This window comes from Coregonus clupeaformis, unplaced genomic scaffold (assembly GCF_020615455.1).
Source record: "Coregonus clupeaformis isolate EN_2021a unplaced genomic scaffold, ASM2061545v1 scaf1129, whole genome shotgun sequence".
NCBI lineage: Eukaryota > Metazoa > Chordata > Actinopteri > Salmoniformes > Salmonidae > Coregonus > Coregonus clupeaformis.
In genome coordinates, this window is record NW_025534583.1 from 96,272 (window position 1) to 168,360 (window position 72,089).

The 72,089-nt window shown below is 43.5% G+C and overlaps 1 protein-coding gene across 1 annotated transcript; it reads right to left on the reverse strand.

Moving 5' to 3' along the window:
* Window positions 1-7,838: 7,838 nt before the first annotated feature.
* On the reverse strand, window positions 7,839-50,024 carry LOC121541785 (protein mono-ADP-ribosyltransferase PARP14). The gene is given in 19 exon segments (XM_041851082.2): window positions 7,839-7,979; window positions 7,981-8,199; window positions 8,201-8,253; window positions 8,411-8,585; window positions 17,582-17,727; window positions 18,444-19,061; window positions 19,192-19,395; window positions 19,840-20,025; window positions 20,240-20,302; window positions 21,225-21,380; window positions 21,504-21,648; window positions 21,804-22,025; window positions 26,751-26,987; window positions 27,238-29,795; window positions 30,005-30,232; window positions 30,394-30,630; window positions 30,895-30,922; window positions 49,486-49,601; window positions 49,750-50,024. Coding segments are annotated over 19 exon segments (5,862 nt in total). The 5' UTR covers window positions 49,934-50,024; the 3' UTR covers window positions 7,839-7,892.
* Window positions 50,025-72,089: the final 22,065 nt, after the last annotated feature.

Here is a 72,089-nt window from a genome sequence, read left to right on the forward strand (position 1 = left end):
GGCTTCGCCCAGGGGCAACGCCAGCATCTGATCAAAGCGGGAGGGGGAGAAGCCTGCTACAGAGGCCAAAGGCAAGGCCTGGAGCCGACGCTAATCACAGAGGCCAAGGCCGCTGAGCCCAGCAGCAAAGGCACCTGCGCAACCGTCTTGCAGCCTGGTGACATAGGAGGTAACCAACCCGAGGAGGGGCCTGTAGCCACCAATACCAAACCTAGCAGCAGTACCGTCAGTATATTACAAACCCCCGACGCCTCCGTTAGTGCCTGACGACCTTGGTGATGAGGGGAGAAAACTGGCATTTTGTAGCGAGTGGTTCAAAGGCAGAGAATGACTGTAATATTCCTGCAAGACAGATGCAGTTTGATGAGTTATGGGAGAAATACAAGCACACGGACACCCCAGCTCCAAGCAAACGGCAAAGAGTAGTGAGTAGTAATCTGAAAGAATATGTGGTCGAAACAACAATGGGCCAGCAAGAAGAGGATAATGAGAGGGAGTGCAAAATACTGTTTTTCAGCACTCTGGATGATGTACTGGGAGAAATGTCAGCAAGATTTAACGAACGACACAGCCAACTTGTTGAGGCCCTGTGTGCCTTGCACCCAGAGAATGAAACCTTTATGGATGTGGAAAAAGTGAAACCACTGCTGGACTTAATCTCAGGAGATTTTGTGGAAACTGAGTTTACTGTCGCACGCCAGTCTCTACATACTGAAATTGCCCAATCTGGAGAAGAAAAATGGACAACGCAGACCATTTTGGATAGATACTCCGGGCCTCTAACAGCAATGTCTACTGTGATGATGGCATTGAAGCTGGGATTAACATTTGGAGCATCCATGGCAACATTGAAAAACATATTCAGTGAGCACAGACGGAGCATGTTGCACAGGAGGAAAGCGCAGCTGATTCAACTGGCATTTGAGAGGGATCTTACAAGCAGATTCCGTGGGGAGTGGAACGAGAGACTGCTGAGGAGGTTCAACACAGCATCAAGGCGGCTTCAACTCTTTTGAATCTGGGTAAGAACAGGCAGACTGGCTGGGTTTGTATTATTTTGCTATTTGCTATCTTTTGGAAATGCGAAGCAAACATCAGAAATAGGTGTAAACGTGATTTTCTTTATTGGCGTTGCTGCTAAGTCTACTGCTTGCTTTCTGTGATGTGATTGGATTAGAAATGTTTGGTTTATAATATAATCTGATTGTTTTTAATGTTGTTTTATAATGTAGAAGAGGTGCTTTGCACTACATTGATGAGGGTGGGCAGACCTTGACCAATGGTTGAGTAACGATGTAGCTATAGTGTTGCCATAAACAAGTCGTTGCTATGGAATACTAATTTCTCTGTTATCATATGCAGCGCAGTACAGCACTCTTGTGGGAAGACAGTTTGGTAGCTGCGTCCAAGCTGCATTGTACCGATAAGTCGTGGTAGTGCATTGTACATTATTGTTTGCTTTCCGCGATTGGAAATGCATTGTTGAGTATTTAGTCAGCCACCAATTGTGCAAGTTCTCCCACTTAAAAAGATGAGAGGCCTGTAATTTTCATCATAGGTACACGTCAACTATGACAGACAAAATGAGATTTTTTTTCTCCAGAAAATCACATTGTAGGATTTTAATGATTTTATTTGCAAATTATGGTGGGAAAATAAGTATTTGGTCAATAACAAAAGTTTCTCAATACTTTGTTATATACCCTTTGTTGGCAATGACACAGGTCAAACGTTTTCTGTAAGTCTTCACAAGGTTTTCACACACTGTTGCTGGTATTTTGGCCCATTCCTCCATGAGATTTCCCTAGAGCAGTGATGTTTTGGGGCTGTCGCTGTGCAACACAGACTTTCAACTCCCTCCAAAGATTTTCTATGGGGGTTGAGATCTGGAGACTGGCTAGGCCACCCAGGACCTTGAAATGCTTCTTACGAAGCCACTCCTTCGTTGCTGGTGTGTTGGGATCATTGTCATGCTGCAAGACCCAGCCACGTTTCATCTTCAATGCCCTTGCTGATGGAAGGGAGGTTTTCACTCAAAATCTCACGAACATGGCCCCATTCATTCTTTCTTTTACACGGATCAGTCGTCCTGGTCCCTTTGCAGAAAAACAGCCCCAAAGCATGATGTTTCCACCCCCATGCTTACAGTAGGTATGGTGTTCTTTGGATGCAACTCAGCATTCTTTGTCCTCCAAACACGACGAAGTTGAGTTTTACCAAAAAGTTCTATTTTGGTTTCATCTGACCATATGACATTCTCCCAATCCTCTCCTGGATCATCCAAATGCACTCTAGCAAACTTCAGACGAGCCTGGACATGTACTGGCTTAAGCAGGGGGACACGTCTGGTACTGCAGGATTTGAGTCCTGGCGGCGTAGTGTTACTGATGGTAGGCTTTGTTACTTTGGTCCCAGCTCTCTGCAGGTCATTCACTAGGTCCCCCCGTGTGGTTCTGGGATTTTGCTCACCGTTCTTGTGATCATTTTGACCCCACAGGGTGAGATCTGCGTGGAGCCCCAGATCGAGGGAGATTATCAGTGGTCTTGTATGTCTTCCATTTCCTAATAATTGCTCCCACAGTTGATTTCTTCAAACCAAGCTGCTTACCTATTGCAGATTCAGTCTTCCCAGTCTGGTGCAGGTCTACAATTTTGTTTCTGGTGTCCTTTGACAGGTCTTTGGTCTTGGCCATAGTGGAATTTGGAGTGTGACTGTTTGAGGTTGTGGACAGGTGTCTTTTATACTGATAACAAGTTCAAACAGGTGCCATTAATACAGGTAATGAGTGGAGGACAGAGGAGCCTCTTAAAGAAAAAGTTACAGGTCTGTGAGAGCCAGAAATCTTGCTTGTTTGTAGGTGACCAAATACTTATTTTCCACCATAATTTGCAAATAAATTCATTAAAAATCCTACAATGTGATTTTCTGGATTTTTTTTCTCAATTTGTCTGTCGTGAGTTGACGTGTACCTATGATGAAAATTACAGGCCCTCTCATCTTTTTAAGTGGGAGAACCTGCACAATTGGTGGCTGACTAAATACTTTTTTCCCCCACTGTAGCGTGTGTAGAGTTGTCATAATCTGCAATTTCTGAGCCGGTAATGACATTGTCCATGTTTGTAAAACGCATGCAGTAGCCTGTATTCTTGCGGCAAGACAGCGTGTGGCTGAAACACATTGGGTGTAATTGTACTATTGATATTATCCATCCTGTGTTATCAGCAAGCGAAAATAGTTGTGCCCCTTGCCGAAGTTAATTCTGCCACCGGGCCTGCCCCTGCGTACAACAGCCAGGCTAGAGTTCCACTGGGCATAGGTTCCCAAACCCTTTCGTGTTGTGACATATTCCTGTCACTCTATCTGAGACCCAGTAGAAATAACTGACCCTACTATTTGGTAAGTACTGGCTCACATCAACCCAACCACCCCTACATTCACGTGTTGCCGAGATACACTCAACCGTGCTGCCATAATGTAGCATGTGACATTCGCACCATGACACTTTATGGTTGGCTGTTTAGTAGAATGTGGAGTCATTTCCTGATGGCTTTTGTCCACTGGATTTGTAGACGGCTTTGTTTCTGTCATGTGACCTAATTGTACATCAAATAGTGAATAATATAAATGAAAATGTTTACTCTCTTTACACAGATACTTGCACACCGTACTTTACAAGGATTTATGTAAAAGTCCCTGCCCTCTAGTGACCAAATGTATCATCACACTCACCCACACAAGGACAAAGGTGACACAAAACTAATGGTATGACTTTTTTATCTGTTTGTGCATATTACAGTTTTTCTCAATTGTTTACACACATTTCCTGAAAGCATGACTCATATTCTCAGAACTCTACCCACAAATCAAAAAACACACACAATGAGCAAAACCCCTCAATTCTCCAGCAAAATGAAACTTTACATTCAAAACAATGTTATTTCTTATCAAAATGGTATTTTGTTTTCAAATGACACACACAAACCATCATATGAATAGACATTTATAAGAACCAGTTGAACACTGATGTGCTCAATGTAAAACACTATGATGAATGGAAAACACTTCTTCTCCATTCATCATAATGACTTAGGCCTTTTTTTGGTTCAGTGTTGCCATTACTACAGACAGTACATACATAAGTGTGTTGTAAAATATTTGAGAATATTGTTTTTATACTCAGAACACAGAAATACACGGTAACAAGTATATTTCATTTTTCCCACAAAAACAATGTACACAGTGTACATCCCATTTCCAACCAACACAAAGTTGCACATACAGTGGTCTACATACAAAACAGAATAATATAATGTATACAGTTACAGTAAAAAAATAAAAAAATAATAATAATAATAATAATATGCTGCATCCTCTCTTCTGTTGCGGTCTGGCCACAGCACCTCATCCACATCACAAGCAATGTTTTCCCTGGCCAAGCAGCGGGGGAAATATCACCTAGCATGGCGATTCCAGCCATGAAAAGCATCAGCTGCTATATCTCCACATGCATCTTCCATAGCTTGGAGAAGAGGTATACGCGTTTGTGGATTTCGGTCATACACTTTCCATCTCCAGGCAGAAAAAAATTCCTCAATAGAATTGAGGAATGGAGAATATGGAGGGAGATAAACAACTAAAAGCGTGGGTAGGGCAGTGAACCAGTTACGAACCAGAGCAGCCCTGTGAAACTTACGTTGTCCCAAAATGACAACGTACCTAAGGAGACTGCTCTGGGCCATCTACCTGATCTGGTGGAATGAGTGTGTTGTGTAGGGTGTCCAGGAATGTGATCAGATGGGCGTTGTTGTAGGGGCCAAGGGTAGCATGGTGATGGATGACGCCGTGGTGGGTAATCACTGCACACATTGTGATGTTCCCTCCGCGCTGGCCAGGGACTTGAACAATGGCACGCTGGCCGATGATATTCCTTCCCCTCTTTCGTCTTTTTGTGAGGTTGAATCCAACCTCATCAATGAAGATGAACTGGTGCTCCACTGCAGCCACCTCTAGCTCAAGGACTCCTCTGAAAACACATGACAATATCAGAAATAGACATGGAGTGGTCACTATTGTGAAGCTACAATCATTATGATTACAATACTGAAATATGTATAATTTATACAGTGTTGAGAGTATGCATCAATTGTGGGATTGTATAGGACTCACTTGCACATAGTTATATCGCAATACTTTGACTCTTTCTGAATTGCGTTCAAATGGAACCCTGTAGACCTGCTTCATCCTGAGATTATTTCTGTGCAAGACATGGTCCAGTGTTGATAAGCTTACCCTGTCAATATTTTGAAATATCTCATTGTTTTCTATTATTTTTCTTTGTATTTGCCGTAATGTTATGGCGTTATTTTCTAGGACCATGTTCATGATTTCAGTTTCCTGTTCAGGAGACAGAACACGTTCCGACCACCTTGTGTTGGTAATCTCAGTTCTGCTAAATAAATAGTAAAATGCTGTAAATACAAAGTAGAAATACATTTCCCCAAATACTTTAAACATACTTTATTTTTACAGTCCTACAGAACAGTCCACAGGCAATACTTGTACTCATTGAGTACTGTATTGATATGCAGTACTGCAATTTTCTAGTGAGAGTAGATTTCTTACCTATTCTCATTTCGGGAATGTCCGGATGATGGATGTTACAGTGTACCTGTTCGAATTTGGCTGTACTCTTTGCCCAGCCTCCTCATTGTTAGACCATGGTTGACCACATGATCAACCAAAGTGGCTCGGATCTCATCAGAGATTACGGTCCTTGGCCTTCCTCGCCCTCGTCCTTGTCCTCCCCGTCCTCCTCTTACTCTCACTCCTCTGGCTCTGCCTCTGTTTCCAGTGTTGGCATCCATTGCTCCAAAACAGAAGAGCTCACCTGTTGCCCTTTTATGCTAAAGCTCTGATTGCTAATTGTAAAACTGTGTGACGGGTGTTTGCCCATGTGATGAGTCAGTGTACATATTTGAATGGCAGTGTGTTCATTAGAAAACAAGAGATTTTCTGCATGAAAATTAGTGCAAATGCAAAGATTTGTGTGTAGCGTTTGAAAAAAGTGTAGTTGTAGAACTGCAATTTGAGTGTAAAGCAGGAATTGTGCTTGTAGTTTAGCAGAATTGGTTCAGGGGGTTGGTGCATGAGTTACATGTTGTGGTCATTGTGTCTCAAGTATCAGTATTTGTGTGTAAACAATTGAGAAAAACTAATGTTGATGATATCATATGTTTATACCATACATGTTCATACAAAGTATCTACTATACATAATATAAAGCAAGAAACACAATTGAAATCTGAAAATGGAATTGAAAAGCCACTTGCCAATTTATTGTTATTTAAGGTGTAGGCACTGTCAGGCATGATACAGTACATTAACCTACACAATACCAGATAGCATTATTTAAAATCTGGAGAAACAATCAAATCAAAAGGAACATGGACCCAGAAAATAGTCAGAGAAGACACAGTCAGAATGATTAGTTAATTTATTTAAGAGTGACATCATAGCCTGGGTCCCAGACAGTATATATTTCTTAGAGCTAGCCATTTCAATGTTAGTTGTCTTGCCTTGTCTTGAAACAGAAAATGTCTGTCACCCAGGCCAGAAAGAAACTTAAGTGCAATTGTGCTTAACTGCTGTTAGCTCAGGGCCCGGTTCCATAAAACATATTAAGTGTTTCCGTTAACCCTCTACAGACTAAGCCCTATCTATGCCGGGGGAGGAGGGTTCCACTAAGCTAAATTATATGGAATTGTTTTAATAAAGTCATACCAAGGATAATTTAGGATAATTTAGCTATTTGATTTGGAATTTTAAGACCCTTGAAGTATCAAAAAACATAAATGATTTGATGAATTTTTTGGGGGGGCATTACTGCTATTAGCCCATACAAACACATTGAATAACAGATTCACTAAATGGAATAACAGTCCCCCAACAAATGTAAAGGACGTTTGTTCTGAAGTGTCCGTCCTATATCTGAGCGATATAAGAAAGGTCAGTAAACATGTTACACATTTTTCTTACATGTATTTAACCACTTATTTTTGGCACTAAACAGTCTCCACATATACTTCTATTAATTTTTTCAACTGGGGTGACCATCAGACGAGTCTTGTGAGGCCTGTGGGTGTCCTAGAGCAGAACAACTGACATGTACATGTTAATGAGCGTCTCGCCTTTCCAAAGGGGTCATAATAGTGTGGGGGTCGTAGAGCAAATCGGAGAACACCATCGTGTTCGTGAGAGTCTCATCGACATGTACGTGTTTGTGAGAATCTCACCTTTCCACAGAGGCGGCCAAACTGTTTGGACGCTACAGAGGATTTTGGGTTTCAGGGTATCTTCTACATTCAAGACCGGAGAAACAAATTGATTCAGAAGATAAAACATGTTTATTTTAGTAATTTCTTTCTCAACTTGTTTTTTATTACTTTCTATCAGGTCAAACTAACTTAGAGTTGGTAGCTAGCTAGCCAGCTAGCGTTGTAGCCATGGAATGTGCAGCTTCCATTGTTTAGCTACGTACCTAGCTAGCTGGTGGTGTAGGTTTTCCTTTTGAAACCAGGGCAGAGGAAAGCAACATTCACCTCCACAAATGCTGTTTACATTGATATCCATACTGAATTAAGCACTTAAAGGGACCTCATGAGCACACTTAACTTTTCCACTTAATTTAAGGGGGAAATTCGCCTTAAAATGTTTGTGCAACTGACTTAAAGTTAAGGAAAATTTAAGTGAAAATATAAGGAGAAAATTAACTTAAGATGTTTTACGCAACTCGGGCCCAGGCCCTAAGCAATATAATTGATATGTCTATAAAAGTAGTTACTCTAAGGATGTCTAACCTCAAACATGGCTATAACAACTAACCCACATACCTTTAAAACCCTTCACACAGACATATGGAATTTGTTATGATGTATTGATGTACTAATGAATGTACAGTTAAATCCAATTTACTGGAATGTGATGAGGAACTCTGGATAAGCCTGCACATCATTGAAGATCACAAACATGGTTGGATTGGAGGTGTTGTCTGTGACGCTGTCGTACAAATCGGCATCCTTCCCTGACGGTTTGGCAGGAGGAACGATCAAGCCTGTTTGTCCCAGAGTGAAGTCTCCAACAAGAACCCTGGCCAGGTACATCGCGCTTGAGCCCTGTGCATCAGCTTTAGAATATCCTCCCTGCTGAATACCTGGAGTCCACAGCAAAGTATGATCCATTGCCAATTGCAGCACCTGGACGAAAAACATATTGTACTTACAACAATGATACCCAGTTGATCAGATTGATTTATGTCTGAACATTAAGCTCCTCCTCCCGTAGGAAGAGGTCTCAATATAACAGTAAAGAATATTGGTCATCAGACATGTTTCCATTAAACCATTCTCATACCATGTGTTCCAGCGTAGCTGCGATTGAAGCCATGGTTGTTGATTTGGGTGATGGAATCTGAACTGGTGCCATGGAAGAGCAGTTTCTCGTTGTTTGTGTGCTTGTTCTTGTCCTCCAGGAGGTTCTTTCTTATCTGGTAGCTCTTCCACAGTGCCTCGTTCTGGACTCGTTCAATCTTCAAATAGCAAACAAAACACATGTAGAAATCGACAGTGATTTATTTACTCATTTACATTTTAGCAGACGCTCTTATCCAGAGCGACTTACAGTTAGTGAGTGCATACATTTTCATACTGGCCCCCCCGTGGGAAACGAACCCACAACCCTGCCGTTGCAAGCGCCATGCTCTACCAACTGAGCTACAGGGGACTACATATTTATTACTGAAGTGCAATCCCACCTACCTAAATATTGAATGAACAGCACAGGAATAAGAATAACACATTTCACTGGTTCCAGGAAATACAGTTCCATTCTTTAAAAAAAATCCCAAATGCTTTGCTGCCTTTAATGTAGCAGCAAACACAATTAAAATGATTTTCTTAACTCTCCCGGTTGTCCTGGCCGGGTCATCCTGACCCGCGCATGTGTTAGAATGACAGAGAGGTTGTAGCTAGGGGTTGTTGTACAGCGACATTGCTATTTAAGCAAGCCAGAGAGGTCTAGACCTCCCGTTATCCTCGCTAGGGTCAGGATGAGCAGCACACGTGTTAGCGACATGAGCGTATCTGTCCTCCTGGGTCATATTGACCCCGCCGGTGGCTACCTAACCCTGCCCGCTGTCTTTGCTAGGGTCAGGACATGGCTATCCTATCTAAGCGAGCAAGAGTTCTATACCACTGAGTGCAGTGGCCAGGTAAGGCTGTTGGGGGGAAAAGAAAAACAAGCTACTTAATATAATATTGTTGCGGTAGCATGTCCATACATGTGTGATCTGAGCCCACTGCTCCAAAAACTCAGGTGCCCCCTACAACAACAACAAAAAAGCCATGAGTGCTCGTTTCACTGCCAAACAGGTCCTAGAACAGATCCTGGCCGACGTCTGCCAGGAAGACTACTCTGACTGTGAAAAGGAAGTCAAGGATGTGTCAGAAGAAGAACAAGAAGACGACGACGCGGCAACCTCGGATGAAGAAGGAGCCAGAGGAGAAGGACAAGGCGAAGACGGGGACTAAGACGGAGAAGGAGACAAAGGAGAGCGACAACACGAAACGGATCAAGTCGAAAGAGAGACTTTCGCCTCGAGGAACGAGGCAGCCGTAAGAGAGGTCTGGGACACGTGGGTTGAGCGGCTGCCGTACCTCTACAACCCCGGGCCCGAAGTGACTGTGGACGAGCAGCTGGTTCCGTTCAGAGGTGGGTTGTAAAAGTAATCATGTTTGGCATATGTGTAATAACAAAACAAAAAATGAAATAAAACAACACACCAAATATGCTTGTACCACAGCTATGTGCTAATTTATTTCTTTTTTCTTTTGTTGTTGTTTATGTTCTCCTCGAAACACACACTGTTACGAACCCCGTGGCTCTAAACGTCTAGGGTGGATGGACATGAGACCCGTAACATAAATTATGCAAATTAGGAGTGTGGCATGGAGCAGTGAGAACAAAGGTGACACAACAACCATGAACTACCGTCAAACCCAAATGGTTTATTTCAGAACACACGGTAAGGGTTTGGGAAAAAGGGCTGAGCAGGACCCAAGAAATGAAACAATAGTGTAAAACCCCCTAAACTGATCTAGCCTGCCTGAAGAACCGCTAGGCTACTGCTAGTCATACAAAAGTACAGTGGGTGGTCCGCTCAGGTCTAACTAGTGTTTTTAGACAGATTCCTTCCTACGGGTAATGTACGCCCAAGGGCAACTAGCTTAAACTCCCCTTTTCCCAGAAACACACAAAGCTACCAAACAGGGTAATCAGCAATTAAGTAGTACACAATACACAGGACACAACAGTATCCGCACTCACATAACAAAACAGTAGTCTAACAGAATTACCAATCATAATAAACAGCAACTTAGTGAGTAACCAAAAACAGGACACCACCGTGTCCATACTCACATACGGAAATATTCTCTCTCTCTCTCAACAAACACAAGACTGGTTTTTATACCATGGGCTGTGTGATTGAACAAACGAGTAACAGGTGGTGCAATGCACAGGAATGTTCACTGATTGGTCCAATCAGCAGACACCTCAACGACCACCAATCAGGAACATACAGGACACCTGTGATTAGGGCAGAAGGAGAGAAACACACAAAAACACAGGATACCTGTATCCGTAACACTCCCACCCTTAAAAGAGCAAACCACAATGGTTTGCGACACCACGTACTATCACAACACCCAAATTCACAAATCATCCTGCCGGGATAACAAAAAAAACCTAGTTCATTACACACGAGACAAAGCATCTGCCAACACATTATCCAACCCCTTTTTGTGGCGGATCTCCAAATTATAATTTTGCACGACAAGTGCCCAACGCATAAGGCGTTGGTTCTGGTTGTACATCCGGTGGAGAAAAACTAAGGGGTTATGATCAGTATACACTATCACTGGTAATGCACTGGAACCAACATAAACTTCAAAGTACGCAGAGCTAACAACAAAGCTAGAGCTTCTTGTTCAATGGTGGAATAGTTTGTCTGACATTTGTTAAATTTCCGTGAAAAATAACAGACAGGATGGTCCACTCCACTCTGGTCTTGCTGCAGTAGAACAGCCCCAGCACCTCTGGCACTTGCATCTACCTCCAGTTTAAACGGTCGTTCAAAATCTGGCGCAGCAAGAACAGGAGTACTACATAAGAGTGCTTTAGCAGTGTTGAAAGCAGTACGACAATCTTCAGACCATACACATTTTCTCGCCGGACTGAGCAAATCCGTTAATGGAGCAACTACAGCAGAGAAATTTTTACAGAAACTACGGTGTAGCCAACCATCCCTAAAAAACGGCGTAGCTCTCTTCTGGTGGTAGGTGCGGGAAATGCGTTTATAGCCGAGACCTTGGCATCTACAGGGCGCACCTGACCATGGCCGACCTGTTTACCAAGATAAGTAACAGTGGCCTTCCCAAACTCGCACTTTGCTAAGTTCAGGGTTAGAGAAGCGGTTGCTAGACGTTCACACACTACCCTTAGAGTGTTAACATGATCAGACCACTCAGTTGAATAAATTACCAGATCATCAAGGTAAGCACTACAATTAGGAACTCCAGCCAATACTGTGTTAACCAGGCGTTGGAAAGTGGCTGGTGCGTTCCGCATCCCAAATGCCATAACAGCATATTGTAGGAAGTGATCTGGGGTCACAAAGGCAGAGATGTCGGAGGCACCTGGGGTTAACGGCACCTGCCAGTAACCTTTTAGAAGATCTAGTTTGGTTACATAAGTAGCAGCACCAACAGTATCAATACAGTCATCCAGTCTGGGTAACGGGAACGAGTCGGGCACTGTGACAGCATTGACCTTCCGATAGTCCGTACATAATCTGGATGTCCCATCAGGTTTAGGAACCAGAATGCACGGAGAACTCCAAGGACTTGAACTTGGCATTGCCAGGTTATTCTCCAGCAAATAACCGACCTCACCCCTCATTATCTTTCTCTTAGAGACGTTGACACGATAAGGATGTTGCTTGATAGGTGCAGCGTTTCCAACATTAATGTCATGTTCTAACACATTTGTACATGTAGGAACATCATTAAAAAGACATGGAAAGCTGTGTAATAGTCTCACAATATCATCTGACTGTCTGTCCGTTAAATGAATCAGGCTTGACAGGAGAGACAGCAGCTTCTCTGAATTGGGCAATCTAGCACACTGCTGCTGAGTATTGCGCAACTCCAAACCATCTCCGTCCACATCATTAACATGACCTCCCACTACAGCCGTAGCAGCAAAGAGACAGCCGACTCGGCCAGTTTCTCTGGACTGTCTACCTGAGTGACGGGTCTGGTGTGGTATGTCTTCAACATGTTAACGTGGCACACACGAGATTGGCGTTTTCTATCAGGAGTCTGTATCACGTAGTCAGTTTCCAGTTAGTTTTTTTCAATGACATAAGGACCAGAGAAACGTGCTGACAATGACGCTCCTGGCACAGGCAACAATACAAGAACTCGGTCACCTGGCTGCAGTGAACGAGAAACAGCCTGTGTGTCATAGTGTCGTTTCATCCGTTTCTGTGAGGAAGACAGCGCTCCTTTGCCAGAGCACAGGCAGCATGTAGGCGCTCACGAAAGCGACTAACGTAGTCCAACACATTTTCTTTCACACACAACTCTTGTGACAAAAACTGATCCTTAAGGACTTTCATAGGTCCTCTCATGGTGTGTCCAAACACCAGTTCAGCTGGGCTGAACCCTAGGGATTCCTGTACTGTCTCACGGACAGCAAACACCACTAGAGGAACTCCCTCATCCCAATCTTTCTCAGATTCCAAGCAATATTTACGGAGCATAGACTTCAGGGTCTGATGCCAACGTTCAAGCGCACCCTGAGACTCTGGGTGATATGCGCTTGACACACGGTGTGTAACTGACAAGGATTTTAACACTTGTTTGAAAAGTTTAGAAAGGAAATTCGTACCCTGATCAGTTTGTATCACCCTAGGTAATCCAAAAGTTGAGAAGAATTTGATCAACGCCTTTACTCACCACCGAGCAGTAATCCTTCGCAGAGGAATGGCCTCTGGGTACCTGGTGGCCACACACATAATTGTCAACATAAACTGGTTACCAGATTTTGTTTTTGGTAATGGTCCAACACAATCAACCATCACATGTTCGAAGGGTTCACCTATGGCCGGTATGGGACAAAGAGGCGCGGGGAAATAACCTGGTTCGGTTTCCCAACTACTTGACAGGTGTGGCAAGTCCGACAGAACTGAGCCACATCTTGTTTTAAGCCAGGCCAAAAGAAATGTCGCTAAAACACGATCATAAGTCTTGGTGACTCCCAGATGTCCGACCACTGGTGATCATGAGCGAGGGATAAAACATTTTGTCGAAAGGCTGTAGGAATCACTATTTGGTAAACAGCATTCCAATCTTCGCTTCAGCGTCAACATGGGATGTCCATTTACGCATGAGGAGATTACCATCAATGAAGTATGCCAGGTTTTTCTTCTTTAGCTCCTCCTCTGAGACAACACTAGAAAAACATTTAGCCAGGCTAATGTCAACCTGTTGGTTAGCGATCAGCTGCTCACGAGTAACTGGTAACTGTATGGCCTCAGCAACAAGTTCCACATCCTTCTTCCTTTCTCTGGGCTGTTGGTCAGACCACCAGCTTACCAGAGGTAGCACCCGAACTATCCTCTGGGTCACACTCTCTGAATAGAATCGTGTTCGACAAATCTATCACTTCACCCACTTGTCGTGCTTGAGCACGTGTGACAGCACAAGCGGGGAACACATCTGGATAACCCTGTGCCAGCTCCTCGGAGAGAGACTGGTCACTTTTATCCAATACCTCCAATATGGGTATCACCTTTCCTCCGGCAATATCGTTGCCCATTATAAATGTCACACCTTTTACTGGCAACATAGGACGTACGCCCACTCTGAACAATCCACTGACTAACTCAGAGTGTACGTTCACAAAGTGCAATGGCACTGGGACATTGGAACCACAATATGTATTATTAGACAAGGGCAACACATCAGATAGTATGAACGACTGCGCCGCACCAGTATCTCTGAGGATTCTAACTGGACGCTGAGACGCTTCGTCATCTGATATAGAAACAAACCCCTCAAAAATGAACGGTTCATAACTGTGATCTGGGACAGGGACTTTCAAACCACATTCACTATGAGGCCTCTGTCTTGATTCCGGCCTTACAACCGTACGAATCAGCCCAACACCCGTTGGCGGCCTGGCGTGCTGAGGCATCCCCGGTTTGCGTTTTAGCAGAAAGCAATCATTAACCATATGTCCCACCTTATGACAATAGAAACAGTGACGCACATCTTTTGGGCGTGCTGGATGTACTGCTGGTCGACTAGGATTAAAAGTTAGCAACTCCGCAGCCCTGCTCTCCGTACGAGCCGAAAACACGCTCTTATGCGTCAACACAAACTTCGTCTGCCAATACAGACGCTTCCGACAGTGAGGATACTTTCTGTTCGTTCAGATAAACTACAATGCGTTCCGGTAAACAATTTTTTAAACTCTTCTAACAAGATTAACTCCCGTAGAGAGTTAAAATCAGTTACCTTACTAGCACTGTGCCATTTGTCAAACAGATTTCCTTTGTCTCTAGCAAACTCCACATAAGTCTGAGTAGGAGACTTTTATGAGACCTAAATCTCTGTCGATATGCCTCAGGAACAAGCTCATAGGCACGAAGAACAGTAGCTTTGACCACTTCATAATTCAAACTGTCTTCAAGAGGTAGCGCTGCCAGAACCTCTTGGGCTTTACCTGTTAGTTTACACTGAAGTAATAGGCACCATACCTCTTCGGGCCATTTCAATGCTACCGCTTATCCGTTCAAACACACTGAAATAGGAATCAACCTCTGACTCCCTGAACACAGGTACCAAGGTGATCTGCCTACTAATATCAAACGTAGCAGCCGACACAGCTGGTGAGGATGGCTCACTAGCAGGCATAGTATTAGCAGAGACTAACCTCGCTGTTTCTGCCTCTAGTTCCATTTTACGCACCTCCAGTTCCATCTTACGATCTCCAGTTCCATCTTACGCGTCTCCTGTTCTGCCTCTAGCTTACGCGTCTCCTGTTCTGCCTCTAGCTTACGCGTCTCCTGTTCTGCCTCTAGCTTACGCGTCTCCTGTTCTGCCTCTAGCTCCATTTTACGCATCTCCAGCTTGTCTTGCCTGATTTGTGCCCGCTCTTCCGCCTCCATTTGGAGCCGTGTCGAGCGGACATCCATCCTGGCATCACTGTCAGTCAGTGGGGAGAGTGGGTCATAACGGGGGCAATGTGGCTGGAGCCTTAGTCTCGTCCTCAGACACTGATGGGCTTACAGGCGTAGCAACCACATCCCCTACAGGAGCAGCAGACTCAGGCGGCGGTAACTCAAGCACTCGCTCGTTTAACAATATCGCTAGCACTACTTCCCCTAACTTCTGCTTTCACTAAACCCCTCGGTATGGGTACAGAAAAGTGGTCAGCCAAAGCCTGTAGATCCACTCTACGGCAATTATCAAAAACCTCCCACGTAGGGTTTTCCAAAAATGCCTCCAACTCAAAAGTAGCCATCCTACTAGCAACACGAGCCGTCGACTACTGAACACACAAAAAAAAAAGGTAGTACAGCTGCCAAGCTCAACACTGAACCAGACACTTACTAATTTGCATGAGTAGCACGGGATGGATCCCGGACGAGCCCCCACTTTATGTTACGAACCCCGTGGCTCTAAACGTCTAGGGTGGATGGACATGAGACCCGCTAGGCTACTGCTAGTCATACAAAAGTACAGTGGGTGGTCCGCTCAGGTCTAACTAGTGTTTTTAGACAGATTCCTTCCTACGGGTAATGTACGCCCAAGGGCAACTAGCTTAAACTCCCCTTTTCCCAGAAACACACAAAGCTACCAAACAGGGTAATCAGCAATTAAGTAGTACACAATACACAGGACACAACAGTATCCGCACTCACATAACAAAACAGTAGTCTAACAGAATTACCAATCATAATAAACAGCAACTTAGTGAGTAACCAAAAACAGGACACCACCGTGTCCATACTCACATACGGAAATATTCTCTCTCTCTCTCAACAAACACAAGACTGGTTTTTATACCATGGGCTGTGTGATTGAACAAACGAGTAACAGGTGGTGCAATGCACAGGAATGTTCACTGATTGGTCCAATCAGCAGACACCTCAACGACCACCAATCAGGAACATACAGGACACCTGTGATTAGGGCAGAAGGAGAGAAACACACAAAAACACAGGATACCTGTATCCGTAACACACACACACACACACACACACACTAAAAGGTCGTTGCCCGTTCCGGCAGTACATTCCCAGCAAGCCAGTGAAATACGGGATCAAGTCGTGGGTGGCATTCTACTCCAAATCAAGCTGTGCCTGGAAGATGCAAGTGTACACCGGCAAGGACACCAGCAGGGCCCCGGAGAAGAACCAGGGCATGCGGGTTGTGCTCGACTTGACACAGGGACTCGGTAGTGGCCACAATGTCACGTGTGACAATTTCTTCACCTCTTACGAACTGGCACGGCAGCTCCTGAGGAGGAACGTCACCGTGGTCGGCACGGCTCGAAAGAACAAGCCCGAGCTCCCTCCGGCACTGCTCGCGTCAAAGGACAGACGGGTGTTATCCTCCAAGTTCGCCTTCACGCCCACCACCGCTCTAGTGCCCTACCTCCCAAAGAAAAACAAGAACGTCTTACTCCTGAGCACACTGCACACAGAGGCTCAAATCAGCCGGCGTCACGACAAGAAGCCGGCCATCATCCTAGACTACAACCGCAACAAAGGAGGAGTGGACAACCTGGATAAGGTCATTGGAAAGTACAGCTGCCGGAGGATGACCTGGCGCTGGACCCTGGTCGTCTTCCACAACATCATCGACGTCTCCTCCTACAATGCCTTTGTGATATGGAGAGAGACCAACCCTGGCTGGAAGGCTGGTAAGCGCAACAAGAGGAGGGTGTTCCTCGAGCAGCTGGGCAAGGCGTTTGTGACTCCCCTCATCCAAAGAAGGGCTCATCTCCCTCGCACGGAAGCGTCTGCCACAGTTGTCAAAGCTGTTCAGCAGAGGGCCAGATCTCAAGATCAACCCGATGGTCTGGACGCAGCCCCCGCTGCAGCCCCCGCAGCTGGGGCAAGTAAGAGGAAGAGGTGTCAGGTCTGCCCAACAAAGAAGGACTCTAAAACACACACGGTTTGCTCCAGGTGTAACAAATACATTTGCAGAGGCTGTTCGCACGCATACTGTCCCAACTGTTCCAATTGGGCCTTAAGTCAAAACGGGACAGTTAGACCCGGGGGGGACGGCATGTGTACAGAATACAAGGACAACGGGAGGGTTAAAAAAAGATAGTTGAGGGATTTCTAACATCAAAGTCGCAAAATGTGATGCTTTCATATAACGTCACCATAGAAAATCAGTCTATTGTGGAATGCAAATGAAATTCTGGTACACATTTTTACAAACATACTTTAAGGATGGTGTTGTTGAGCAAAGTTTTCCGAAATTCCTGCTCCACGTCATTGTATCCCTTGGATCCTGGAGTTAGTGGGACCAGCATTAAGAGGGAACCCTTCATGTCATCCCAGTGTGCAGGCAGAGACACTGATGTATCGTCTGGACAAAACACAGTAGAGAGTTTGGCATTTAGTGGTCAATTCATTACACAATAAGTATTGTCATTAAAAAAACTAAATCATTCACAACTTTAAATGCATATTGATGATATACTCAGTGCCATGACATGTGCTGCAGCAGTAGGCCTAACCACAGAAACATCGCTAGACCGACACGTTCCTCTCTTGCTAGATGCTCAAATAAAGGTGAATTAAACTCAAATCAAAATGTGTTTTTGTTCTTATTTTTTACCTCAAAAATTGTCTTCTGATGTGAGGTAAGCAATGACCTGCACTCAGAACATCAATTTTAGTTGTTTCCCTATTAATAATTGTAATATTGAGAGAAAAAAACAGACAAAAATCAAAAACTAGTTAAAAGAAAACAGAATTATGGAAAATACAAGATAATTGTATGTGTCCTGTCATGCCAAATACCGCTTATTAACCAGAAAATCTCTTGTACACCAAGAACCCGGGGATGAGTTGCAGGGTAGAGGATAAGAAGAATGTGCCTATTTTAAAGCTGTAAAAAATTGTAGCTTACAACGTGCTAGAAAAGGTTGGAAACCCCTGATATACTGTATGCATCCACAAAATTACACAAAAAATGTGTTATTAAAAACAACACATTCTTTGAAATGTAATATCACCGTTCTACATCATTTCATTTTAATGCAGTCTAGACAGATGAGGATTTATTATGGATTGACCCACCTTTCAGGTCTTTTCTAAATAACTCAATTTCTCTTCGGTCCGTAATGTTGACAGCTCTCTTGTGGGCTACATTTGCCTCATAATCCTCATTGTTGATCTTGATTGTCACTTTGCTGTTGTCTTTCACAGCCTCCTCCAGGTCGTAGCTGATGAACATGTCGAAAGGCACCATTGTCCCACTGTCTTGGTACTGCCACTCCACCAGGCTGTGCACCAGCAAAGCTTTCTGTCTGCGGTTCTCTTTCCTCTCCTGGTTCAGGAGCATGTCCATGATGTGGCCGTCTGCTGTAAGCACATCGCGGCTCAGGCCCTCCAGGCAGATCAGGGAGTCAGGGCCCTTCTTCTCCAGGCGTATCCTGACCGTCAGCTCCCTCTGCATGGCCTGCAACTTCTGCACGTCCTCCTGGCTCAGCTGGCTGATGTACGGGTTCTTGATGGTTTTCTCAGTTTGCTCCTTCACTATGAGGTTTTTAACCAATTCCCGGGCAAGCCTCACAGCCTGGGGGTTCTCTGCACACAGCTGGAACACGGTTGGGGCAAACTCCTCTCCCTCCATGACAAAGTTATCATGGGTAGAGTGCTCATCACTGGGTCCCATAAAGAAGGTTGTCACTGAATCTATGAAGAAAGAGCACACATAACATAAACTCCTTGACAAAATGTCACTTGAAATTGTAATAACTATAGTGTATTAGTACACATTGAGCTCATATTGTCTTCTACCTCGCACACTTCAATTCTCACTGACCTTTGAACTTGGTTAAAATGCCGTTATTCTCCACTCCCTCTCCCACTCTCCTCTTCATGCTCTCGTGGAACTCAGTCATCATGGCGGTCTGGAATATCAGGATCTTCACACTTCTCACAAACCGTCTCTTTCTCTTCTTCACAAAGTCCACCACTGCGTTAATCATGGCGTCCGCAACAGCAGAGGGACTCGCTCCACCCTGGCCTGACAGACAGACAGATGGGGGCAGACAGACAATAACATGGCTATGGAGGCAAACAGAAAGACACAGATGGAGACAAATGGACAGACAATGACATGATGGAAGCAAATCTGTCCTTGAGAGTGACTAATCACAAGAAAGGGAAGGAGACAAGAAAAATATGGAAGGAAGGAGACAAGAAAAAGAGCGAGGCATAGTATGTGTGGGGAAAAATAAAAATAAGCAGAAAGTCGTATAAAGAACAAGATTATTTGAAAATTAGGCTTAGAAAAGTAGCAGGTAGTCCCTTTCAGAGCACGTGGAAGCAAAACATATGGCCACTCCACAACCTCAGAGTAGGAACAAAGAACACAACAGAACAGGCCAGCACACTGCAGCCAAGTACAACAAAAACATGCAACTACCCAGGACAGTGTAGTCCAATAAAGACCATTAAAGCAGAGTACCTGTTCCAAGAGCTGGGAAGGACACTGAGGTGAACTTTTGCTCCTCACACTTCTTGAGAACATTGTACACAGCCTCTTTAATGATCTCAGGGTCATTGTGTCCCACAATGTGCATGATGTGTCTGCATGGGAGAGATCCTGCTGATGTCATTATCATTCTGCATGGTTGGAATCTTGGGGATTTGACTGTAGAGAGGCATAAAAGGAAAGGTTTAGATGTCAAGAATCTGTTACTAAAATGTACAATCAATGCACATCAGTGTTGTAAGACCCATGGACTGGACTCCGACTTTAGACTTTTACAAGACAGTATCAAACAGTACTGACATTGAATCTCATTCACAGCCAACATGACTACCAGTATCCTTTTATATGTTGACTCAAGGACATGGATACACACCAATCTCTGAGCACTCCAATTCCACCTTCAATCCAGCTCCTTCTAAAATGGATTTGGACACACCTGAAGAAACAAAGACATTAGTACAATATGGCTCTTTATCCTAACATGCTGACCAGACCGCACGTAAAAGCGATCAAAGTTCATTCGAGTTGCCTCTTCGTTAATTAAACTGCCCCCCCACCACCCTCCCCTTAAAAACATAATGTAAAAAAAATGATTTTCAGCCGGGCCTGATATTCTAACATGCTGACCAGACCGACCGCTCGTCTGCATGTTGCCTCCCACACCAGACACGATCAGGACACGCAGGTTGAAATATCAAAATGAACTCTGAACCAACTATATTAACTTGGGGACACGTCGAAAAGCATTAAACATTTATGGCAATTTAGCTAGCTAGCTTGCTGTTACTAGCTAATTTGTCCTGGGATATAAACATTGGTTTGTAATTTTATCTGAAATGTACAAGGTCCTGTACTTCAACAATAAATCCACAGATAAAACGGTAAACCAAGTTCAGGCTTCCTTCAGGCTTCATCTTCTTCTTTGGACTTTATATGTCGGTTGGCAACCAACTTTAAGATGCATTACCACCACCAACTGGACTGGAGTGTGGACCTCAGTTCATCTTTCAACCACCCACGTGGGTATACGCTCCTAAAAACCAATGAGGAGATGGGAGAGGCAGGACTTGCAGCGCGTCGAGCTTCACAAATAGAACCAAGTTCTATTTTAGCGACTGGGGCACGCAGACGCTCGCTGATGCACGCGAGCAATGTGGGTGCAATGATTGAATAACATGTATTTACTGTAGCTTGCTTCCTGATCGTGTAGCTGTAAACACTGTTCATTTGGATTTCTAACATTTCAGATATTTACATGTTAAACATCCTTATAAGTTGTTCCTTAGTATTTGTCTTAGTAGCCTCAAACATGAAACATTGGTTACCACACCTATTCTATTGTCAGAGGTACAAGTCACCTGATTTGAGGTTAAAGTCCTTATTGGAGGAGTTGACAATGACATCAACGGTCTCCTTCGTGATGTCTCCTGATGAAACTTCAAAAGTCATGTGACCCATCTGCATGCTGTACACACCCAGAGAAGGTGATGACACCTGTCCAAAGAAGCCTGCACCTAATGAAAATAACATGTTTAGACAAGAAGTTTCTGTGGAAACAGACACACTCTATAGAGGCAGCAGGGTCTCAATGGTTGAATATTTTTGGGGAGACTTTGAAGGCTGTGAGTTAAGCTTACCAGAGGGCTGCTGTGATTGGCCAACATAGGATTTGGGATATTGTGATTGGCCAACATAGGATTTGGAATGTTGTGATTGGCTGGCACCTTGTGAACTATGCCAATTATTCCCTTGTGTCTGACCTTTGAATTCCCTGACAAAGCACTGTAAACAAGATATTTAAAAGTGTGGAGCATTTAACAAACATATCTAAGAGCACAACACACACAGACAAAGGTGAGATTATCCCAACAATACAATATCTGTGTGATGATAAACACTGAATCTGATTTTCAACAATTTTTCATCTTCAAACTTACATCCACAGTTTGGGTGTCACTGGGGTGGACCACGATGGCCACCTCTTTCAGGTGTGTGGAGTTTCTTCTCCGGCTGAAGTCTTTGACCTCCTGCAGAAGACGCTTGGACACCAGGCCCTTAGGGAATCCCATGTTCCCAGTGCCAATTGCAGGGAAAGACAGGGATGCCAGCCTATGCTTTTCTGCCTTGCTCAGGCAATCTCTGATGATCGTTATCAACATCTTAAATCACAAACACATGGACAATTTTAGAACATTTTTACTAAAAACCTTTCGATGCACTGATCACTCCCACTCTCAATAACCAGTGATTAATTTGAGCCGGATCCTTGACTTTGTTTGTTCCGGCACCTATTTGCCCAGATCCGATACCTCTCGCGGCATGATTTATTAATTGTTTAAATGTTCGCACTATATACATTCTAATAAAAGCGATCAGCGTTAAATCAAGTTGCCTCCTCGTTATTTCTCCCGCCCCACAGAAAGACCATCATGTAAAAGCGCCAGGATCCTTCATCCTATCCTGCCACACTGATTCCAGACCTGCTCTCTTCTTTGTACATAGAGGTTATGGGGAGGGCGGGTGGGGTAAGTAACTGATCTTGACACAGGTCTTGGTAGTGCTGGTGAGCTAGTGAAGAGGTCCCTACGTAATCACATTACGTAGCCTAGGCTAGTCATCTCCCTACTGAAGTTGAATCGTGGGAAAGCCAAATAAAAAATGGATGGGAAAAGGCAATCGAGCTTGATGACATTTTTCAAGTACAAAAATCAGGAGAAAGATGGTGAATCGAAACCAGAACGAGCCAGAGAACTGTCAGTGCCAGAGTAGTGAGGGGCAAACTGTTCTTGATGACGATGCCTTAGCTAGCAGCGTTGCTAATCCCGCCAGTTCAGCATCACCACCGGCACCTCCACTAGCTAGTAGGCCTACTAGCGAGTCAGACTCAGCGGGAGAGGGAGACGGGGACCTGGGAGGGATGGGGCCAGTGCATCCACCAACGAAGTGCTCGGAGCTGGTGCAATTTGCAGTTCAAGACCAAGCAAACGCATAACCCCTGGCTTGTCATGCAGAATTCAAAGTTGGGCTGTACAACATGCAAAAAGGTAGGGAGTTTGGGTCTAGAAATGACTGGAGGGATTAAACTAGCAAAAGAGTGGGTGGAATCCACAGTAAATTAACATCCTATGCCTCAGACGTAAAAAAACAACAACAATAAAGAGCCCTCAGAAATCTGGTTTTTGAACATGCCCGAACCAAGGCGCATTTGGCAGCAAGCCTTGTAGACAAGGCTAAAGAGGACACCCCGGCCATCCTACAATCAAAACTAGATGCCCTCAATCTCACACAAATTATCAAGGAACCTACCAGGTACAACCCTAAATCCGTAAACATGGGCACCCTTATAGATATTATCCTGACTAACTTACCCTCTAAATACACCTCCGCTGTCTTCAACCTGCGTCCGTAACGGGTCCACGGTCAAACGACCACCCCTCATCACTGTCAAACGCTCCCTAAAACACTTTAGCGAGTAGGCCTTCCTAATTGACCTGGCCCAGGTATCCTGGATGGATATCGATCTCATTCTGTCAGTAGAGGATGCCTGGTTGTTCTTTAAAAGTGCTTTCCTCTCAATCTTAAATAAGCATGCCCCATTAAAAAAATTCAGAACTAAGAACGGATATAGCCCCTGGTTCTCCTCAGACTTTACTGCCCTTGACCAGCACAAAAACATTCTGTGGCGTACTGCATTAGCATCGAATAGCCCCCGCGATATGCAACTTTTCAGGGAAGTTAGGAAACAATATACACAAGCAGTTAGGAAAGCAAAGGCTAGCTTTTTTAAACAGAAATGTGCATCCTGTAGCACTAACTCCAAAAGGTTTTGGGACACTGTAAAGTCCATGGAGAATAAGAGCACCTCCTCTCAGCTGCCCACTGCACTGAGGCTAGGAAACACTATCACCACCGTCTCCTGAGTGGCGCAGTGGTCTAAGGCACTGCATCGCAGTGCTAACTGTGCCACTAGAGATCCTGGTTCGAATCCAGGCTCTGTTGCAGCCGGCCGCGACCGGGAGACTCATGGGCGGCGCACAATTCGTCCAGGGTAGGGGAGGGAATGGCCGGCAGGGATGTAGCTCAGTTGATAGAGCATGGTGTTTGCAACGCCAGGGTTGTGGGTTCGTTTCCCACGGGGGGCCGGTATAAAAAAAATATATATGTAATCACTAACTGTAAGTCGCTCTGGATAAGAGCGTCTGCTAAATGACTAAAATGTAAATGATAAATCTACAATAATCGAGAATTTCAACAAGCATTTTGCTACGGCTGGCCATGATTTCCACCTGGCTACTACTACCCCGGTCACCAGCTCTGCACCCTCCGCTGCAACTTGCCCATGCCCCCCGCCGCTTCTCCTTCACACAAATTCAGATAGCTGATGTTCTGAAAGAGCTGCAAAATCTGGACCCTACAAATCATCTGGGCTAGACAATCTGGACCCTTTCTTTCTAAAATTAGCCGCCGAAATTGTCGCAACCCCTATTACTAGCCTGTTCAACCTCTCTTTCGTAATGTCTGAGATCTCCAGAGAATCGAAAGCTGCCGCGGTCATCCCCCTCTTCAAAGGGGGTGACACTAGATCCAAACTGTTACAGACCTATATCCATCCTGCCCTGCCTTTCAAACGTTTTTGAAAGCCAAGTTAACAAACAGATCACCGACCATTTCGAATCAAACCGTACCTTCTCCGCTATGCAATCCGGTTTCCGAGCTGGTCATGGGTGCACCTCAGCCACGCTCAAGGTCTTAAACGATATTATGGCCAACCGCGATAATAGACAGTACTGTGCAGCCGTCTTCATCGACCTGGCCAAGGCTTTCGACTCTGTCAACCACCGCATTCTTATTGGCAGACTAAATAGCCTTGGTTTCTCAAATGACTGCCTCGCCTGGTTCACCAACTAATTCTCAGATAGAGTTCAATGTGTCAAATCGGAGGGCCTGTTGTCTGGACCTATGGCAGTCTCTATGGGGATGGCACAGGGTTCAATTCTTGGGCCGACTCTTTTCTCTGTGTATATCAATGATGTCGCTCTTGCTGCTGGTGATTCTCAGATCCACCTCTACGCAGACGACACCATTTTGTATACATCTGGCCCTTCATTGGACACTGTGTTAACAAACCTCCAAACGAGCTTCAATGCCATACAACACTCCTTCCGTAGCCTCCAACTGCTCTTAAACACAAGTAAAACGAAATGCATGCTCTTCAATCGAAAGCTGCTGGCACCCGCCCACCCGACTAGAATCACTACTCTCGACGGGTCTGACCTAGAGTATGTGGACAACTACAAATACCTAGGTGTCTGGTTAGACCGTAAACTCTCCTTCCAGACTCACATTAAGCATCTCCAATCCAAAGTTAAATCTAGAATCGGCTTCCTATTTCGCAACAAAGCCTCCTTCACTCATGCTGCCAAACATGCCCTCGTAAAACTGACTATCCTACTGATCCTTGACTTCGGCGATGTCATTTACAAAATAGCCTCCAACACTCTACTCAGCAAATTGGATGTAGTCTATCACAGTGCCATCCGTTTTGTCACCAAAGCCCCATATACTACCCACCACTGTGACCTGTACGCTCTTGTTGGCTGGTCCTCACTACATATTCGTCGCCAAACCAACTGGCTCCAGGCCATCTATAAATCACTGCTAGGCAAATCTCCGCCTTATCTTAGCTCATTGGTCACCATAGCAACACCCACCCGTAGTATGCACTCCAGCAGGTATATCTCACTGGTCATCCCAAAGCCAACACCTCCTTTGGCCACCATTCCTTCCAGTTCTCTGCTGCCAATGACTGGAACGAACTGCAAAAATCTCTGAAGCTGGAGACTCTTATCTCCCTCACTAACTTTAAGCATCAGTTGTCAGAGCACCTTACCGATCACTGCACCTGCAACAGTAGCCCACTCAACTACCTCATCCCCATATTGTTATTTATTTTGCTCATTTGCACCCCAGTATCTCTATTTGCACATCATCTCTTGCACATCTATCATTCCAGTGTTAATACTAATTGTAATTATTTTGCACTATGGCCTATTTATTGCCTTACCTCCATATCTTGCTACATTTGCACACACTGTATATATATTTTCAATTTTTCTGTTGTATTTTTGACTTTATGTTTTGTTTTACCCCATATGTAACTCTGTGTTGTTGTTTGTAATTGCACTGATTTGCTTGATCTTGGCCAGGTCGCAGTTGTAAATGAGAACTTGTTCTCAACTGGCTTACCTGGTTAAATAAAGGTGAAATAAAAATAAAATAAAAAATAAAAAAATGAAAACATTGACACTACAGCCAGAGTCTTCAGAACAGCCTTAGGAGACTAAACGTCACAGCCACAGGTCCGCTCATGGCTTTGAGCAAGAAATGGACTCTCAGGAGTTAAATGGACTCGACATGGTGAGAGACATTGTGGGAGGATTTGAATACTAAGGTAGGACATTTTTGTCCCTTTACAAACTTGTTCTTTACTGTGAAGGTAATCTGAATATGTGCTTCATATTATCACATAGGCAGGAGGCCTATATATTCTCATATGTGTTCTGCTGTAGCCTACATTGATTTATTTTATTTTAAGTTATATTCTGATATTGTGATATTTGTTCTACTGCTACATTGATATCTTGAAAATTATATTAAATTGGGTTCTTGTAAGCCCCAGAGCTGAGTATGTGTGCATATGGCGGGTGTTCTGCAGTGTTGTCTAAAAATGTTGCTGTACATTGATTAAGCTATAGAAAATTAAGCTATAAGAAATGTGGACTTATTTAAGCCCCGCAGCTATACTCAAGTATGTGGGCATACTGCACTATGTTCCGGGACCTCTCGATTTACAAATTAAGCACTGTCAATAACTCATAGCTTACCTTCTCTGCTGAGCCAGCTCCCTGGTCCCAATGGGGGCAGACAGTATGGATCACTCTCTGACATCGCAGGTTGTAACCGTTGGTGACCACAACGTCACCATAGGCCAATCTGATGGTGCGAGCCTCATCTGTGGCTGCTGATTGGAGCCCAGGACCGGCTGCCTTTAGAATGGCATTGGACACAGCACCTTTACTCAGGTCCGCATCCTCAGAGATGGTGTTGACGATGCCATCAGACTAGAGGTGTCAAAACAAATGAAAAAACATTCATGAAGCGAGAAGGGAACAGCTATGTATTTCTATTCAAACATAAATTATGACTTCTACAAGACAGCTGTCATTCCAGATAAAGAAGAGTAGAATCAAAGGTAAACCAATTATACATCTTATACTCTGGGTTATCTGATATTCATGTACTTCTTACCATACATGTATTATATAACAATGGTTTACCTGGTGCTCTGATAACTACAGTAGGTGTACTCACACATTCCTCCTGGATATTTCCCTTCCTTAGAATGATCTTCAGACCCTCTTGTGTGCGATTGGTCTGCAGGATTTCCCCACTGCCTGCCCTCTCAAACTTCCTCTCCTGGCCATACTCTCTCCTCTGCTCCTCTCGGTTTTCATGATCATTTCTTTGAGTTCCGCTTTCTCTAGCTCCTCCTCTCCTATCTCCACGTCCTCCTCTACCTCTACCTCCACCTCCTCCTCTACCTTCTCTACCTTCTCCTCTCCCTCCACCTCCTCCTCCTCGGCCGTGTTCCCATTGCCTATGTCCCCATGGTGACTGTCCCTGATATCCAGGTTCTTCATTTCTGTAACTATGTTGTCCTCTTCCCCTTCGTCCACTTCCCCGTTGTCCCCTTCCCCTATGTGCACCCTGCGGAGGCATGGTCATTTTTGGGTGCAGGTCACTGAATGTTTTCTGGACAGCACTGGCCAGGGCTCTCACAGTGTTGTCATTGTTGTCCACCAGGTGAATCTCAGTCAGGGAGGTCTGACCCCTCAGGTTCTCACAGTAGTCACGCACTGCCACTGCAATGGTCTCAGTGCACAGGTCCAGAGGAAAGCCGAATATCCCAGAGCTGACGGCCGGGACGGCAACAGTTGAGCAGTTAACCTTCGCAGCCTCCCTCAGGCTCTCATTCACAGCTCGTTTCAGACGCTGTATGGCTGTTCTCCGGTCAAAGTCTGTGAACCGTGGACCGACCGCATGGACCACATACTTACAGGGCAGATTGCCTGCATCTGTCACAATGGCGTCTCCTGGCTGCAGTCGGCGGTTATTACGGACATGTTGATCACTGAGCTCCTGCAGCCGTGGACCAGCAGCCTTGAGTAGTGCTAAAGCCAGGCCTCCAATGTGCTGCAGGTCTTCATTGGCTGCATTGACTACTGCATCCGCTTTGAACTTGCAGATGTCAGCCATACTGACGGATACCAGGATTCCATTGGATGTCCTCACATCACAGCAGGATGAATGTCCAAACCCTTCCTCCTCATCTTCATCGTCTCCCTCTTCTTCCTCCAGCATGTAGTCTTCCTGCAGCAGCACCACACAGCTGTGCTCCTTCATCGCCATGGAAACAAACATGCTTCCCTTCTCTTGGAAGTACTTCTTTGCTCCAGGCTTCATGATGGTGAGCTCATCAGTGCATAAGGCTGCTGCCATCTTCTGAAAGGACCTATTGGCCTTCTTGACATAGAGACGGGCTCCAGAAAGGAAAATGTTTGGCCTTCTGGGGTCAAAGCGGATATTCAGCTCATCACCCTTGGCAAAATGTTTCCAGTCCTTAGATTTGTTCTCCTGGATGAATTTAACCACGGCACAGGACTTGACACAGACAGCCTCTTTGACTCGTGAGTAGTTTTCAACAAAGTCCTGCAGACTGTTGCTGACCTCTCTGACCGGGTCCTGGAAGCCAGACACAATGATTCTGTCTCTGCTCTCTGGGTGAAGCTTTATCACCACCGTTATTTTCTTTAGGGAGTTGTAGGTATCCACCAGCTGGTTGTTCAGATCCTTCCACTCAGGCTTCCTTAGCACCTCCTGGTCCTCCACCATAAGGCTCTGCAGGGACAGGGCAGTCTTCACCCTCTGCGCTGCATCAGCCAAGGCTCTGTCTGAGCTGCCAGTCAGAAGCACCTCTCCACCCTCCACGCTGTACACAGCACTGATGCCCCGGGACGTGAACAGGTCCTGGGACATCTCCATACTGTCCACTGACCGCAGGAAGTCCAGGAGGTGGGGGTCCAGCTTCAGCTGCTTCTTATTCATCTTGAGCTTCCTCTCCAGGATCCAGTTCTGCACCTTGTACACCTCTTGGACAAGACCTGAGAGAACCAGCTTCTTGGTGTCATCTTTGTAGGAAAATCCCATATCTGGGGCTTCGTCTGCTACACACTTCCGCAGTCCTTCCTGCTGCAGGATGTAGAATATGGCAGGGGACATGTCCATCTCCTCCGAGATGCCGTCCCTCTGCCTCTCTATCTGACTCATGGCCCTCTGCATGAGGTCTTCCACCGGCCCCCTGAGTCGCTTTGTGTCTTCGGCCAGACCTGCAACTGTCAGAGACCCTTTGGAGGCATCCATAGCCAGAACAGCATCCTCTTTCACCACCGAGTGGACTTCGTTCTTCACTGCCTTCCACGCTGGGGCACTTGCAAAACACTCAAACACTGCATATTGAGCCATGATATCACGGAAGACAATCAAGGCATTCTTCTTCCATCCGTCTACATGTTGGCTTGTTAGTCCTTTCTGCCTTAGCAGGGTTGGCAGAGGACTGAGTTTTACCTCAGGACTATCCATGTCTACATGACAGAAGTGGGCCTTCATCTGGTTAGTGATGAGGGACAACTGTCTCTTCATGGAGAGGAATTTCCATATGGCAGAATGCACACTCACTATGAAGGGGTCAGGCATCTTCCACCTTGGCCTCTCCTTTCCATACAAGGCAGTGCCCAAGGACTCGTAGTATGGATACACATTGACTGGGACTTTGTTAATTACAAGGCGTTTATTTAGAGTGGTTTCCACAACTGAAACAACATAGATAACGGACTGTCTGTCATAGCATGAAATAAGGGAGAACACTGAATATTTCTATTAGAGGCCAAGAGACTGCTGCAGCAACAGAATAGCAAGGCTACATTTAATTAGTCTTACAATAGAAAGTAGCAGATGACCAAATAAACAAATTGATTAACATTTATTTAATAAAACAGTTAATTCAAACAGCAGGTTTTACCTTCTGGTGCGTGGAAGGTGACAATGGCTGCCTGCTCCTCAGGAAACATAGTGATGTCCTTTGCTAGGCCAGCCCACTTCTCAATGTAGAGCTCCAGCATATATTGAGGTATGTTGGAGGCCAGGTTCTCCACTCTCACACTCTGGCCCCTCTCTAGCAACCGGCCAATCAAACCCTGCTTCTGGAAACTATTGTTGCTCTTGCTCTCAGTGAGGAACCGCTCCACATCTAAAGACAGACAGCAATCATATCCTTAATATAATGTACAACAGTTCTTGAAATTATGATCCCTTCGTGTGAGGGAGAGATCTGTTTTATAATACTTCAGAAGTGAAATTCATTGTTTATTTTTGTTGTTAAAAAAAAGGTAATTTGAAATGGTGACCTACCTTTGGGATTATTGAATGTCACGACAGCTCTGTTTGTCTCACTGATGACCTCCAGGGAGAAGTTGTCTTCCTCCAGGCCAGAGATGGTCTCCACCAGCAACGACAGCATTTCTCTCGGCATGGTCTCAGGAACCCTCTGCAGCACCACAGCAGAGCTCTGAGGAGACACCTCAGCTCCACCCTCCGCTCCAAGCCCACTCTCAGAGTTGGGAGCTTCCTGTGCTTCTCTTGACACATCTGGGATTAAACATATCCAATAATCTCATTCATAATTTCACCTTTCTCTGACTTCATTGGCACATTTCTGCCTATGACAAATTTATGAGGAGCTATGGCCTGATAAGGCTGCCTTTTGCAATGCTGTCTAATGATATGCCAATAGGGATTATTATGACATGTATTTGGCAATACATTCAATATAATAATATTAGGTCAATGGAATGGATTAACAAGTCTGATATGTTCTATCTAACCACCACAGAAGCAAGGAAAGGATGTTACCTGATAATTCATTACTTGTAGCACCAAGCTGGAAAACATGCAAAACAAACAAACAAAATGTTTTTGTCAAATAGTTAACCAATGGGCAACTTTTACTTCAGCTTTTATTTCTTTCATCACATTCCCAGTGGGTCAGAAGTTTACATTTTCTATAAGATTGAGGAGAGGGCTTTGTGATGGCCACTCCAATACCTTGACTTTGTTGTCCTTAAGCCATTTTGCCACAACTTTGGAAGTATGCTTGGAGTCATTGTCCATTTGGAAGACCCATTTGCGACCAAGCTTTAACTTCCTGACTGATGTCTTGAGATGTTGCTTCAATATATCCATATCACTTTCCTTCCTCATAATGCCATCGATTTGGTGTGGTGCAGCAGTCCCTCCTGCAGCAAAGCACCACCACAGCATGATGCTGCCACCCCCGTGCTTCACGGTTGGGATGGTGTTCTTCGGCTTGCAAGCCTACCCCTTTTTCCTCCAAACATAACGATGGTCATTATGGCCAAACAGTTCTATTTTTGTTTCATCAGACCAGAGGACATTTCTCCAAAAAGTATGATCTTTGTCCCCATGTGCAGTTGCAAACTGTAGTCTGGCTTTTTTATGGCGGTTTTGGAGCAGTGGCTTCTTCCTTGCGGAGCGGCCTTTCAGGTTATGTCGATATAGGACTCATTTTACTGTGGATATAGATACTTTTGTACCTGTTTCCTCCAGCATCTTCACAAGGTCCTTTGCTGTTGTTCTGGGATTGATTTGCACTTTTCGCACCAAAGTACGTTCATCTCTAGGAGACAGAACGCGTCTCCTTCCTGAGCGGTATGATAGCTGTGTGGTCCCATGGTGTTTATACTTGCATACTATTGTTTGTACAGATGAACGTGGTACCTTCAGGCGTTTGGAAATTGCTCCCAAGGATGAACCAGACTTGTGGAGGTCTACAATTTTTTTGCTGAGGTCTTTGCTGATTTCTTTTGATTTTCCCATGATGTCAAGCAAAGAGGCACTGAGTTTGAAGGTAGGCCTTGAAATACATCCACAGGTACACCTCCAATTGACTCAAATTATGTCAATTAGCCTATCAGAAGCTTCTAAAGCCATGACATCATTTTTTGGAATTTTCCAAGCTGTTTAAAGGCACAGTCAACTTAGTGTATGTAAACTTCTGACCCACTGGATTTGTGATACAGTGAATTATAAGTGAAATAATCTGTCTGTAAACAATTGTTGGAAAAATTACTTGTGTCATGCACAAAGTAGATGTCCTAACCGATTTGTCAAAACTATAGTTTGTTAACAATACATTTGTGGAGTGGTTGAAAAACGATTTTTAATGACTCCAACTTCCGACTTACATTTTAGTCATTTAGCAGACGCTCTTATCCAGAGCGACTTACAGTTAGTGAGTGCATACATTTTCATACTGGCCCCCCATGGGAAATGAACCCACAACCCTGGCGTTGCAAGCGCCATGCTCTACCAACTGAGCTACAGGGGACTTCAACTGTATGCTCTTTAATATTAGCCACATAAAGAATGTATTATCCATAAGTTTGAATGTATTATCCATCAGTTTTGAGCCAAGGCAGCACTAATTTAGCCTACAGTTAAACTCTTTTAAACCAGAAGTAAAATCTTGCATAATTTGGTCAGCTGCTTGCTTGGATTTTTGTTTTTGGTCCAAAAAGACGGTAAAATCAACAGAAATTCAGCTAAATATATAGATATACAGTACCAGGTTTGGACACACCTACTCATTCAAGGTGTTTTTCTTTATTTTTACTATTTTCTACATTGTAGAATAATAGTGAAGAAGTCAAAACTATGAAATAACACATATGGAATCATGTAGTAACCAAAAAATTGTTAAACAAATCAAAACATATTTGAGATTCTTCAAATAGCCACCCTTTGCCTTGATGACAGCTTTGCACACTCTTGGCATTCTCTCAACCAGCTTCATGAGGTAGTCACCTGGAATGCATTTCAATTAACAGGTGTGCCTTGTTAAAAGTTAATATGTGGAATTTCTTTCCTTCTTATTGCGTTTCAGCCAATTAGTTGTGTTGTGATAAGGTAGGGGTGGTATACAGAAGATAGCCCTATTTGGTAAAACACCAAGTCCATATTATGGCAAGAACAGCTCAAATAAGCAAAGAGAAACGACAGTCCATCATTACTTTAAGACATGAAGGTCAGTCAATCTGAAAAAGAATTCTGAAAGTTTCTTCAAGTGCAGTCGCTATGATGAAACAGGCTCTCATGAGGACCGCCACAGGAAAGGAAGACCCAGAGTTACCTCTGCTGCAGAGGATAAGTTACCAGCCTCAGAAATTGCAGCCCAAATAAAAGTACCAGTCAAAAGTTTGGACACAGCTTCTTTTTTTTCAAAAAAAAAAAAAACTATTTTCTACATTGTAAAATAAGAGTGAAGACATCAAACTATGAAATAACACACATGGATTCATGTAGTAACCAAAAAAGTGTTAAACAAATCAAAACATATTTGAGATTCTTCAAATAGCCACCCTTTGCCTTGATGACAGCTTTGCACACTCTTGGCATTCTCTCAACCAGCTTCCCCCTGGAATGCTTTTCTAACAGTCTTGAAGGAGTTCCCACATATGCTGAGCACTTGTTGGGTTGAGGTTGGGTGATTGTGGAGGCGAGGTCATCTGATGCAGCACTCCATCACTCTCCTTCTTGGTCAAATAGCACTTATACAGCTTGGAGGTGTGTTGGGTCATTGTCCTGTTGAAAAACAAATGACAGTCCCACTAAGCGCAAACCAGATGGGATGGCGTATCACTGCAGAATGCTGTGGTAGCCATGCTGGTTAAGTGTGCCTTGAATTCTCGCAAAGATACGGCGGTTGGAACTAAAAATCTCAAATTTGGACTCATCAGACCAAAGGACAGATTTCCACCGGTCTAATTTCCATTGCTCGTGTTTCTTGGCCCAAGCAAGTCTCTTCTTCTTATTGGTGTCCTTTAGTAGTGGTTTCTTTGCAGCAATTCGACCATGAAGGCCTGATTCACGCAGTCTCCTCTGAACAGTTGATGTTGAGATGTGTCTGTTACTTGAACTCTGTGAAGCATTTATTTGGGCTGCAATCCGAGGTGCATTTAACTCTAATTAACTTATCCGCTGCAGCAGAGGTAACTGGGACTTCCTTTCCTGTGGCGGTCCTCATGAGAGCTAGTTTCATCATAGCGCTTGATGGTTTTTGCGACTGCACTTGAAGAAACTTTCTTGTTCAAAGTTCTTGAAATGTTCCAGATTGAGTGACCTTCATGTCTTAAAGTAATGATGGACTGTCGTTTCTCTTTGCTTATTTGAGCTGTTCTTGCCATAATATGGACTTGGTCTTTTACCTAATAGGGCTATCTTCTGTATACCACCACTACCTTGTGTCGTTACGTGACTTACTTTAATGTATGACTGTGATTTATCGAATCAACTAACTATCTTTCATTGTCACTCAATTAAATTAATCATGTAACAATTAACTCATTAGGAATTTGGGGCACCACAGAAGAAGTTGTTTAACGAGTTACCATCTCCCGAATTAAACTCTTAGATACATATATGTTATATATCGATAACAGTCACTTATTAAATAATTACCTCTTATCAGTCTCATTCTGAACGTTGCATAATCCTTGAACCTGCAAGAACTGTTGGTTAAGGGCTGTAAGTAAGCATTTCACTGTAATGTCTGCACCTGTTGTATTCGGCGCATGTGGCCAATACAATTTGATTTGATGTGATTTGATGTCTCACGTTTTCTGGTCTTTCTGGTCTAACCATTTTGTAACGTTTAGCTCACGCTTCAGGTCTTCTGGTCTGGTAGAAATTCAACCATTTGGTGGTTCCAGGTGACAAACCTTATAACATCCAGTTTACACCATAATCTGCTTGGTCTTCCTTTGGTAATGGAGCTGTAGTTTAAACCATTTTGCCATATTTTGCAATATTCAACAAACTACACACAATACCCCATGACAAAGCTAAAAAAAAAAAAAAATTAAATCTTTGCTAATATATTCCAAATATAAAACGGAAATGTACATATGTATTCAGACCCTTTACTCAGTACTTTGTTGAAGCACCTTTGGGAGCGATTACAGCCTTGAGTCTTCTTTGGCAAACCTGTTTTTGGGGAGTTTCTCCCATTTTTCTCTGCAGATCCTCTCAAGCTCTGTCAGGTTGGGTGGGTAGTGTTGCTGCACAGCTATTTTCAGGGCTCTCCAGAGATGATCGATTGGGTTCAAGTCCGGGCTCTGGCTGGGCCACTCAAGGACATTCAGAGACTTGTCCCGAAGCCACTCTTGCCTTGTCTTGGCTGTGTGCTTAGGGTCGTTGTCCTGTTAGATAGTGAACTTTGCCCCAGTCTGAGGTCCTGAGTGCTCTGGACCAGGTTTTCATCAAGGATCTCTCTGTAATTTGGTCCGATCATCTTTCCCTCGATACTGACTAGTCTCCCAGTCCCTGCCGCTGAAAAACATCTCAACAGCATGATACTGCCACCACCATGCTTCACCATAGGGATGGTGCCAGGTTTCCTCCAGATGTGACGCTTGGCATTCAAGCCAAAGAGTTCAATCTTGGTTTCATCCAGACCAGATAATCTTGTCTCTCATGGTCTGAGAGTATTTAGGTGCCTTTTGGCAAACTCCAAGTGGGCTGTCATGTGCCTTTTACTGAGGAGTGGCTTCCGTCTGGCCACTCTACCATAAAGGCCATATTGGTGGAGTGCTACAGAGATGGTTGACCTTCTGGAAGGTTCTCCCATCTCCACAGAGGTACTCTAGAGCTCTGTCAGAGTGACCATTGGGTTCTTGGTCACCTCCCTGACCAAAGCCCTTCTCCCCTTATTGTTCAGTTTGGCTGGGCGGCCAGCTCTAGGAAGAGTCTTGGTGGTTCCAAACTTCTTCCATTTAAGAATGATGGAGGCCACTGTGTTCTTGGGGACCTTCAAGCTACAGAAATGTTTTGGTACCCTTGCCCAGATCTGTGCCTCGACACAATCCTGTCTCTGAGCTCTACGGACAATTCCTTCAACCTCATGGCTTGGTTTTTGCTTTGACATGCACTGTCAACTGTGGGACCTTATATAGGCAGGTGTGTGCCTTTCCAAATCATGTCCAATCAATTGAATTGACCACAGGTGGACTCTAATGTTGTAGAAACATCTCAAGCATGATCAATGGAAAGAGGATGCACCTGAGCTCAATTTCAAGTCTTAGAGCAAAGGGTCTGAATTCTTATGTAAATAAAGTATTTTAAAAACAATTTAATTAGCAAAAAATTCTAAGAACCCGTTTTCGCTTTGTCATAATGGGGTGTTGTGAGTAGATTGCTGAGGACATTTTTTATTTAATCCATTTTAGAATAAGGCTGTAACGTAACAAAATGTGGAAAAGGTCAAGGGGTCTGAATACTTTCCGAAGGCACTGTCTATTAGGAAATATGTTCCCAAGTATTCCCACAAATAAGAAAAGGAACGTGATCGTGTCTCAATGTAATCAAAGTATGAAATTATTGATATTTTCAAATACAATCTATTTTTGGTTTAGTTCTGGTCAATTTGCAGTGTACAAATTATTATAATTATTTTCCTGCCCACGACCATTCACTCTGACAGAAATCAAATAGTTGCCTACCCCTGGCCTACAGTAAATGCAGAGTTGTAGTGCTGCCAAAATGCGGGGGAGTGGCGCTCCATCACTCTTTTCAATTTGAGAATACATGGAGCTGGTAAAAATATTTTCTGGAAAATTAATTCAGCTAAATTCTAAATAAATTATATTTAATTACCACAAAAATTCCATGGAAAACGATAGAATGACAAAACAAATAAATGTGTATAGCAGCCTAGAGGTAACCAACTCACTGAGTGCGCTGCTGAACTGCAGAAGTTGCAAAGTATGTTGAGTATTGGGAACGTGCTAGGTGGCGAGCTCTTTCCTGTTCCAACATGCTCTGCGCTCACTCTGAGCGGGCCAAATCTGACATAACAAGAACAGCCACAGACAGAAAACTCTGAGGGATTGCTACAACGGCTGTCCTCAAAACAGTATTTATGGACTTGGGGCTCATGCATGACGCATTATAAACGCCACACTATGAACTCGCCCTGTCCTAGTGTAGCCTGCAGTGCTTAATTTGTAAATCAGGCGGTGCCAGAACAAAAAGTGCGCAGGAGAGGGTGGTGACCAGGGGAACTCTGAGTTACCGGAACAAACTAAAAAAAACTTTTAAAAACGTTATAATAAAGCATTGCATGCATTCATTGCATTTGCATAGTGGCATTTCGCAGTAGAGTAGAGGCACTTACAGAAGTGGCACATTTTAGTAGCCTAGTGCCCAGGAAAAATTTGGCCTTTTATAAACGCATTTCATGCAATTCTATATCATTATACAAGACTGGAGACTTTGGCAGAAGATTTGTAATACCTAATACCGAACAAATGATCTAAATGACAGCCTACTTTGACACTGATAAACTGATTTAAATTAAAACGACGTTGTCTTGAACCCATCAAGAGGCTAGGTGTGTGGAAACACATATTGTAGGCTACAAAATGAGGAGGAAATAATTGTCCTAAAAATGCTTTCCAGTTCCACTGACTCACCCAATGATGTGAATTCCATGAGTGAGTGTGGAAGAGGTGACAAAATGATTGTTGTCTATCAAGAATGACAAGCCACCTGGGTCTGACAATTTGCATGGAAAATTACTGAGGATGATAGCGGACGATACTGCCACTCCTATTTACCATCTCTTCAATCTAAGCCTACATTAAAGTGTGTGCCCTCAGGCCTGGAGGGAAGCAAAAGTCATTCCGCTACCCAAGAATAGCAAAGCACCCTTTACTGGCTCAAACAGCTGACAAAATCAGCCTGTTGCCAACCCTTAGTAAACCTTTGGGAAAAAATGGTGTTTGACCAGATACAATGCTATTTCACAGTAAACAAATGAACAACAGATTTTCAGCACGCTAATAGAGAAGGGCATTCAACATGTATGGCACTTACACAAATGACTGATGATTGGCTGAGAGAAATTGATAATAGGAAGATTGTGGGAGCTGTTTTGTTAGACTTCAGTGGAGCTTTTGACATTATCGATCATAATCTGTTGATATAAATATGTATGTGTTATGGCTTTACATCCCCTGCTGCATTGTGGATAAAGAGTTACCTGTCTAACATAACACAGAGTGTGTTCTTTAATGGAATCCTCTCCAACATAATCCAGGTAGAGTCAGGCATCCCCCATGGCAGCTCTTTAGGCCCCTTACTTTTTTCAATCTTTACTAATGACCTGCCACTGGCTCTGAGTGAAACCTGTGTGTCTATGTATGCTGATGACTCAACACTATACACATCAGCTACCACAGCAAGTGAAATAACTGCAATACTTAACAAAGAGCTGCAATCAGTTTCAGAATGGGTGGCAAGAAATAAGTTAGTCCTAAATATTTCAAAAACTAAAAGCACTGTACCGTATTTTCCGCACTATAAGGCGCACCGGATTATAAGGCACACCTTCAATGAATGGCCTATTTTAGAACTGTTTTCATATATAGGGCGCACCGGATTATAAGGCGCATAGAATAGAAGATACTGCTGTCAAACGTTTGACTGGGGTTGCGTTATGCATCCACTAGATGGAGCTGTACTAAAGGGAATGTCAACAAAACAGTCAGATAAAGTCAAACTTTATTAAGCGTTCTGACAACTCCGTTCACTCCCATGGTAACGTTGTTCAAACGTTAATGTGCATATTAACAATATCTCCCAGCCTTGCTCACTCTTCTCCCAAACGTGGAGGGGAACTTTTCCCTGATTCAGTAAACACGTAGTAAAAGAAACAGTCTGATACCACTAAATCAAACGTTAGTGCATAACTCAACATTGTTCAGTTACATATAACACGTAAAGCTCACTTTTTCAGTTCATTCCCCGTCCACGAATCCCTCGAATTCTTCTTCTTCAGTGTCCGAATTGAACAGTTGGGCGACTACGGCATCCAACCTGCCCGGCTCCCTCTCGTCATTATCCGAGTCAGTGTCGCTGCTGTTGCCTGGCAGTTCAGAGATTATTCCTGCCTTTGTGAGATTACGTCTTTTCATAAAACGAAAGCACCAAGAAGGACCGCCTCGAAATTCATCGATGATCATGTCCCGTGCTAGCGCTGTTGCCTTCATTCGAATAGTGACTGTAGAGACGGCCTACCTGCTGCTCTCTGTTCAACAACCCACTGTTCGAGTTTGTCCTCTAACTGTGGCCATCTCGCTTTGTTCCCTCGGAAACTCTGTTTAGTCTTCTTTACTTGGCGCAGGTCATCTTCTTGCTTCCTCCACTTCCGTACCATTGATTCATTAATGTTGAATTCTCTCGCTGCTGCTCTATTCCCATATTCTACTGCGTGACCGACAGCCTTGAGCTTGAACTCTGCATCGTAAGTGTGTCTCTTGAAAGGTGCCATTTTGGGGTCTTTATACACACAAGTGGTGTGGGACTGTGAGTAAGCACAGTACCGGTGTTTACTGACTACGGTAGCCGTAATGCTGCAAGCGGTGCGGCTTTGTAGTTTACCAGTCGTACTGAAACATTTCATTATTATTAAATTGTTTTTATTGGTTTTTCATACTGAAACATTTTGACAGAGCGCCTTGAGCGCCGTGTACAACCAGTATGGATCAACCAATTAACCAATTGATCCATATATAAGGCGCTCCGGATTATAAGGCGCACTGTCGTTTTTTTAGAAAATTAAAGGCTTTTAAATGCGCCTTATAGTGCGGAAAATACGGTATATGGGAAAAATCATTCACTAAACCCTAAACCTCAACTAAATCTTGAAATTGAAATTGAGCAAGTTGAGGAGTCTAAACTGCTTGGAGTAACCCTGGATTGTAAACTGTCATGGTCAAAACATGTTGATGCAGAAGTAGCTATGATGGGGAGAGGTCTGTCCATAATAAAGCACTGCTCTGCCTTCTTAACAACGCTATCTATAAACAAGGCAGGTACTACAGGCCCTAGTTTTGTCGCACCTGGACTACTGTCCAGTCGTGTGGTCAGGTGCCACAAAGAGGAAAATTAAAATTGGCCCAGAACAAGGCAGCACCGCTGGCCCTTAAATGTAAATGGAGAGCTAACATTAATAATATGCACGTCAATCTCTCCTGTCTCAAAGTAGAGGAGAGATTGACTTCATCACCACTTGTATTTGTGAGAAGTACAGACATGTTGAACGCACCGAGCTGTCTGTTTTAACTACTAGCACACAGCTCGGACACCCATGTATACCCCACAAGACATGCCACCAGAGGTCTCTTCACAGTCCCCAAGTCCAGAACAGACGATGGGAGGCGCACAGTACTACATAGAGCCATGACTACATGGAACTCTATTCCACATCAAGTAACTCATGCAAGCAGTAAAATTCGATTTACAAAACAGATAAAAATACACCTTTTGGAACAGCTGGGACTGTGAAGAGACACACACACAGGCACATACACATGCAGATACACATACACATGATAACATACACATGTACACATGGATTTTGTGTTGTAGATATGTGGTAGTAGAGTAGTGTCCTGAGGGCACACAATGTGTTGTGAAATCTGTTGTGAAATGTATTGTAATGTTTTTTAAATTGTGTAACTGCCTTAATTTTGCTGGAATACAGGAAGAGTAGCTGGCAGGAACTAATGGGGATCCATAATAAATACAAATACAAATGTGACCCATTACAGAACGCTGGTCGTATGACGTACATCACTACTTCACAGGAGAAGCATTTGAAAGTAAAAATAAAAATAAAAATCATCAAAATATGTTTTTGGGGGGCAGAAATGCCTTCTTGAACATGTGAACTTTCATGTGCCTTAATAACAAACTTGCATGTAATCTGTAAATAGAAATAAAATGTGAAATCACAAAGCTGTTTAGACACAGCGAAAATACAGAATCTTGCTTAGCCATGACTGGTTGAGATAATGAGGGGGCTGGGACGTTCATGAGAAAGACATCCCATTCTGTAACTCAAGGCTTCTCTGTCTATTGGCACATCCTGCTCTCTGCTACCGCAGATATTTGAAAGATCCATTCGATTTACAAATATTTTCATAATGGACTACATGCAAAGTATAGCTACAGCTTTCAATACCAGTGTTGTCCTGAATACAGCTGCTGGTATCTACACAGCTCTGTCTTCTGTGGTAAAGCAGTCTGGACTGGTTGAAGCCGAGTGGGAAGGATTAATGTTTCAGTCTGCTGTGAATCATCATAATCCATACACCGGTAAGAGTCTACAGTTAAAATGCCAAGATAGCTACATGTACAAACGTTATTGTCCCAACTGTATCAAAAAGTTGTTTTCATTGCTAGCTATTGTTAGCTATATAGCTAGCTAGCTAGACAGTTGCATACAGGTACCATTATAGCTTGCTTCATCCCGCAACGAGCCATTGTTTTGTGAGCTGGCCAGTTGCATTGATAGTTTGTTAGTGATGTGGACTCCAATGACCTTGAAGCTCTTGATGTGGATTTTTACATTATTGTGGATTTTTAGTTCCTCTCACTGGGTTTGTGTGTGTGAAATGGGTATCTGACCTGTCTTCGGGTCAAATTCTACAGTTGTCTTATCTTATCAGTGACTGAAACCAGACTGTTGCCCTGTGGCTCTCCTTAGGCCTATCCCTGGAATGAGCCAGGGTTGAAAAGAGTTCAGGCTAAACCCTTTGTCTCTCCTTGGGCGTCTTCTTGATTAATTACAGCATGACGGGGTGGGAGAGAGGGGTTGGGCTTGGGTATGTTTGAGAGATTGATTGTGGACCTGCCATGTCCATAATCAATCTCCAGGTCAAGCCAGGGTGAGCCAGGGTTGAACAGAGTTCAAACTGAACATTATTATTTTTTCGTGACAGGGTTGTTATTTGTGCAGGACAAGGCTTGGGGAAGTCAGATTTCGCCACTATCATAGACTAAGGAAGTGGGCGGAGCGGTCAAGAGGTGGAAACTGGAGTAAGGGGTGGGGGAACCCAAGAGAGAGGGGTTAAGATAAAATGTATGTAAAATGACTATATAAACTGAGAGGTGGAAGGGAGATGCTTTGCAAACCACCTCGGCTTTGTCTATTGTAATAAAGTATATCTTAATTCTACAAAAACTCTGGAAATACTTTGGTTCTTTGATCAGTATAAGGACGAATTTTCCACATCACTCTCGACCCGCTCCACTACAACCCCGTCGATGTGAATGGGGGCGTGCTTAGCCCTCCTTTTCCTGTAGTCCACAATCAACTATTTTGTCTTGCTCACGTTGAGGGAGAGTTTGTTGTCCTGGCAACACACTACCAGGTTTCTGACCTCCTCCCTATAGGCTGTCACATCGTTGGCGTTGTGTCGTCGCCAAACTTAATGATGGTGTTGAAGTCGTGCGTGGTCACGCTGTCGTGGATGAACAGGGAGTACACGAGGGGACTTAGCACGCACCCCTGAGGGGCCCCAGTGTTGAGGATCAGCGTGGCAGATGTGTTGTTGCCTAGCCTTACCACCTAGGGGCGGCCCGTCAGGAAGTCCAGGATCCAGTTGCAGAGGGAGGTGTTTAGTCCCAGGGTCCTTAGCTTAGTGATGTGCTTTGAACGCTGAGCTGTAGTCAGCCAACAGTATTCTCACGTAGGTGTTCCTTTTGTCCACGTGGGAAAGGGCAGTGTGGAGCGCAATAGAGATTGCGTCACTTGTTGATCTCTTGGGGCCGTATGCGAATTGTAGTGGGTCAAGGGTTTCTGGGATGATGGTGTTGATGTGAGCCATGACCAACCTTTCAAAGCACTTCATGGCTACAGACGTGAGTGCTACAGGGCGGTAGTCATTTAGGCAGATTACCTTGGCGTTCTTGGGCACAGGGACTATGGTAGTCTGCTTGAAACGTAGGTATTACAGACTCGGTCAGGGAGAGGTCGAAAATGTCAGTGAAGACACTTGCCAGTTGGTCAGCGCATGCCTTGACTGTGCGTCCTGGTAATCTGTCTGGCCCTGCAGCCTTGTGAATGTTGTCCTGTTTAAAGATCTTACTCACATCGGCTATGAAGAGCGTAATCCCACAAGTCGTCTGGAACTGCTGGTGCTCTCATGCATGGTTCAGTGTTGATTGCCTCGAAGCGAGCATATTAGTGATTTATCTCATCTGGTAGGCTCGCGTCACTGGGCAGCTCGTGGCTGGGTTTCCCTCTGTAATAGTTTGCAAGCCCTGCCACATTCGACGAGCGTCAGAGCCGGTGTAGTAAGTCTTAGTCCTGTATTGACGCTTTGCCTGTTTGATGGTTCGTTGGAGGGCATAGCGGGATTTCTTATAAGCGTCCGGATTAGTGTCCCGCTCCTTGAAAGCGGCAGTTCTAGCCTTTAGCTCAGTCCAGATGTTGCCTGTAATCCATGGCTTCTGGTTGGGATATGGTCACTGTTGGGACGACATCGTCGATTCACTTATTGATGTGGTATACTCCTCAATGCCATCGGATAAATCCCGGAACATATTTCAGTCTGTGCTAGCAAAACAGTCCTGTAGCTTAGCATCCGCGTCATCTGACCACTTCCGTATTAGTGACTTGAGCGAGTCACTAATATTTCCTGCTTGAGTTTTTGCTTGCAAGCAGGAATCAGGAGGATAGAATTATGGTCACATTTGCCAAATGGAGGGTGAGGGAGAGCTGTGTGTGAAGTAAAGGTGGTCTATAGTTTTTTCCCCTCTGGTAGCACATGTGACATGCTAGTAGAAATTAGGTAAAACAAATTTAAGTTTTCCGCATTAAAGTTCCCGGCCACTAGGAGCGTCGCTTCTGGGTGAGTGTATTCCTGTTTGCTCATGGCCCCATACAGCTCGTTGAGTGTGGTTCCAGTGCCTGCATCGGTTTGTAGTGGTAAATAGACAGCTGCGAAGAATATAGATTAAAACAATTATGAAGATAAATGTTTTCTAAATCTAGCTAGTTATCTTGTGTCTGCATTGCCATTGTTGGGCTGGAAGCAGGTTAAGTGTATACAGTTCATTTTAGTACAGCTGTAGCAGTCAACAGGCAATAACAAGCTATAGGACATTAATTAAACCCTAGACCCACTACTTTGAGCTTATTGCTTGAACTTGGGGGTCAATGAATGTTATTGTTGGTATGCAAGGTTTTAATGTCTTGTCTATTTTTGTCTGCTTTCCTCTTTTACAGCTTTAATTGTCTGGAGCATGGTGTTGTTGTGGCCAAGGATCTTTCACTCAGATGGAACCAGGTTTCAGCTGCTGTGCAATGTTGACGTCCTTCCTCCCAGAGATGTGAAAGCATCCCCCGGACTGGACACAACCCGGCAAACATATATTTTTGAGAAGATCAGAGCTGTGTTCGAATGCTCATACTAACCGCACTAACCATACTATTTGTGACATGATTTGAGTATATAGTATGCTTATTAGTCATAGTATGGATATAGTTAGTATGCCAAAATTTCCCGGATGTCGTACTAAATGCACATAATGCAATTCTTCCGAAAATCGGCGTGGCTTCACAACGTTTTCAGATTTGAAGAAAATGGCGGAAAATATGCAGCCCAAGCCCGACGAGATCGGATACAAATTCATTGCTTTAACTAATTATGACAAATGTTAAGAAAATGTTGAGCAATGTAGTAAAGTCATGACTTTTCAAATAAGTTACGTTGGCTGACAATTTGTTAGCTACGCTATCCTTACGAACTGCATAGCATTACAGCAGTATGTACCGGTATGTTAGCTAACGTTTGTTTCCTAACGTTAGTTGGCTACTAATACATCAAACTTGCCAGGCAGTATATTAACTATCTGCTATCTAACTTACAAACCCAACGTTTATTGACTTGATTATTCAAATCATTCTTAGCTAAGTGGTAAAGTCGTTGTGCATTTCAATGGACATTTTTAATTCTGGCTATCTACTCCGATTTCAGAGCACTCTCGTCTGAGTGTGCCAGAACGCAGAATAACTGATGAATTTACGAACGCTCAACACCCGTTGCACAGTTAAAGTAACCAACGCTCTGGATAACATGAAAACAGCCTAACCAGCTCTGCTAGGGCGAGTAAAATGGTCAGAGTGAGGTGTTCTTTCATTTGTGTCTGGAAGTAGCTAGCCAAAGTTAGCCAGTTAGCTTGGGTGCTTGACTGCCGTTGAACGCTTGGCTCAACCCTACTCCTCGGCCAGAGTGTCCAGTGTGCGCTCTGAACGCTCTTGAATTTACGAACGGACAATCTGACAACGCTCTGGATTTACGAACGCCTATAGAGCACTCTGGCACTCCAGATTGAATTTCCAAACACACCCAAAATCGTAAAATATCTAGCCATTTGTTATGCTAACAAGCTAGCAAGAGGTTGCATAGCAACAGCATCAACTTCCGGTAGATAGGTGAAGCGCTAGTACGCTCAGCTGAAACAATACAGTTTGTTTACAGTATACTAAAATGAACTAATAGTATATAGTATGTAGTATATACTCATTAAGTATGTAGTATACAGTATGTTAGTATGGGTATTCTAACACAGCTCAGGACTTTTGCAATGAAAAGGCCATGGACATTACATGTCCTGCTTCAAAAAGCAGGACAGAAATATGCTCTCAGGCTAGATTCCTTTGTTCATATCATAACATGGCCTGAACCAAAGTAACTCAAAGGATCTTATGATGTAGGCCTAGGTCTAGATAGTCTTTACCGAAGCCTACTACCTTTAGCACTACCTCACTCCTTTAGCACATGGCCACAGTCACATGTGTTCCAATGTGAATTATTTAAGAGATCGGTGGATCTAAGGCTTTAGAGGGTATGCTAAATAAGCGTAAACAAAGAACAGCACTGTAGCTGTTCAATGTGAAAGGTTATCTTCATTATATAACAATAGGCAATTTAATACTGTAAATGGTTTGCCTAATGGGGTAACTTGGTGAGAGAATGTTCAGGGAATCCATTTTGGCAATTTGGTGAAAGTATTTGGTTTCCCAAGGATTCATGTAGAGCAGGTGTGAAAATCAAAGCAAAATGTTTGAATGTCTTTTTCTCCTTCATGGAATTATAAGTGTATCAACTTTTAAAGCAGCATTACTTCCCCATGTCTCCTCCAACTACAGTGTATGATATGCCATTTTGAAGCTCTTAGTCTGTACTTTTATCCAATGTAAAAAAAAAAAAAACTTTAGACTGAAAAGAGATGGTGGGTCACAAAAACAAATGTGCAGCTCACTCGCTGGTGATGGCCATAAAACAATATTTGGAAGTTTATCAAATATTTTGGTAGCCTACAACAGACAGATTAGAGTCTTGTCTTTCAGCAGGAGCCATTTGCTTTGCAACCTGTGTTTTACCGTGATTGTATTTGAAATATTGCGAAAGGCCTGTTTAGACTTCATCCTGTTTGTTCACTGACAGATTTGCACATTCCCGACTGTAGGCTATGCCTTGTTATTGGGCTACACTCCACAGCTAGGCTATTTTATTTAAAGAAGCTAATGATCCTCTGTGGCTAACCTCTGAATTATTTCATGTATTTCTGAAAAGACAGCAGTAATTATATGTCTTTGGCAAATGTATTTCAATTTATCAGGGTGCTGCAGCTCCTCCAGAACACTTTGGCGGCTTTAATTCCATAAGGAAATAAAAATAATTTACAACGCTGGAGAGATGAGAGTTGCAGCCTCATGTCTATCAGAGCAGAGATGGAAAGAGATCATAGAAAGTGAATCTCATTCTAGTTCGTGATAGATAGAGGCACGCTACTTACACAGCCACGGCTACGCATTGGTCTCAAACATAAGTTACAATCACACTACGTTTACATGCACAGTAATAATTCGATGTTAAACTGATAGGCAGATTATGTAATAGTCTGCAAACACCTTACTCTGCTTATCTTAAACGAATAAGGTCAAAATCGCGAAGTAAGCATACGTTTTTTTGTGTGCAATCTTTCGAATTATTAGTAATATAATAATAATATGCCATTTAGCAGGACATGTAAACACCTTAATCTGCGTTCCAGCGGTGTATTTGATCTGCACATGTGCTAGCAGCAGCCGAGCGAGCCTCCCTCTTTAGCGCGAGTGAAGTGTATGTGTCTTAGAAGTAGTTTTCACATACAAACTTTATATGTCTGAACTCAGAATCATATATGCTTACCGAAAATAACATGGTCACTGTGGTAGTAGGTTTATTTTGATTGGCGATTTTCTGCATTTAGCAGAGTGCCATCAAGTAGCCTGATTTCAGATGTAAACAGGATTATTAGGGAAATCATTCTTCTTGCAAAGCATGTAAACGTTTTAATCAAACTATTAAATTAATCTGATTATCCACAATAATTGCTTTATTGTGTGCATGTAACCATTGCAAACCATAAGCCCGGGCCGGCCCAACCCGAAACAACTCTTACATGCTGACCGTGCGCCATCCCGGTGTGGATCATCTTTCAATCACCCACGTGCGTATATGCTCCTAAAAACCAATGAGGAGATGGGAGGCGGGACTTGCCGCGCGTCAAGCGTTACAAATAGAGTAAGTTCTATTTTAATGCCTGGCTACGTAGACACTCGTTGACGTGCGCGAGCAGTGTCGGTGCAATGATTGAATAACATGTATGTGTACATTTATTTTACAACGCTCGTGCACGCAATGATTAATTAACATACATGTTATTCAATCATTGCACCCACAATGCTCGTGCGCATCAATGAGCGTCTGTGTAGCCAGGCGCTAAAATGGAACTTGGTTCTATTTGTGACACTTGACGCGCTGCAAGTCCTGCCTCTCCCATCTCCTCATTGGTTTTTAGGAGCGTATACCCACGTGGGTGATTGAAAGATGAACTGAGGTCCACACTCCAGTCCAGTTGGTGGTGGTAATGGACCTTAAAGTTGGTTGCCAACTGCCATATCAAGTCCAAAGAAGAAGAAGCCTGAAGGAGGAGAGATTACTAGAAACAAACTCGATTTACCCTTTTATCTGTGGATTCATTGTCGGAGTAGAGGACCTTGTGCATTTCAGGTAAAATAACAACCCTATGTTTATATCTCAGGACAAATTAGCTAGCAACAGCAAGCAAGCTAGCTAAATTGCCATAAATGTTTAATGCTTTTCGACCTGTCCCCAAATTAATATAGTTTGTTCAGAGTTTGTTATGATATTTCTACCTGGGTGTCCTGATCGCGTCTGGTGTGTGTGGACAAAATCAACATGCAGACGAGCGGTCGGTCTGGTTAGCATGTTAGAATATCAGGCCCGGGCTGAAAATCATTTTTTTTACATTATGTTTTTAAGGGAGGGTGGTGGGGGGCAGTTTAATTAACGAAGAGGCAACTTTCGAATGAAATTTGATCGCTTTTATTCAAATGTCTTTCATTGTAAAAAGTGAAAATGATTTTTCATGCCTACAGAGTTACTGGATTCGGCCAAACAGGTTCCAAAACAAAAGGATCCAGCTCAAATTAAGCACTGTAGTGGTCTTGAAAGATCCCATAGGCCTAATGAATCATTTTTATTTTACATAACAGAACCAAATATAATAGCATATAGCATAGTGTTAGGCCTAAATTACTGTTACACAAAAAACACCTCAGTCATTTCTTATGAGTTTTTACGATGCTCGCTGAAGCTGAATAGTCAAATGTTTTTGTTCTAATGCGGCCAAAACCCAACAGCTTGTGCCACTAAGCAGGATATAGCCTATGCTTTGATTGAAACAAAATACAAGAAAGGCTAATAGTTTGTAACACCATCGTTTCTAATTACCTCACAAAATAGTAATTCAAGAATATCTAAATGCATATTCCCATGAAACTGATTGAGATCAAATGATTGGCATGCAGATGCAGTTTGGAGTTTGGACATTTCACCGGTAAAACGTGAAGAATTAGATTTCACTATTGACAGTGATAATGGCGTATTTTGAAATAGGTAAGATAATATGTTTTTACTGTCACGTACACCGGATAGGTGCAGTGAAATGTATTATTTTAGGTATTCTTCGTTTAGGTATTATTTTAGAGGAGGATGCATTTTATGCATATTCTATAATGATATCTAATAGGCTACATCTGTCGGTACAAACGTTGATTGAGAAATGATGACATCATTGAAAAATGTTTGCGTTCCCGCACCTAAAGAAATAGCACTATAACACCACTGAGTACATGTAGGCCTAATTATGATGTTAGTTGACATTTATGTGGAAACTTTACTTCCCCATGGTCACTGCTTACAACTAAAGATAGCAGTCTATTACAACAATCCTTATTTATCTTTAGACAAACTAATGACCGTATGAGACAAATACTTGACAAATCTTGGCACCGCAACCAATACCGCATTTATCTCTGATTGGCTGACGTAAAAGTGGTGCATGACAGAACAAACTAGGTCGAATCGGGCCAACTGTAGCTGAAATGGGAAGGCCTCAACACTGTTGAAAGCAGACGTTCATACATTTTATTTCACAGTAAGTCAACAATCCAACAGTTGTAGCTAGTGTTTTAAAATGTAGCAATACATATAGACTACTCACCAACGGAGAGCAAGCCTCTTCTGGATTTCCCCCCGATGATGATGCCACACGCAACTTCACAGTTTCATTCTCTACAGTAATTTTGTGGTTATCCCTCAATAGGACCCTTTCCCTGACTGTGGAGACAAATGCGACATCATGCACATGTCGCTTTACTCGAAGTCACGTGTACATGTTTACATTTTTATGGTTAACCCTATTTCACTATTATGATAGCCTACAGTAGGCTAGAAAATGACAGTTATACGATACAAATTGACTTACCATCCTCAGATTTGAAATAAACAGTTGCTGTCGTGGAGCGTTGATCCTCGTAGTGCACCAAGCAGTCCCCTCCACTCGACTTCTTTTTACTTTGAAAATAAATCTGAAGCTTGTTCTTTATCCCTTTAGAGACAGAGGTTGTCCAACTGCCGTCTACAGTGATGGGATAAGGATATTCATACATCGTTTCTCCCCTCTCATGTGAAGACTGTTTGGGAATGAAACGCGTCGTCCTATATCACTGCATCCACTGTTTCACTTTCGTTTCAGGCTCGGTTGATGAGGAAATCGTGTGTACCATGGACATACTGATCCTATAACCTCGCCTTATATGAGTAAGCAGGCTAAGGTTATGAAAACATTATTGGGGCATATAAGCCTATTAGCCTAATACTTTTCTCAAGTAGCGTGTTTAACTTTACAACGTGCTGTTTAAAAAAATGGCGAATGGAAACAATGTGCATTATATTGCAGGTGACCCGCTCCTGCAGGTTCATGCTCTACAACATTCGGAGAGTACGACCCTGCCTTACACAGGAAGCGGCACAGGTCCTAATCCAGGCACTTGTCATCTCCCGTCTGGACTACTGCAACTCGCTGTTGGCTGGCCTCCCTGCCTGTGCCATTAAACCCCTACAACTCATCCAGAATGCCGCAGCCCGTCTGGTGTTCAACCTTCCCAAGTTCTCTCACGTCACCCCCCTCCTCCGCACACTCCACTGGCTTCCAGTTGAAGCTCGCATCCGCTACAAGACCATGGTGCTTGCCTATGGAGCAGTGAGGGGAACGGCACCTCTGTACCTTCAGGCTCTGATCAGTCCCTACACCCAAACGAGGGCATTGCGCTCATCCACCTCTGGCCTGCTGGCTCCCCTTCCTCTGCGGAAGCATAGCTCCCGCTCAGCCCAGTCAAAACTGTTCGCTGCTCTGGCACCCCAATGGTGGAACAAGCTCCCTCACGACGCCAGGACAGCGGAGTCACTCACCACCTTCCGGAGACATTTGAAACCCCACCTCTTTAAGGAATACCTGGGATAGGATAAAAGGGAATCCTTCTACCCCCAATTGTAAAGTGGTTATCCCACTGGCCATAGGGTGAACGCACCAATTTGTGAGTCGCTCTGGCTAAGAGCGTCTGCTAAATGACGTTAATGTGCCCTTGAGCAAGGCACTTAACCCTAATTGCTCCTGTAAGTCGCTCTGGATAAGAGCGTCTGCTAAATGACTAAAATGTAATGTAAATGTAATATTTTCACCTGCTTCACAATGTCTTAACAATTAACACAAATAATTAATGTTAGGTAATGCTCTCTGGAAAAGTGAACTTGATCACAGACAGACATTGGCAATTAAGGTCCCAGATGTCTCAATGGACAGGACCTTACAGGAGGGAGGGACACATGTTCACCAGCAGTGTCCCTCCCTCCTGTAAGTGTCCCTCCCACGGGGGCCCCTCAGGGGTGCGTGCTCAGTCCCCTCCTGTACTCCCTGTTCACCCATGACTGCATGGCCAGGCACGACTCCAATACCATCATTAAGTTTGCCGACAACACAACAGTGGTAGGCCTGATCACAGACATCGATGAGACAGCCTATAGGGAGGAGGTCAGAGACCTGGCCGTGTGGTGCCAGGATAACAACCTCTCCCTCAACGTGATCAAGACAAAGGAGATGATTGTGGACTACAGGCACACCCCCATTCTCATCGACGGGGCTGTAGTGGAGCGGGTTGAGAGCTTCAAGTTCCTTGGTGTCCACATCACCAACAAACTAACATGGTCCAAACACACCAAGACAGTCGTGAAGAGGGCACGACAAAGCCTATCCCCCTCAGGAGACTGAAAAGATTTGGTATGGGTCCTCAGATCCTCAAAAAGTTATACAGCTGCAGCATCGAGAGCATCCTGACTGGTTGCATCACTGCCTGGTATGGCAACTGCTCGGCCTCTGACCGCAAGGCACTACAGAGGGTAGTGTGTACGGCCCAGTACATCACTGGGGCCAAGCTTCCTGCCATCCAGGACCTCTATACCAGAAGAAGGCCCTAAAAATTGTAAAAGACTCCAGCCACCCTAGTCATAGACTGTTCCGGAGCGCCAAGTATAGGTCCAAAAGGCTTCGTAACAGCTTCTACCCCCAAGCCATAAGACTCCTGAACAGCTAATCAAATGGCTACCCGGACTATTTGCATTGTCCCCACCCCACCCCCCACCCCTTCTTTTACGCTGCTGCTACTCTCTGTTTATTATCTATGCATATTCACTTTAACTCTACCTACATGTACATACTACCTCAATTACCTCGACTAACCTGTGCCCCCACACATTGACTCTGTACCAGTAGCCCCTGTATATAGCCTTGCTACTGTTATTTTACTGCTGCTGCGCTTACATTTTTTGTGTTAGAAAATAAAATAAAAAATTTCTTAACACTTATTTTTCTTAAAACTGCATTGTTGGTTAAGGGCTTGTAAGAAAGCATTTCACTGTAAAGTCTACACCTGTTGTATTTGGCGCATGTGACAAATAACATTTGATTTGAATTGATTTGAGATAGCACTATAACTCAGATAATAAATTTGCTAGAATTTTCAGAGAGCGAGAGCAATGAGGGAATCCTCTTACTGTCTCTCTCTGCGTAAATCATTATCTTTCCATGGCCCATCACACAGAAAGACAGATTGACAGTCGCTGGACCCAGGTTCGATTCCTGGTCAGGACTACCCCCTAAATTCGCTACAATAGTGAACTGTTGCGCTGCACTCATTCTCCTGGCTGTAAACAGTCTGTAGTATATTGAGTCACTGGTGTAGGTCTACCCGATGACGCACAGAGGAAAATATGGCACAGAAGAGGGAGGGACAGGGAGGGACAGCATGGGCTAAGGCTGGGGTGGTGTCTGTTGCTGCTCAGGACACTGACATATACTGTTTGCTGACAGACTGCATTCTCCTGGCGGTAAACAGTCTGTAGTCTATTGAGTCACTGGTGTAGGACTACCCGATGACGCACAGAGGGAAATATGGCACAGGGGAGGGAGGGACAGCATGGGCTAAGGCTGGGTTGGTGGCTGGTAGCGGTCTCCAAAATGAAGCATCATTAAAGCTTCCAATTTTTTACTGACCTTAAAAGAAAGAAAATATGATGGAAACAGAGGAGATATTGGCTGGAAAAAGAGAGTGTATTAAAATGGTGCTGTAACTTTTGCACCTGTCTACAGAGCCCTTAGGGGAACTGGATAATGTAGTATCGGTGATCTATATCTGTCTATATTAGTTACTATGCTGTTACTAAGCAGTAATGTATCACGGCATTGTTATGTTACGACATCTAATAGGAAGTGCACATGCTACTATTGGGCCAGGAGCTGTAGGGGCACGAAATGTTCTTACTAAACAACACTAAACTGTACTCCCATCTCCTGCCTGGTGATTTTCTCCACAACACAAATATTACAGATCTTAATACACTGTACCTCAGTTGACAAACACCAAATCTTTTTTGGAGACAATTCCTCTCCTTCTCTACCCATCTCTCTGTCTGTTGTCTCGATCCATCTCTCTGTCGTTGTCTCCATCCTGTCTTTTCTGATCTGTTGATCTGACAGTCATTCGAGGTAAAATGTTTTAGAGTAAAACAGAGTCTGTACAGATCAGATAAATCCTGTACATTGAAGCTTTATTTCTCATGTGAATAAAATGCACAACAATCCTTTATTACTCCCATAGTTTATAATACGTTAATAACACCAACAATGCATCAGAAAATACAACATGAACACACACTCCTACAGAGAAGTGTGGATAATTTCTAACTCCAGAGAGATGGAGACTGTGTACTCCTCCAGAAGCCAGACAAGAAGGACAGAGCAAGGCGGAGCCTGAAGAAAGTATAACGTGATATTACAGCAGAGATTAGATTTTTTGCTGAGGTGTTTCAGAGAGAAATTACTTTTCCACTCATTCCTGCCTGTCTCTGTTGTAGCCTTTATTAGTTTTCTCAGTTTTAATACTGTTTCTTTACTCCCTCCTTAACTCCATGGATTGAGGCTGTGGCTATTATTAGTTTTTGATCTCCTCTTTTTATAATTTTGTTTCTGTTAGGCGGGAGGGGGCTCCAATTCCCTGCATTACCGCTCTCCTCACATTCAGCATGCTATCATTCACACTGATGCTGCAGTACAGAGGGATGTGTGTGTGTGGGAGGGATACAAATGAGGGGGAAAGGGGTGAGATAGAAACCGAAATACAGAAAGGGGGAAGGTGTCATGAGTATATCTTCTTCTGTCGGTCTGGCGTTTTTCAGAGTAGGTGTATGAAAAAGAGGAGGACTGTGAGGTCTGCTTTAGCTGCAGTGTCGTGATGGGAGGGAGCAGCTAAATAAATGTTTATTAATGCTGTTTATGGCTGCATAATGGAGACCATAGAGATCCTATTAATTACAGAAGGGGCTATGTCATAAACCCTCATAGTTACTTCATGGGGTCTAATTGGAATTAATGGCAGTAAAGGCATAATCCAGATTTTACTTATGCAGGAAAATAAAACAAAGGCATGTGAGGTATCAGAAATTGTGTAATAGAGTTATTGTCAACCTAAAATATTGTCATATAATCATAAATACAGTTTATACGGTTTTATCCAAATTTGACGTATAAATAGCCTCTAAAATATATTGAGTGTACAAAACATAAGGAGCACCTTCCTAATATTGAGTTGCATCCCCTTAAGCCCTCAGAACATCCTCATTCGTCGGGGCATGGACTCTACAAGGTGTCTAAAAGCGTTCCACAGGGATGCTGGCCCATGTTGACTCCAACGTTCCCACAGTTGTGTCAAGTTGGCTGGATGTCCTTTGGGTGGTGGACCATTCTTGATACACACGGGAAACTGTTGAGTGTGAAAAACCCAGCAGCGTTGCAGTTCTTGACACACTCAAACTGGTGCGCCTGGCACCTACTACCAAACCCTGTTCAAAGGCACTTAAATCTTTTGTCTTGTCCATTCACCCTCTGAATGGTACATATACACAATCCATGTCTCAATTGTCTCAAGGCTTGAAAATCCTTCTTTAACCTGTCTCCTCCCCTTCATCTACACTGATTGAAGTGGATTTAACAAGTGACATCAATAAGGGATCATAGCTTTCACCTGGATTCATCTGGTCAGTCAATGTCATGGAAAGAGGTGTTCTTAATGTTTTGTATACTCAGTGTATTATGTAAACTGACCATAAATGTCAACATTTTTGTTTTCTTGGAAAGCTGAGAGTGCTATTATATGATACAATATCAGTACTTGTTGCATTTACAACTTGTCTAATGAAGTGTTAATGCCCGAGAAGCTGGTGTTAGGGACGATATATTGGCACGGGTGTTGTTTTAGAGGAGCTGTCCAACAACACAGCTAACACAATCACTTCAAACTGAAGCTGGAAAGACTGCAAACTAGCTGTACTTCATTTCGTTTGACCTTTTTTTAATTGACATTTGTATATATCCATAAAAGTTATGCCAGCTGATTCATGATTCGACTGGCTGAGAAACACTGCCTGCCTGTCTGTCTCGTCCTGACTCCCGACACGTTCATTACTATGGGACAGCTGGAGATTGAATTTGAATATTGAAACAATGTTGCAAATGTCGGAGAGACAGACTAAAGGTTTCTACAAATCTCCTCTGTTGAAAACAAAATGTGAGTCTAAAATAAATGTGAGATAATGTCTAGATGCTTTTTATAGTGTAGATCAAATTTATAAATAGCCTGACTGGGCTGATGAGACAGTGGATTGTGCAGTCAGATGGCACAGAGTAAATAGGCATTTTAACGATATAGATTTAGCGATGGTAACTTGTGGAATAGACACTGGCTGGAATGTGGTTTTAACCAATCAGTATTTAGGATTAGACCCACCTGTTGTATAAGTCCTATCAAATCAAATCAAATTGTATTTGTCACATGCGTCGAATACAACAGGCCTTACTGTGAAATGCTTACTTAGAAGCCCTTAACCAACAATGCAGAGTTTTTCAAAAGTAAGTAAGAAGATATTTGCAAAAAAATATAATAATATATATATATATATATATATACAGTGGGGCAAAAAAGTATTTAGTCAGCCACCAATTGTGCAAGTTCTCCCACTTAAAAAGATGAGAGAGGCCTGTAAATTTCATCATAGGTACACGTCAACTATGACAGACAAAATGAGGAAAAAAAATCCAGAAAATCACATTGTAGGATTTTTTATGAATTTATTTGCAAATTATGGTGGAAAATAAGTATTTGGTCAATAACAAAAGTTTCTCAATACTTTGTTATATACCCTTTGTTGGCAATAACACAGGTCAAATGTTTTCTGTATGTCTTCACAAGGTTTTCATACACTGTTGCTGGTATTTTGGCCCATTCCTCCATGCAGATCTCCTCTAGAGCAGTGCTCTTTTGGGGCTGTCGCTGGGCAACACGGACTTTCAACTCTCTCTCCAAAGATTTTCTATGGGGTTGAGATCTGGAGACTGGCTAGGCCACTCCAGGACCTTGAAATGCTTCTTACGAAGCCACTCCTTCGTTGCCCGGGCGGTGTGTTTGGGATCATTGTCATGCTGAAAGACCCAGCCACGTTTCATCTTCAATGCCCTTGCTGATGGAAGGAGGTTTTCACTCAAAATCTCACGATACATGGCCCCATTCATTCTTTCCTTTACACGAATCAGTCGTCCTGGTCCCTTTGCAGAAAAACAGCCCCAAAGCATGATGTTTCCCACCCCCCATGCTTCACAGTAGGTATGGTGTTCTTTGGATGCAACTCAGCATTCTTTGTCCTCCAAACACGACAAGTAGAGTTTTTACCAAAAAGTTCTATTTTGGTTTCATATGACATTCTCCCAATCCTCTTCTGGATCATCCAAATGCACTCTAGCAAACTTCAGACGGGCCTGGACATGTACTGGCTTAAGCAGGGGACACGTCTGGCACTGCATGATTTGAGTCACTGGCGGCGTAGTGTGTTACTGATGGTAGGCTTTGTTACTTTGGTCCCAGCTCTCTGCAGGTCATTCACTAGGGTCCCCCGTGTGGTTCTGGGATTTTTTGCTCACCGTTCTTGTGATCATTTTGACCCCACGGGGTGAGATCTTGCGTGGAGCCCCAGATCGAGGGAGATTATCAGTGGTCTTGTATGTCTTCCATTTCCTAATATTTGCTCCCACAGTTGATTTCTTCAAACCAAGCTGCTTACCTATTGCAGATTCAGTCTTCCCAGCCTGGTGCAGGTCTACAATTTTGTTTCTGGTGTCCTTTGACAGCTCTTTGGTCTTGGCCATAGTGGAGTTTGGAGTGTGACTGTTTGAGGTTGTGGACAGGTGTCTTTTATACTGATAACAAGTTCAAACAGGTGCCATTAATACAGGTAACAAGTGGAGGACAGAAGAGCCTCTTAAAGAAGAAGTTACAGGTCTGTGAGAGCCAGAAATCTTGCTTGTTTGTAGGTGACCAAATACTTATTTTCCACCATAATTTGCAAATAAATTCATTAAAAATCCTACAATGTGATTTTCTGGAATTTGTTTTCTCAATTTGTCTGTCATAGTTGACGTGTACCTATGATGAAAATTACAGGCCTCTCTCATCTTTTTAAGTGGGAGAACTTGCACAATTGGTGGCTGACTAAATACTTTTTTTCCCCACTGTATATATACTAAAGACAAGTAACACAATAAAATAACAATAACGAGGCTATATTATATATCATCTACTGATTTCAGCCTGTGTATGGCTTTGGATTGACTGCATTGTTTGAATGGAATGTTACTTGGAATCATTCCTCAAAAACTGTCTGGCTAGCTAGCTAACAAACATACAGTGCAGATAAATTCTTCAAATTCCTTATTTTGCACAATATCTTATCACTGTACTGGCAAACCATGGTTGACCAACTCCCTGACCAAAATGGCTGACCTTTATCCCATCATAAGAAGGTTCATATCCGTTCTAGTATTCTAATTCCCTAATTCTATGGGGCGACTCAGGGGCCCCCCAGACCCTCAGTGTGGTGGCTTTGCACGCTCACGGCGGATTCTGCTACTGGTACAGATTGTGTGTATGTGTCTACCCCTGAGTGTATGGATGATGTATGTACTGTATGAAAGTTCAAAGCCACATTTCAACTCTAAAACGTAAAACTGTGGTGAACTATCATATTGTCCTACACTCTCTTTTCTTGTGTATTGTCTCCCTCTTTTGTACTTACTACTCAAGCTCTATCTTTCATTGGCCACATTCCGTCCAGCTTGTTGCTCATCCAGTTGAGCTGGCAGTGGCAGTTAGTGCAGTTGATGGATACTGGAGGAAGGGTTGGCTGTTGGCTGTTTGCCAAATCGACTCAGTCATGTGTATGAGCTTCCTCTCTTTTGAAATGTGTTTAATAATACGACTATGGTTTTACTCTACACAACCTTCAATACTTTTCTATTTATCTCACTCCTTTATGCAAAGACTCATCCTCCCATGTAATATATTCCTGTCTTCATCTTTCTTTGTTCTTGCTCACAATTCATTTAATTTCCTCTGACGGCTCCAATTAACACTCATTTCAATTGTATCTACCTTTCATAATAGCTACACACTTTCCAATAGCTGCTTAAAGCAAACCTTCAAAGAGGAGGTTTGACTGGATTAGTGATATGCTGTATGAATGATATGCTGGTACTGGTTCTGACAGTGTGTCTGGCTATTTTTGGGGTGCTGTTTTTACCCTGACTCTCTGGATAAAGTGCTCCTCTCCTGGGAGACAGGATTGTGTGAACCACTTCAGGTCACGAAAGAAATGTGTGTGTGTTTGTGTGTGTTTATAAATAGAATATAAACACTTCATATATTTCAATGAACTGTTGGTATTTGTGAGAAACAGAATGTGGTCTATAAGCTCTGTGTCTCCATTCAGAGCCAGCTTACCTAATGTGTCCCAATCCAGTGTTTGTATTTCTCTCTGGGCGTATTGTGAATGTATATTTGTATGTTTGTGTGAATGTATCTCTTGGTGTGTGTGTGTGTGCGCCTGCCTTTGTGCGTGCGACCGCATGCCTGCGTGTGTGTCCTCTGTGTCCCCAGCAGCTTCCTGCTGCAGCCTGTATGACTGCATTCTGTAGATTCACTGTATTTGTGAAAGTTTGCATTATTAATGATGGTAAAACTCATTGCTCTGCTATTTAGGAGGCAAACTTTTCTTCACGCAAAGTCACTTTTCTGGTCAAGGGCTCAGCTTCCACTGAGAATGTAATACATTAGATCACAAATGTCCTCTGTGTCTTTACTGAGAAGCAGTTCAATCATGCAGTCATATTGGACACGTCATCAGAGGTGTCATGCCCATAGGGGGTTCAGGTTTGACCTGTTTCAGAATACAAAAACATACAGTATATATTTATTGTATTTTGTTGTTGTTTCTCTGTAATACTACTAGCCACCTACCAATTGTATGAAGTTGGCTTTAGCTAGACCAGATAGTTTCCTAATCTCCCAACCTCATAACTAGCTACCAAGAAGCCATTTCAGGCTATCAATCAAGTTAGAGTAGCTAGCTTGTCTAACAACTATCTTATTTATTAATTTTTTATTTCACCTTTATTTAACCAGGTAAGCCAGTTGAGAACAAGTTCTCATTTACAACTGCGACCTGGCCAAGATAAAGCATAGTAGTGCGATAAAAACAACAACACAGAGTTCCATATGGGGTAAAAAAAACATAAAGTCAAAAAAAATACAACAGAAAATATATATACAGTGTGTGCAAATGTAGCAAGTTATGGAGGTAAGGCAATAAATAGGCTATAGTGCAAAATAATTACAATTAGTATTAACATTGGAATGCTAGATGTGCAAGAGATTATGTGCAAATAGAGATACTGGGGTGCAAAAGAGCAAAATAAATAACAATATAGGGATGAGGTAGTTGGGTGGGCTAATTTCAGATGGGCTGTGTACAGGTGCAGTGATCGGTAAGGTGCTCTGACAACTGATGCTTAAAGTTAGTGAGGGAGATAAGAGTCTCCAGCTTCAGAGATTTTTGCAATTCGTTCCAGTCATTGGCAGCAGAGAACTGGAAGGAATGGCGGCCAAAGGAGGTGTTGGCTTTGGGAATGACCAGTGAGATATACCTGCTGGAGCGCAGACTACGGGTGGGTGCTGCTATGGTGACCAATGAGCTAAGATAAGGCGGATTTGCCTAGCAGTGATTTATAGATGGCCTGGAGCCAGTGGGTTTGGCAGCGAACATGTAGTGAGGACCAGCCAACAAGAGCGTACAGGTCACAGTGGTGGGTAGTGTATGGGGCTTTGGAGACAAAACGGATGGCAATGTGATAGACAACATCCAATTTGCTGAGTAGAGTGTTGGAGGCTATTTTGTAAATGACATCGCCGAAGTCAAGGATCGGTAGGATAGTCCGTTTTACGAGGGCATGTTTGGCAGCATGAGTGAAGGAGGCTTTGTTGCGAAATAGGAAACTGATTCTAGATTTAACTTTGGATTGGAGATTCTTAATGTGAGTCTGGAAGGAGAGTTTACAGTCTAACCAGACACCTAGGTATTTGTAGTTGTCCACATACTCTAGGTCAGACCCGTGAGAGTGGTGATTCTAGTCGGGTGGGCGGGTGCCAGCAGCGTTCGATTGAAGAGCATGCATTTAGTTTTACTAGTGTTTAAGAGCAGTTGGAGGCTACTGAAGGAGTGTTGTATGGCATTGAAGCTCGTTTGGAGGTTTGTTAACACAGTGTCCAATGAAGGGCCAGATGTATACAAAATGGTGTCGTCTCGTGAGGTGGATCTGAGAGTCACCAGCAGCAAGAGCGACATCATTGATATACACAGAGAAAAGAGTCGGCCCAAGAATTGAACCCTGTGGCACCCCATAGAGACTGCCATAAGTCCAGACAACAGGCCCTCGATTTGACACACTGAACTCTATCTGAGAAGTAGTTGGTGAACCAGGCGAGGCAGTCATTTGAGAAACCAAGGCTATTTAGTCTGCCAATAAGAATGCGGTGGTTGACAGAGTCGAAAGCCTTGGCCAGGTCGATGAAGACGGCTGCACAGTACTGTCTATTATCGATCGCGGTTATAATATCGTTTAGGACCTTGAGCGTGGCTGAAGTGCACCATTGACCAGCTCGGAAACCGGATTGCATGGCGGAGAAGGTACGGTGGGATTCGAAATGGTCGTTGATCTGTTTGTTAACTTGGCTTTCAAATACTTTCGAAAGGCAGGGCAGGATGGATATAGGTCTGTAACAGTTTGGATCTAGAGTGTCACCCCCTTTGAAGAGGGGGATGACCGCGGCAGCTTTCCAATCTCTGGGGATCTCAGACGTTACGAAAGAGAGGTTGAACAGACATGGTAATAGGGGTTGCGACAATTTCGGCGGCTAGTTTTAGAATGAAAGGGTCCAGATTGTCTAGCCCAGCTGATTTGTAGGGGTCCAGATTTTGCAGCTCTTTCAGAACATCAGCTGTCTGAATTTGTGTGAAGGAGAAGCGGGGGGGGAGGGGGGGGCATGGGCAAGTTGCAGCGCAGGGTACAGAGTTGGTGGCCGGGGTAGTGGTAGCCAGGTGGAAAGCATGGCCAGCCGTAGCAAAATGCTTGTTGAAATTCTCGATTATTGTAGATTTATCGGTGGTGATAGTGTTTCCTAGCCTCAGTGCAGTGGGCAGCTGGGAGGAAGTGCTCTTATTCTCCATGGACTTTACAGTGTCCCAAAACTTTTTGGAGTTAGTGCTTCAGGATGCAAATTTCTGTTTGAAAAATGTTAGCCTTTGCTTTCCTGACTGCTTGTGTGTATATTGGTTCCTAACTTCCCTGAAAAGTTGCATATCGCGGGGCTATTTGATGCTAATGCAGTACGCCACAGGATGTTTTTGTGCTGGTCAAGGGCAGTCAAGTCTGAGGAGAACCAGGGGCTATATCTGTTCTTAGTTCTGTATTTTTGAATGGGGCATGTTTATTTAAGATTGAGAGGAAATGACTTTTAAAGAACAACCAGGCATCCTCTACTGACGGAATGAGATCTATATCCATCCAGGATACCTGGGCCAGGTCAATTAGGGAAGGCCTGCTCGCTGAAGTGTTTTAGGGGAGCGTTTGACAGTGATGAGGGGTGGTCGTTTGACCGCGGACCCGAGTACGGACGCAGGCAATAAGGCAGTGATCGCTGAGATCCTGGTTGAAGACAGCGGAGGTGTATTTAGAGGGTAAGTTAGTCAGGATGATATCTATGAGGGTACCCATGGTTACGGATTTAGGGTTGTACCTGGTAGGTTCGTTGATAATTTGCGGAGATTGTGGGCATCTAGTTTGGATTGTAGGATGGCCGGGGTATTAAGCATATCCCAATTTAGGTCACCAAGCAGTACGAACTCTGAGGATAAATGGGGGCAATCAGATTCACATATGGTGTCCAGGGGCACAGCTGGGGGCTGAGGGGGTCTGTAGCAAGCAGCAACAGTGAGAGACTTATTTCTGGAAAGGTGGATTTTTAGAAGTAGAAGCTCAAACTGTTTGGGCACAGACCTGGATAGTATGATAGAGCTCTGCAGGCTATCTCTACAGTAGATTGCAACTCCACCCCTTTGGCAGTTCTATCTAGACGGAAAATGTTATAGTTGGGGATGGAAATTTTCTGAATTTTTGGTGGCCTTCCTAAGCCAGGATTCAGACACTGCTAGAACATCAGGGTTGGCGGAGTGTGCTAACGCAGTGAATAACTCAAACTTAGGAAGTAGACTTCTGATATTTACATGCAGGAAACCAAGGCTTTTGCGATTACAGAAGTCAGCAAATGATAGCGCCTTGGAAGTCGGAGTGATACTGAGGGCTGCAGGGCCTGGGTTAGCCTCTACATCACCGGAGGAACAGAGGAGGACTAGAATAAGGATACGGCTAAAGGCTATAAGAACTGTTCTTCTAGTGCGTATGGTACATAGAATCAAGGGGGCAGATTTCCGGGCGTTGTAGAAAAGATTCAGGGCATTATGTACAGACAACGATATGGAAGGATATGAGTAAAGTGGAGGTAAACCTAAGCTTTGGGTAACAATGAAAGAGATAGCATCACTGGAGGCACCAATTGAGTCGGTCTCCGCGTGTATGGGGGGTGGGACAAAGGAGCTATCTAAGGCAGGTTTAGCTGGGCTGGGGGATCTACAGTGAAATAGTACAATTAGAAATAACCGAAACAACAATAAGCTAACCATATTGAGATGGGAGAGAGGCATAAAGCAATCACGATGTAATTTGAGAGAGCTAAGACAACAGCTGGTAATGACGACACAGTTTGGGCTGAGGCTAAACATATACAGGATGCGGTACCGTAAAAAGGAACAGTCCAGGAGGCATCAGCTGTATAGCTGAGTTATCGTAAGGTCCGGTGAACAGCAATAGGATAGTTCGGGGCTGCTAAAGCACTAGCGAGCAAGAGGCCACGGCTAGCGTGTGCTAGCGGGCGGGGCTAGCAGATGGAATCTTCCGTGGTCGACGTGGTAACAGGAAGCCTGTTGTAATCACATCAGAACGATTTCGCCGGCAGACCAGTCGTGTGGATCGGGCGGGGGCTCGTGTCAACACTAGGTGGTCCGTCCGGTTGACGTAGAGGTAGATAGCCGGGAGATGGGCCTAGCTCAGGATGATTAGCCAGACCACAACGTCCATTTTGTTGCAGCTAGCTGGTAGCGATGAATCCGGAGTTAAAGGTCCATTGATTCAGTGATTCCGGCAGAAAAACTGATTTGTTCTGGGTCGATAACGCGCTGTGTCTCCCGAGTGGCGCAGTGGCCGCAACCGGGAGACCAATGGGGCGGCGCACAATTGGCCCAGCGTCGTCTAGGGTAGGGGAGGGAATGGCCGGCAGGGAGGTAGCTCAGTTGTTAGATCATGGCGTTTGCAACGCCAGGGTTGTGGGTTCGATTCCCACGGGGGGCCAGTATAAAAAAAAATAAAAAATAAATGTATGCACTAACTGTAAGTCGCTCTGGATAAGAGCGTCTGCTAAATGACGTAAATGTAAAAAATTAAATGTAAATGTGCAGACAGTGCAGACTGGCCGAATAATAGTCCAGACTAGAGCTGGCTGGTGGGTGGTGCAGGCCACGGACAATGGTGAAAAACCGCTAACGGTAGCTGATAGCAAGTAGCTAGTTAGCTGGCTACTCCCGTCCGGTAGACCTAGAGGTAGATATGAGCCTGGCTCTAGGCTAGCTCGAGGCTAACTGGTGCTTGCATCGGGGGCAGTGGTGATTAGCCAGACAGCAACATCCATTCGGTTGCGGCTAGCTAGTTGCGATCCGGTGATTAATGTCCAGTGATTAAATTATTCCCGCAGAAAATCCAATGTTCTGGGTGAAATACCGCTAATAGCAAGTAGCTAGTTAGCTGGCTAGCTAGTTTCAACTGGAGATTCTAGATAAAAGGTAAGTCAATAATAGAATCCGTTCCACATTGAGTGAGGCGGGTTGCAGGAAAGTATATTTTGTAGAAGGATGAAAAGTCTGATAGGGAAATATGTACGAAAAATACAAAAAAAACAGGGTATTTACAGGCTATTTACAGACACACGACAAAAACAGGACTGCACTACTACACCATCTTGGATCTTAGCTGGCATGCCTGCATGCCTGCTGGCAAGGTTGGTAGACTTTAGAAAAGCAAGCAATAACTACATGTACTGAATAGAACTCACATTCCTTTCAATCTTTTAACCAGATTTTAGCAGAGCTGTAGAGAAGCATATATATATATATATTTTTTAAGAACCACCAGTCAGGAGGGTACAGACAGCTCAAGAGGTATGCTTAGATATGCAGAAAAATAGACATATTTTTTACATAGAATTAAGCATGATGATAATGGCTATAGATTCAGGAAAACACTGTTTCAGATGTTCAGGAGTAAAAACAAACAAAATATAATTATTGTCAAATTGACTGTGTCCACAAAATGTATATAATATGTATAAGCTGGAAGCAGAGGCCTAAGCATTGTTGTTCACTAGTTTACTCCAATTAGGGAAGGGGTGGTGGGGTTGGAAAGTAATAAAGGGAAATATATATTTTTTTAAGTATATGTGTATGTACAGTGAGGGAAAAAAGTATTTGATCCCCTGCTGATTTTGTACGTTTGCCCACTGACAAAGACATTATCAGTCTATAATTTTAATGGTAGGTTTATTTGAACAGTGAGAGACAGAATAACAACAAAAAAATCCAGGAAAACGCATGTCAAAATGTTATAAATTGATATTCATTTTAATGAGGGAAATAAGTATTTGACCCCTCTGCAAAACATGACTTAGTACTTGGTGGCAAAACCCTTTTTGGCAATCACAGAGGTCAGACTTTACTTGTAGTTGGCCACCAGCTTTGCACACATCTCAGGAGGGATTTTGTCCCACTCCTCTTTGCAGATCTTCTCCAAGTCATTAAGGTTTCGAGGCTGACGCTTGGCAACTCGAACCTTCAGCTCCCTCCACAGATTTTCTATGGGATTAAGGTCTGGAGACTGGCTAGGCCACTCCAGGACCTTACTGTGCTTCTTTGTTGCCTTGGCCATGTGTTTTGGGTCATTGTCATGCTGGAATACCTATCCACGACCCATTTTCAATACCCTGGCTGAGGGAAGGAGGTTCTCACCCAAGATTTGACGGTACATGGCCCCGTCCATCGTCCCTTTGATGCGGTGAAGTTATCCTGTCCCCTTAGCAGAAAAACACCCCCAAAGCATAATATTTCCACCTCCATGTTTGACGGTGGGGATGGTGTTCTTGGGGCCATAGGCAGCATTCCTCCTCCTCCAAACAGCTCGATTTTGGTCTCATCTGACCACAGCACTTTCACCCAGTTCTCCTCTGAATCATTCAGATGTTCATTGGCAAACTTCAGACGGGCCTGTATATGTGCTTTCTTGAGCAGGGGGACCTTGCGGGCGCTGCAGGATTTCAGTCCTTCACGGCGTAGTGTGTTACCAATTGTTTTCTTGGTGACTATGGTCCCAGCTGCCTTGAGATCATTTACAAGATCCTCCCGTGTAGTTCTGGGCTGATTTCTAACCGTTCTCATGATCATTGAAACTCCACGAGGTGAGATCTTGCATGGAGCCCCAGGCCGAGGGAGATTGACAGTTATTTTGTGTTTCTTCCATTTGCGAATAATCGCACCAACTGTTGTCAACTTCTCACCAAGCTGCTTGGCGATGGTCTTGTAGCCCATTCCAGCCTTGTGTATGTCTACAATATTGTCCCTGACATCCTTGGAGAGCTCTTTGGTCTTGGCCATGGTGGAGAGTTTGGAATCTGATTGATTGATTGCTTCTGTGGACAGGTGTCTTTTATACAGGTAACAAGATGAGATTAGGAGCACTCCCTTTAAGAGTGTGCTCCTAATCTCAGCTCGTCTACCTGTATAAAAGACACCTGAAGCCAGAAATCTGATTGAGAGGGGGTCAAATACTTATTTCCCTCACTGTATATATATTTGCGTGAAAAAAAACATATGGGGGATTGGAAGTGATGCAGACAATTACACTGATGGAAGTTACAATCTATCTGCAATATTAAAGCTGATCTACCCCCCAAAAAATATATATATACAGTGGGGAAAAAAAGTATTTAGTCAGCCACCAATTGTGCAAGTTCTCCCACTTAAAAAGATGAGAGAGGCCTGTAATTTTCATCATAGGTACACGTCAACTATGACAGACAAATTGAGGAAAAAAAATCCAGAAAATCACATTGTAGGATTTTTTATGAATTTATTTGCAAATTATGGTGGAAAATAAGTATTTGGTCACCTACAAACAAGCAAGATTTCTGGCTCTCACAGACCTGTAACTTCTTCTTTAAGAGTCTCCTCTGTCCTCCACTCGTTACCTGTATTAATGGCACCTGTTTGAACTTGTTATCAGTATAAAAGACACCTGTCCACAACCTCAAACAGTCAAACTCCAAACTCCACTATGGCCAAGACCAAAGAGCTGTCAAAGGACACCAGAAACAAAATTGTAGACCTGCACCAGGCTGGGAAGACTGAATCTGCAATAGGTAAGCAGCTTGGTTTGAAGAAATCAACTGTGGGAGCAATTATTAGGAAATGGAAGACATACAAGACCACTGTAATCTCCCTCGATCTCAGGGCTCCACACAAGATCTCACCCCGTGGGGTCAAAATGATCACAAGAACGGTGAGCAAAAATCCCAGAACCACACGGGGGGACCTAGTGAATGACCTGCAGAGAGCTGGGACCAAAGTAACAAAGCCTACCATCAGTAACACACTACGCCGCCAGGGACTCAAATCCTGCAGTGCCAGACGTGTCCCCCTGCTTAAGCCAGTACATGTCCAGGCCCGTCTGAAGTTTGCTAGAGTGCATTTGGATGATCCAGAAGAGGATTGGGAGAATGTCATATGGTCAGATGAAACCAAAATACAACTTTTTGGTAAAAATTCAACTCGTCGTGTTTGGAGGACAAAGAATGCTGAGTTGCATCCAAAGAACACCATAACTACTGTGAAGCATGGGGGTGGAAACATCATGCTTTGGGGCTGTTTTTCTGCAAAGGGACCAGGACGACTGGTTCGTGTAAAGGAAAGAATGAATGGGGCCATGTATCTTGAGATTTTGAGTGAAAACCTCCTTCCATCAGCAAGGGCATTGAAGATTAAACGTGGCTGGGTCTTTCAGCATGACAATGATCCCAAACACACCGCCCGGGCAACGAAGGAGTGGCTTCGTAAGAAGCATTTCAAGGTCCTGGAGTGGCCTAGCCAGTCTCCAGATCTCAATCCCATAGAAAATCTTTGGAGGGAGTTGAAAGTCCGTGTTGCCCAGCGACAGCCCCAAAACATCACTGCTCTAGAGGAGATCTGCATGGAGGAATGGGCCAAAATACCAGCAACAGTGTGTGAAAACCTTGTGAAGACTTACAGAAAACGTTTGACCCGTGTCATTGCCAACAAAGGGTATATAACAAAGTATTGAGAAACTTTTGTTATTGACCAAATACTTATTTTCCACCATAATTTGCAAATAGATTCATAAAAAATCATACAATTTGATTTTCTTGAAAAAAAATCTCATTTGTCTGTCATGGTTGACGTGTACCTATGATGAAAATTACAGGCCTCTCTCATCTTTTTAAGTGGGAGAACTTGCACAATTGGTGGCTGACTAAATACTTTTTTTCCCCACTGTATAAAAAAAACCCAGAACTGTTTAGCCATAATTACCATCGTTATGTTTGGAGGAAAAAGGTGGAGCTTGCAAGCCGAAGAACACCATCCCAACCATGAAGCACGGGGATGGCAGCATCATGCTGTGGGGGTGCTTTGCTGCAGGAGGGACTGGTGCACTTCACATAATAGATGGCATCATGAGGAAGGAAAATTGTGTGGATACATTGAAGCAACATCTCAAGACATCAGTCAGGAAGTTAAAGCTTGGTCGCAAATGGGTCTTCCAAATGGACAATGACCCCAAGCATACTTCCAAAGTTGTGGCAAAATGGTTTAAGGACAACAAAGTCAAGGTATTGGAGTGGCCATCACAAAGCCTTGACCTCAATCCAATATAAAATTTGTGGGCAGAACTGAAAAAGTGTGTGCGAGCAAGGAGGCCTACAAACCTGACTCAGTTACACCAGCTCTGTCAGGAGGAATGGGCCAAAATTCACCCAACTTATTGTGGGAAGCTTGTGGAAGGCTACCCAAAATATTTTACCCAAGTTAAACAATTTAAAGGCAATGCTACCAAATACTAATTGAGTGTATGTATACTTCTGACCCACTGGGAATGTGATGAAAGAAATAAAAGCTGAAATAAATCATTCTCTCTACTATTATTCTGACATTTTCACATTCTTAAAATAAAGTGGTCATCCTAACTGACCTAAGACAGGGAATTTTTACTAGGATTAAATGTCAGGAATTGTGAAAAACTGAGTTTAAATGTATTTGGCTAAGGTGTATGTATCTTCAACTGTATTTAAAATCTATGAGCAGTGGTGTAAAGTAACTAAGTAAAATACTTTGAAGTACTACTTAAGTCGTGTTTTTTGGATATCTGTACTTTACTATTTATATTTTAGAACATTTTTACTTTTACTCCACTACATAAATATGCACTTTTACTACCATACATTTTCCCTGACAACCAAAAGTACTTGTGACAAGTACTTGCAAAATGTTCAAATTCATGCACTTATCAAGTGAACACACGGTCATCACTACTGCCTCTGATCTGGCGGACTCACTAAACACAAATGCTTTGTTTGTAAATTATGTCTGCTTGTTGGAGTTTTCCCCTGGCTATCCGTGAATTAAAAAAATTAATAAAGATTGTGCTGTCCAGTTTGCATTTGAAATTATTTAAAGCATTTACTTTTACTTTTGATACTGAAGTATATTTAAAACCAAATACCTTTGGACTTTTACTCAAGTATTATTTTACTGTTTGACTTTCACTTTGACTTTAGTGATTTTCTATTAAGGTATCTTTTACTTTTACTCAAGTATGACAATTGGGTACATTTTCCACCACTGTCTATGAGCATAACGTTGAGATGAGGGGGCCATGGTAGAGGAGAAAGGAACTGAGGAGAGAGAATGCAGAAACAGTACAATAGATACTAACATTATTTGATCTATAGTATGACTCCTGCACTTAAAACAATGAAAACAGACTTGTATTCCTGTTCGTGAGAGGCATGAATCATCACAAGGAACATCAATGGAATTAATAATCCACCAATCAAACCAAAAACCACACACTGCTGGCTTCCATCCTCTGACGGTTATCATGATCATAGTCCATTCATGTTTGAACAGTGTGTTTGGGGTCTAAAAGAACTTAAAGCTAGAGCAAAGTGCCGGCTGCTTGAACAGAAGGAAAAGCAGCGCTGATTTATATCAGAAATGCTCCAGAACCCAGAACTGATTAAAGTGGTGTAAAAATACCAGAGTGGAGCTTTACTGTAGTTTCTGTTCTCACTACAGTGTGTCTGTGAGTGCCTGCTAAAACCCTTGCATAGCCATTCAAATCGGGGAAAACACTGTAATTTCCATGCATGTTTTCAGCATTATCTATTCTCCCTCTTACCTACTCTCCACCGCCACCCCACGTGTTTGCAACCTTGTTAATTTCTTGTCAGTTTCATGGTTATGTGTGGCCTGGAGTGAATCTATTCAGCAGACAGGAGAGAGTCAGGGTTTCTCTGCTCACCCTCTCCAATCCAACTCAGGCCTCCAGGTATGAGGAAGGCTGGTGGAGAGCAGGAGGAGAGGAGAGGAGAGGAGAGGAGAGGAGAGGAGAGGAGAGGAGAGGAGAGGAGAGGAGAGGAGAGGAGAGGAGAGGAGAGGAGAGGAGAGGAGAGGAGAGGAGAGGAGAGGAGAGGAGAGGAGGAGGAAGGGAGAGGAGAGGAGAGGCAGGGGCTGTATGGAGGCCAAACGAGGAACAGAGACATTTAAGATGCTGCTGATGAAGGGAATTTAAAACCCATTCACATACTGTACATGCACAGCTTGTTTTTCAAATGGCTTGTTTTGCTATGCTAAGCTACTGTGCCATGGTCCATTTATAGTCTTGAGTCTAGATAGTTTGTTTTCAGTGTGTGTTTTCAGTGTATGTAATTATTAATATTGATGACTATGTTGTTATTTTATTAGCCAGCTAATGAGGGAAGGTTCTACAGCCCAACTTTCCCTCCCTGTGCTCTCCCCACAGCTCTGAACTTCAAGGCTATCCAGCAGCGATTGCAAGTCTGTTGAAGCACAAACGTAGAGCGTTATTTATAACTTTCCTTCTTTGTGTCAAGTCACAGCGAGAGGAGGCCACAGTTGTCTTCTGCCACTTTCTATCCCTTTCATGACAAGATCAGGGACAACTTTGGATGATTAAGTAATGACAAGGTAACATCATGCTAGCTACATACATATTTAATTTTTAAAAAAGAAAAGAAAAAAAGAATTAACATCATATTATTCCTGATCTAACGCGTTAAGCAGAAAGTACTAGGTACTCAATACAGTATGTGAGTCAGTTGCCATCCGTTGATTGCAATACTCTGCCCCAACCCACCTCCTTACCCTCCTCCATGTCAGAAAGCATCTCCATGGTGACCATCCTTTATTTCCCCTTCCCACTGCACAAGTTCATCTCTACTGCTCTGCCTCAGAGAGCCATCCTCCTGCACCCCTACCTGCATTCCTACACAGTAATTAGACAGAGCACAACACATTTAGTAGTCTATGTAGCTGTGTGTTCTAGAACTCCCTGGTCTCTCACTGTGGCAAACTAGGAGTTTACATCTGTCCCCACTCTCACTCCAATAATGTCAGCTGACCTCTTGTTGACCCCAACCCCATAGGCCTACAGTACACACACCCACAAAGCCAACCTCCCACTTGCCCTTACACACTCATTTACTAACACAGCTCAAATGAGATCATGTATCCTCAGTGTCTGAGAGTTCTGACTGTGCAGAGTGAGCACTCTAAATTTGGAACAGGGAGGAAGGCAGTGTGTCTCATTACGTCTTTCATTAACCTGCCGTCCTCTGACCTACATGTCACTCCATTCCCACCGGATCTGTAGCTTCACAATGCTGCCTACTGCCAGGGATACTGAGGACAGATTTTTATATTCTGTATGACAGGGGACCAAAAGGCAATTCAGTATTAAATGCAAATAACCCAATTTATTATTCTGGGATAGAGCCATTTTTTCTGTGTTCAACAGAAATACAGTAATTGTAGTTTCATCCTCCTTTGTTGGCCTCTAAACCCTGAGCTCTTCTCAGCTCCGGGCTAATAGTCACTGTATCTCTGATTTAATATCTGGTTTTAAAAATAGAGAATGATTAACATTATAGCCACCCTTCTCTGGGGCGTGTACTGACCCCATAAGAAGGGTAGTAATGCTAATGGTTCTGACAGAGTGGGTGAAAACATCTGGGTTGACCTGGCCGTGGGCAGTGGTGGAAAAAGTACTCGATTGTCATACTTGAGTAAAAGTTCAAAGTAAATGCTATAGATCCAATTCCTTATATTAAGCAAACCAGACGGCACAATTTATTCTTTTTTAAGGACAGCCAGGGGCACACTCCAACACTCAGGCACCATTTACAAACGCAGTATTTGTGTTAAGTGAGTCAATCAGAGGCAGTAGGGATGACAACGTGTTATATTGATAGTTGCATGAATTGGACCATATTGCTGTCCTGCCTAAGCATTCGAAATGTAGCGAGTACTTTTGAGTGTCAGGGAAAATGTATTAGAATAAAAGGTATATATTTTTTTTAGGAA